General features: G+C 45.5%; 1 protein-coding gene across 27 annotated transcripts; it reads left to right on the top strand.

Annotated features, from left to right (window-relative positions):
• The first annotated feature begins 30,910 nt into the window (after nucleotides 1–30,910).
• LOC125544772 (uncharacterized) lies at nucleotides 30,911–35,549 on the top strand. Of its 27 annotated transcripts, XR_015619269.1 has the most exons (9): nucleotides 30,912–31,545; nucleotides 32,205–32,452; nucleotides 32,601–32,655; nucleotides 32,821–32,987; nucleotides 33,096–33,142; nucleotides 33,844–33,915; nucleotides 33,984–34,112; nucleotides 35,027–35,098; nucleotides 35,272–35,549. XR_015619269.1 is itself a non-coding variant. In XM_087547548.1 (5 exons), the coding sequence occupies exons 2-5, from the start codon at nucleotides 33,074–33,076 to the stop codon at nucleotides 35,302–35,304; spliced, it is 303 nt and encodes a 100-aa protein (XP_087403674.1). In that variant the 5' UTR covers nucleotides 32,293–32,452; nucleotides 32,601–33,073; the 3' UTR covers nucleotides 35,305–35,549. The 27 variants fall into 27 exon arrangements, 3 of the variants coding, with proteins under 3 accessions (XP_087403673.1, XP_087403671.1, XP_087403674.1); XR_015619264.1 differs by having other exon boundaries at nucleotides 33,844–34,112; XR_015619265.1 differs by having other exon boundaries at nucleotides 32,821–33,142.
• The last annotated feature ends 36,540 nt before the right edge of the window (nucleotides 35,550–72,089 follow it).

Here is a 72,089-nt window from a genome sequence, read left to right as displayed (position 1 = left end):
CAAGTCACTTTACTCGTACCGTAATGCATGATCCCGTGACCAGACACTTGGTCACTTTGAGCTCATTATGATGATGCATTACCGAGTGGGCCCAGTGATACCTCTCCGTCATACGGAGTGACAAATCCCAGTCTTGATCCATGTCAACCCAACAGACACTTTCGGAGATACCCGCAGTCTACCTTTATAGTCACCCAGTTACGTTGTGACGTTTGGTATACCCAAAGCACTCCTACGGTATCCGGGAGTCACACGATCTCATGGTCTAAGGAAAGGATACTTGACATTGGAAAAACTCTAGCAAACAAACTATACGATCTTGTGCTATGTTTAGGATTGGGTCTTGTCCATCACATCATTCTCCTAATGATGTGATCTCGTTATCAATGACATCCAATGTCCATAGTCAGGAAACCATGACTATCTGTTGATCAACGAGCTAGTCAACTAGAGGCTTACTAGGGACATGTTGGTGTCTGTTATTCACACATGTATTACGATTTCCGGATAACACAATTATAGCATGAATAAAGACAATTATCATGAATAAGGAAATATAATAATAATGCTTTTATTATTGCCTCTAGGGCATATTTCCAACATCCAAGACTCCCACGCCGGCGCCAACAGCGCGCTCCTCCCAGGCAGCGCGCGACGAACGGCGTAATCACGCCGAAGATCCTGGGCGTCGCCGCGGGAAGAGCCCCGAGCGCCACTCCCGGGATGTAGAAGACCTGCCCACTCGCCGAGGAGCTGGTGAAAACGGCATGCGACCGTGGGGTCGTGATAGAGCTCCTTCTGACATGGTCAGAAGTCGAAGCGCATCGCGATCCGTGCAGGTTTTGCCGCCACCGACGCCAGCAGAGGCCCTGGCACGCGCGCAGTTGCTCCTCGACTTTCCTCCCACTACAGGGAAACTCGATGAATGGAGAGCCACTATCCGAAGCCTTGTTGCAGTGGCCAACAAAGACGAACCAAGTCCGGTGGGCCCCCTGGGTCGACGCTCCGATGGAGTCCCGCGGACTAGTGGCGGAAAAGCCGGCGGTGCCGCGACCACGATGCATTCACCTCTTCCCCATCTGGTACCGTGGACGCCGGCTCGTCGCGACGTCATGGGCGACGACATCTCCATAGCATCGTCTGACCCGCGGACCCACTGTGACCAACGCCAAGTTCTTCGGGAACGAGCCCATGAAGACGCTCGAACCACTATCGAGCGCCGGCACGGAGTGCGCCACCAGTCAGACAGGCGAGCAGGGCCTGCTGTGAACCACCCGGCCCCAAAGAGCCCTGGAGGCCTACCTTACGAGGTAGGCTGTCCGGCTTTTACCCGTGAGCTGCGGCAGTTCCAGTGGCCCACTCACCGCACCTTCAAACCTGACGTTGACGAAAAGTACAATGGCAAGACTCACCCGTCTGAGTTCCTCAGCATCCACACCATCGCGATGCAAGCCGCCGGAGCCCGCGACGATAAGGTGCTTGCGAATTACTTTCCATTGGCTCTTAAACCCAACGCCATGTCGTGGCTGATGCACTTGCCGGTAGACTCTATTTCCACCTAGTCGGATTTGTGCCATGAGTTTGTAGGCGCCTTTACTAGAGGTCACCAAGCCCATGGCCAAGCAAGCAACCTGCATGTCATTCCCCAGAAGGGAGGCGAGAGTCTGCGCAAGTATTTACAGAGGTTCAGCCGGGTACAGTACAATATCCCTGATGTTCACCCTGCCGCCATCATCAGCGCGTTCCATCAGAACGTGCGTAACCGCAAGATGCGCGAAGAACTGGCAATGAACAAGGTGAAAGATGTGGCAGAACTCTATGTTCTTGCTGATAGATGTGCCCGAGCTGAAGAGGGAAGGAAGTACCCCGGCGAAGATGCCGGCGTGGAAACCGACTCCTCAGATGAGGATACTGCCGCCCCGGCGAAGAAAGGCCGGCGCCGCAACAGGAAGCGCAAAGGTAAAGTTGTGCTTGCCATCAAGGGATCTGACGACGCCGGCTCCGCCAAGAAAACCAAGGCGGATGACCCCAGCAAGGAAATTGCCGGATGTGTCGCCTGCCGGGCCTTGGCGGCTGCCGAGAAGCCAGGAAACTCCGACAAGCAATACTGCAAGATCCATCGCACCAAAGGCCATGATCTCCAGAACTGCCGACAGGTTGAGCTCCTTGCTGAGAAGCAGAGGGTTGAATATGAGAGGCGGGACAAGGAGAAAGGCCAGGACAGTGCTGAGGGGTCCGGCAAGAAGCGTGATGGCCAGGCGGGCCGTCGCGGCAAAGATAAACAGCAGGAAAGGCTCGCCCGGGGCCGTGATAAAAAGCCAGAAGACGATGATCACAAAGAGGACGATGAGTCTGGTGACCAAGAATTTCAGAAAGCTACAGAGGCCATGTGCGTCGATGGCGGCGCCTCGCTGCATACCTCTCACCGCCAGCTTAAACAGTGGGCGCGTGAGATTACAGCGACGGAACCGTCGTTTGATGCCCAAAGGCCGTTGAAGTGATCCAGCACACCTATCATTTTTGACACTGAGGATCACCCTGATCGCACTACTGCAGTCGGGTGCTTGCCATTGTTGGTTTCACCAACAATACACAACCTCAAGGTGACAAAGATGCTAGTCGATGGCGGGGCTGGTCTGAACTTAATCTCGCCTGCCGTGATCGAGAAATTGCAGATTCCTGATGAAGACCTCGAAGAGACGGGCACGTTTCAGGGGGTCAACCCGGGAAGAAGTCAACCAAAGGGAAAGGTCACGTTACCCGTGACTTTTGGGAGTGATCTGAACTACAGGACAGAAAGGATTGTGTTCAACATTGCCAAGATCCCCTTGCCTTACAACGGGATCCTTGGCCGCCCAGCGCTGGCCAAGTTCATGGCGGCATCACATTACGCCTACAACACCCTGAAGATGCCGGGGCCTGTGACGATCATCATCATCCCATCAGATAAGAAGGATGCGCTAATTTGCTGACCAACTCTACCAACAAGCAGTTGCAGCAGCCGCCACTGCTAAGGCGCTTGCTCCTGCCGCTGGAGCCCCGGGAAGGCAAAAGAAGAAGACCGGTGAGACCTCAGGCACCCACTCCGGCAAGCGCACCTCTTCGGAGTGTAGCGCTCTCGTCGAGGACGTGCCAGAGAGCTCCGCCGACAGAAACAAGAAGTCCAGGGTCGCACCACCGGGAACCAAGAAGGTTTCTGTCAAGGAGGACGGCACGGGAGGAGCTTTTACCATAAGCTCCACCCTTGACGACAAATAGGAAGACGCGCTCGTCACCTTCCTGCGGGTGAATGTCGATGTGTTTGCATGGCAAGCATTCGACATCCCCGGCGTTCCCAGGGAGGTGATTGAGCACCACCTTGCTGTCTGTCCTCATGCGCGGCCCGTCGAGCAGAAGGTCAGAAAGCAAGATTTGGAACGACAAGAGTTCATCACAGAGGAGATCCAGAAACTGGAAGCAGCGGGTTTGGTAAGAGGAGTGCTCCATCCAACGTGGTTGGCCAATCCGGTGGTAGTGCGCAAGGCAAATGGGAAGTGGAGGCTGTGTATTGATTACACAGATATTAATAAGGCTTGTCCCAAAGACCCCTTCCCGTTGCCACGCATCGACCAGATTGTTGACTCCACAGCTGGGTGTGATCTGTTGTCATTCCTTGATGCCTACTCCGGCTACCACCAGATCTTCATGACAAGGGAAGATGAAGAGAAAACGACATTCATCACCCCATGTGGTACGTATTGCTTTATACGGATGCCTTTCGGGTTGAAGAGTGCTGGTTCAATGTTTGCAAGGGCGGTCCAGATTGGTTTTGAACCCCAGCTCCATAGAAATATGGAAGCTTATATGGATGATATAGTGGTCAAAACCAAGAACAGGGCAACCCTCATATCAGATTTACAAGAAACATTTGCAAACCTACGCAAGATCAATCTCAAGCTGAACCCTGAGAAGTGCGTCTTCGGCGTCCCGTCTGGCAAGCTTCTCGGGTTCTTTGTGTCACAGTGTGGGATAGAGGCCAATCCAGACAAGATCAAAGCTATAGAGCAGATTGAAGCGCCCAAGCAAGTCAAGGATGTGCGTCGGCTTTCTAGTTGCGTTGCCGCCATGAGCAGGTTCATTTCCAAGTCTGCCGAGCGCGCCCTTCCCTTTTTCAAGATTTTGAAAAAGGCGGGCCCGATGGAGTGGACGCCAGAAGCCGAAGCAGCATTGTAAGATTTGAAGAGGTACCTCTCCTCCGCGCCAATACTAGTTGTGCCTAGGCCACAGGAACCGTTGCTGCTGAACCTGGCGGCAACGAACCAGGTGGTCAGCGCCGCACTAGTGGCGCAGAGAGAAATTGATGATGAGGTAATAGCAGCGACGGAGCCCGATGCCACCGATGCCGAGACGATGCAGCCAATTGAAGTGTCGCCGAAGAAGAAAATGATGCAGCACCCGGTCTACTTTGTTAGTTCCCTCCTACAGGGGGCTAGATCGAGGTACTCCGGTGTGCAGAAACTGCTCTTCGGCCTTCTTATGGCCTCGAGGAAGCTGCGTCACTACTTCCAGGCGCACGAAATCATTGTCGTCACTCGCCTCCCTCTGCAACAGATATTGCACAATCTAGACGCAACAGGAAGGGTCGTAGAGTGGGCACTGGAACTGTCCAGCTTTGGCCTCAAGTTTGAGAGTACCTCGACGATTCAAAGCGGAGTCCTGGCAGAGTTCATTGCAGAATGGACCACGACGCCTGACAAAGAAACCCAAGAGACTGCTCTCCCCAGCAAGGAGGCAAGTTGTGACTGGATCATGTACTTTGATGGAGCTTTCTCCTTATAGGGCGCTGGGGCTGGCGTACTGCTTGTCGCGCCCACCAGAGAGCACCTCAAGTACGTGATCCAGATGCACTTCCCCAGGGAGGTGTCAACAAACAATACGGCTGAGTACGAAGGGCTGCTTGCCGGTCTTAGGATCGCGGCGGACCTCGGAATCAAGAAACTCGTCGTCAGAGGCGACTCGCAACTTGTCGTCAAGCAAGTCAACAAGGATTACCAGAGCCCATTGATGAAGGCCTACATCGATGAAGTGAGAAAGCTGGAAGAGCGTTTTGATGGTATACAGGCGGAATACGTTCCCCGAGCGGAGAATGATATCGCCGATTACCTGTCAAAACGCATTGCCCTCAAGCTACCTGTGGAACCAGGTACCTTTGTGCTTCGGCTAACTCAGCCATCCGTTGATCCATCAACAGAGCAGAACAAGAGGAGAAAATCAGGGCCCGGCAAGTACTTTCCCGCCGAGCTCCCCGAAGCCGCCGGCAAGGATGTTGCCGGAGACACTGAGCCCGCCACGGGACGGCTAGCTCCGACAAAGCATCAAGCTCTTGCCATGGAGACAGCCGCTCCGATAGCGGAGGAAATGCCTTTAGTCCTCGCCGTCGAGCCCCAGGCTCCGGCGTGGGCACAGCATACCATCCGATTCCTCCAAACAGGGGAACTTCCTGAGGAGCAGGAAGAAGCGGAAAAAGTAGCCCGTCGCTCTACTATGTACCAGTTCGGCGATGATGTCCTGTACAGAAAGAGGCCGAACGGCGTGAAATTGAAGTGTATCCCTCGAGAGGAAGGACTAGGGCTGTTGGCGGAGATACATGGAGGCATATGTGGATCCCACATCGGGTCAAGGGCCCTTGCCGGCAAAGCATTTCGGCAAGGCTTCTTCTGGCCCACCGCCCTCCAGGATGCGACGACACTAGTCACCAGGTGTGAAGCATGTCAGTTCCATTCAAAGAAGCTTCATCAGCCAGCTCAAGCCCTTCAAACCATTCCTCTCTCCTGGCCTTTCTCGGTCTAGGGGCTCGACATACTGGGCCCTTTCCCCTGCGCTGTCGGGGGCTTTACTTGTACATTGCAATCGACAAGTTCACAAAGTGGCCAGAAGTGGAAGCAGTGAGGAAGGTCACAGCACAGTCAGCCGTCAAGTTCTTCAAAGGATTGGTGTGCCGTTTTGGTGTACCCAATAGGGTTATCACCGACAACGGCACGCAGTTCACAAGCCACACCTTCATGCAATATATTCAAGACCTCGGCAGCAAGGTCTGTTTCGCTTCCGTTGCTCACCCACGAAGCAATGGTCAAGCTGAGAGGGCAAATGCTGAAGTACTGCGAGGCCTGAGGACAAAGACCTTTGACAGACTGCACAAGAGTGGAAGGCGCTGGATTGATGAATTGCCGGTGGTTCTTTGGTCAATCAGAACAACACCAAATCGAGCCACCGGCCAGACACCCTTTGCCCTGGTATATGGGGCAGAAGCAGTTCTCCCCACAGAACTCATACACGGGTCACCTCGAGTACTCGCTTATGACGAGCTTGAGCAAGAGCAATTGCGGCAAGATGACGCAACGCTCCTTGAGGAAGATCGTCTTTGGGCGGCTGTGAGAGCAGCGCGCTACCAGCAAGCCTTGCGCCGCTACCATAGCCGCAAGGTTCATGCCCGAAGCTTTGAGGAAGGCGACCTTGTTCTTCGGCGCGTTCAATCGGCCAAGAATTCCAACAAGTTGACGCCAAAGTGGGAACGCCCTTATCGGGTAATATGAGTCACCAGGCCCGGCGCAGTCCGCTTGGAGACCGAAGATGCCGTCCCGGTGAGTAACTCCTGAAACATTGAGCATCTTCGCAAGTTTTACCCGTGAGGCGCGGCTTGCCGGGCCCCCCGGCAAGCCACCTTTTGTACAAGCCTTGCCGATGACGCATGTAACCCTTTGTACAAAGCCAGGCGCAGACCCTGAGCATAAATAAATGAAGCGCTGGCGTCCTAAGTTATAGCATGCATGCTAGGTCGAGTCTCGTCCTTGGTTAGGGTTGATAGTGCTTAGCGGCAACTAACCCCTAGCTTAGAGGTCGAGTGTGCATCTCTTTGTCTTTCTTTTGTCTTCTTTGATTCACAAGACACACAGATATCCGTGCCGAACCACTTGGGGAGAAAAAAAGAGGAACATACCAGCATCTAGCCCCCGACAAGCCAGTATTACCGGGGACTGCAAGAGCAAAGATTCACCCATGGCGAACCAGGGTTGCCGGGGACTACAGCTTCAGATAAGTTCTTCATCCCTTATCATGCATTCCATTATGGACTGAGGTATGTGAAACCTCGTTTTCCCCTAAGCTACCGTGCTCCCCTAACTCTAGGCCCTAGGGCTCGTTCCTGGGGCCAAGTTTGGTTGTAGTCGCGGCAGCGAAAGGATGAAACAAGGAGCCTGAACCCGCCTCATCCCTGCCTCCGCCAAAGGCGTGAGGAAGGTCGAGCGAAGTGGGGAGACGGCAAGGCCTGTTGCCGGGCAGGGAAATGTTTATCTTGAAGATATCAAGGATTTACTCCTTGTCGTGGGTTCCACCCGCACACAAATGACCCGGCAAGCATCCCTTTTTCATTTAAAAAACATTCCACTCAGGTACAGTCCATAGGGAATGAGAAACATGAATGATGGGATTACAAGTTTTAAATTCAACAAAGGCCCGAAGGCTTACAAACTAAAAAGAGATAAGGTGCCCGTAATCCCTTTCTTGTCCCTCTCCTCAGGAGGCAGGTCAAGGAGGCGAAAGGGACAAAAGGAGCGCCTAGGCGAGCTACGGGTGGCAGAAGACACCAAGAGAACATCTTGGTGGCCGTCCAAAGGCTGGATGGTGATGGTGGCGCCGGAAGCAGAACTCGAAGACGAGGTGGCAGGACGTCAGCACGCGTCGAAGGCATCGGTGCCCGCGTACTCCGACTTGATGGCCTTGCCGCCCGCCCTCTTCCTCTTCCGCAGCCTCCCAACGTCAGCCGCCCAAGGAGACGACCCCAAGAAGTTCAAGGAGCCGGCGACACGGATGATGGGGTCGTCGGTGCCGCACGGAGCGGCACCCGACACCTAGTCGGACTCGTCATCCTGCCGCCTACTACCCTTGTCGTCGCTGCCGTTGTCCTCCTCGTCACTCCCGCCCGAGGAGGAGTCTTCACTATCAGAAGAGCTCTCCACGCAGCACCTTGCACGGGTCCCAAAGAGCCCAAAGACTTTGGTGGAGAGAAGGCCACCCTCCATCAGCTTAAAATGGAGAGTGAGCCCCTCCGTCAAGCGGTGGATATGAGCAAACGTCTTCCATCCCCGATGAAGATACATCACGTGAGGGGCGGGGAAGTCGACGCGGACCTGCGTGCCACTGATCCCGCAGCCCCTCATGTGCAGCCGCAACGACTCCGGAGGATCCAGCTCCATCTCCCGCGCAAATGGAGTCGGGAGACGAAGGCGACGGTGCGGCGGCCAGCGCAGCCTGACGAAGAACTCACAAGGGTCATCCCCAACATGGCCCTCCATTGGAGGAGGATCTGCTGGCGGAGGCGAGGCCGGCGCGCCACCCCGTCCTCCTCTTCCCCGAGCGCCCCGGCCTTGCCCACGGCCTCGCCCCCTCCCCCTTCCCCTCGCGGCTGGCTCTGCCACCGCAGGCGCAGGAGAAGGAGGGACGCGTTGTCGAGCGGTGACCCTCGCCGCCACTGTTGAAGGACCGGGATTCCCTCTCTCCATGACGGATGAAACGGAGGAGCAGAAGCTGAAGGAAGAAGAAGATGAAAGAATGCGGGACGCCATCCCCCCTCCCGCTCTTTATAAAGGATCGGGGTTGGGGCTCGGCCACCCCACTCGGCCAATCAAGATACAGAAGGCGCAGGGAGCCAGGACCGACCCGCCGCCCCAACCAGCGACGGCCCGGTTTCCCGCCTCCACCGTTTGCCACCCCAGGCGCATGGGAGACACGTGGCGGACGTGCAGAACCGAGGGGACGGGTGAGACGACCACTCCCCACCCCGTGATCGTGAGGAGTGGATGCCTTGAAGACCGCGCCTCAGCCCCATTCAGTAAATGGGCCGCGCCTCCACGCCTCCCTCCGTTTATGGGGAAGGCGCGAACTGCCCCTTTACTGTGATGTGACGCATGCCCGCGGGAACCAACCCCACGCATGCCGCCCACGTCACGCACGCCTACCCACGACGCGCCACGCGCGGGAATCGTGGGAAGCGCAACGCGTGAAGAATCTTACTGCGGTAAAAACCGCCCCGCCTGCCCGCGCACCGTTTTTGGGCCTAGCCCAACAATGCGTTGTGCTTATGTGTGGCCCAGGCCCGGGGGGCTCCTGTCGGTGTACAAAAAGCGGGGTACACTTTTTGTACCCCTATAACTGTGCACGGGCAGTCTGAGCCGCGGATACCACCACACCAAGCAAGGCAAGGGAGGTGAGCCAGGGTAAGACCGAAGCTCAAGAGAAATAGAATGACGCCAAGGCCAAGACCACGAAGAGCAAAGGGGACGAAGCGGACTCCCCCGGCAAGATCCTTGCCGGGAGACAGTTCTAGCAGCCCCGGCAAGACCCTTGCCGCGGCGACTCGTCCCGCGCCTATAGAGCAAATCACCCTTGAGTCCACTGCCCCCAAAGGGCAAGGATTCGGGAGACATCCCCGTGGCGGCATGCAGATCTTTGTGAAGACATTCAAGATCAGATACGCACTAAGGAGGCGACAACCCTTGGCGGGATCCCAGCCGAGGAAGACCACAAGGCCCCCGGCAAGCGCCTTGCCGGGGATGACAGCAGGCGCCTCGGCAAGACCCTTGCCAGGGCCCCGGCAAGGCCCTTGCCGAGGACACCCACAGGGCCACCATCAGGCCCACGCCGACTAAACCTCCACCACCGCATGCATGCAGCTGCCGACCCAACCAGCTGGGCACGCACCTGCGTGGCGGCATGCGGATCTTCGTGAAGATTGTAAGTGCATCTAGTGCCACCCCTAGTTGGTTTTGGAGTATTGACGAAAAACCTAGTTGAGGGACTAACGTGTTTGTGAGAATTGCAGGAAAACACAGGTAGAAGTCCCTCATTGATTCGGTTTTATTACCAGAGATGACCCCTAAAAATGTACGAAGACATTGAAGACAATGGTGGTTTATGAAGATATTCATATTGAAGACAGTGACATGAGAAGACTCCCTATGAAGCTTATGGAACTCGAAGACTTAGATCCTTCGTAGTTTCATTTCATTTATGTTGTGTCATAGGAACCACCGTACTGTTAAGTGGGGTCCAAGAGAACCAGACAGAATGACCGAAGTGATGCCTAATTCAAATCCTATGTCTTCGAGCGAAGACTTTGAGAGAAAATCTTGTCCAGAGTCAGACAAGTCAGCTTTACTTGTAGCCCAAGTAAAGTTGCCGTGTGAGTTCAAAATTCGACCGTTGGTACACGTGTCAGTTCCTTAGTGACCCAGGGTCATTTCGGACAAATCAGGTCGGGTTGCCAAGTGGCTATAAATAGTCCACCCCCACAACCATAAACGGTTGGCTGCTCAGATTTCAGTGCACGGCTTTTGTCGTTTGAGAGCAACCCACCTCGAAGCCTTTGAAAGAAAAATTCCTAGTGAGGAGAAAAGCCCTAACCACCCAGAGCCAGAGTAAATTGGGCATCACTTAGGTCTTCTTGTCTGTGTGACCTGAAGACTTATTACACTTGAGGACTGTGCATCCTCCAGACGGTTAGGCGTCGCGTTCTGAGCATCCAAGAGACATTGTGGATTGCCAGTGAACGAAGTCTGTGAAGGTTTGGGAGTCTACCTTGAAGACTTACCAGAGTGATTGGGCGAGGTCTGTGTGACCTTAGCTCAAGGAGAAAACGGTGAGGACTGGGTGTCTTGGACTAAGTGTCCTTGACTGGGTGTCCGGGACTGTGTGTCCTTTGGTTTAAATACCTAGCCGCTCCAACCAGACGTACAGTTGTCACAGCAACTGGAACTGGTCCAACATATCATTGTCTTCAACGAGTCACTGGTTTCATCTTCACTTCCTTTGACTTACTGTTATTCATTGTGAAGTCATTGCGTGCTTGCTTTATCATTTGTCTTCACAACGTGAATGCATGATCTGTTTGGCTTCATAACTTCTTCCTACTTGATCCTTATTACACTGAAGCTGTTTGTCACTGTGCTTTCACTCTATTGAATACATGACCATGGCTGGCCTAGTGTAATCTAACTTCCACTGCATAGTAATAGGCATAATCTTCACTGTTTGTCTTCATAACTCCAAAGTTTTGAAGACTTTCATAAAAATCGCCTATTCACCCCCCTCTAGTCGATATAACGCACTTTCAATTGGTATCAGAGCAAGGTGCTCCCTTGTTCTGTGTGATTTGGTTTAACCACCTGGAGTTTTAGCTATGTCGACTGCAGGGATAATCAAAGTCTCCGCTGCGTGCCCCGTCTTCGATGGAACTGAATATCCCTACTGGAAGAATAAGATGCGCATGCATCTTGAAGCCATTGACGTCGACCTATGGTATGTCGTCGAAAACGGCGTTCCCAAGGCTGGAGAAGGTGTCACTGCTGCTGATGTCAAGAAGTTCACTCAATTGGACTCTACTGCCAAGAATATCATATGTGGTCATCTGACCAAAGGACAGTATGGCCGTGTGAGTGCCTTGAAGACATCCAAGCTAGTCTGGGACTGGCTCTCCAAGGTTAATGAAGGCATCTCAACCCAGAGAGATCAGAGAATCAGTGTTCTTCGCAACCTCTTCAACCGCTTCAAGCGAAATGACAATGAGAATGTTCAGCACACCTTCATCGGCTCACTGACATCACAAATGAGCTTCAAGCCCTCGGCGCCACTGAGATCACCAAACATGAAATCGTCAAGACGCTGCTGAGATCACTTGATAGTTCATTTGACATTCTGGCCCTGATGATTCAAGAATGTCCTGATTTCAAGACACTCGATCCGTCTGACATACTTGAGAGGCTCAACACACATGAGTTTCAGCTTTCTGAGAAAAGAGATATATACGGTCCAAACTATGGGCGAACTCGCGCCTTGAAGGCAAAAGCTGTCTCCTCATCTGAAGAAGAATCTGACTACAGTTCTGATGATCCTGAAGACATTGGAAGAGAACTTGCAATGCTAGTGAAGAAGTTCCAAAAATTCACCAAGAAGAAAGGCTTCAGAAAATCTTCACGATCAAGCTCAAGGAATGATGAAGCTTCTGCTCATGACTACAAGAAGAAAACATGTCACAAGTGCAAGAAAACTGGACACTTCATCTCTGAGTGTCCACAGTGGGACAATGAGAACAGAAGGAAGAAGAAGAGCAAGGAATATGATTCTGACGACAAGAAGAAGAAGAAATACTCAAAGTCTTCTTCCAAGTCTTCATCGAAGTCTTCATCACACAAGAAGAGCTCATCTGGCAAGGCACGTGCGTTTGTTGGAAAGGAGATGGATTCAGAGGAGGAGTCCGCATCTGAAGAGGCAGAGGTGGAGTCTGAGGAGGAGTCTGATTCTGGCATTGCGAGTCTGGCTACAGCATATGTCGCCAAGTCCATCTTCAACACTGAAGACAATGACTGCATCACCAACACCGACGCAAATGACAAGAACGACTCCACTCCTACCTACTGCTTCATGGCACGCGGTGCCAAGGTAAACACACGCACTACTCGCTATGAAACATCTAGTGACGATGACTCTGAATGTGATTCAAAACCTAGCTACAAAACTCTTGCTAAAATTGCAACTGAACAACAGAAAGCTATGGAACATATTCAAAAACTGTTAGACAGAAGCGATGATCTGTTGGGTGCTGAAATGACTCGTTCTGAATCCTTAATTAAATACATAAAAAATCTTCACGTTAAGTATCAGGAACTTGAAGATCGTCTTGAGACTCTCTCAACTACTCATGAAAAGCTTTCCTATGATTATCTTCAAAAGAAGCAAGATCTTGAGAAGTTGAGAGCGGATCATGAAGATCTTCAAAAGGAAAATGAGTCACTTCGAGCCAAACAGATCAGTTCCGCTCAGGAAGGATTTGAACCACCATGCCTTAAATGCATTGAGCGTGATAATGCTACTTCTGTTGCTGAATGTTCCACTGCTACTGCTAGTCCAATATCTTCAACTGTTGATGTGGCAACTAACCCCTCTGCTGAGGATACCACTGCTATTGCTGATGAGAATGCTAGGTTGAAGACATTGCTTGAAACAGGGATGTACAAAAGTCTGAAAGGGCATCAGACACTATGTGATGTCCTCAAAAAGCAGATCCTGAATCGTAACCCTAGGAAAGAGGGTGTTGGATTTGTGAGGAAAATCAATGCAGATGGCTCTTACTGGAAACCTGAGCAGTACCCCAAAACTACATGGGTTACTGCAAAGGAACTTTCAGCAGATCCATCCAATCTATCTGGCTTCACTTGTGCTAACCCCATTATCATTGATGAATCCTTTGATGCAAACTACAAATTGTTTAAGATTCAGAATGGTGAAGTATTTGCCAGGTACATTGGTACTAACTGCAGGAATGGACCGCCTATGAAAAAGATCTGGGTTCCGAAAAAGTGTCTGGAAAATCTTCCTGTGAATGTCTTCATGACACCTCACTTAAAGAAGACAAACCTCAGACCAAAGGCTTCATACGGTCCAATGGCTTCATACAAACAGAGGACTCACCTGAGTTACACTAACGCAAATGTTTTGCAGGGAAACCATACTCAGGCATATGAATATGAGAGCGGTTCATCGAACCATCATGCTCATATGACCAAAAATTATTCTGCTTATTCCTACGAGTATTATTGTCCCCCTGCTAGACTATTTGCTAGGGCTCCAAAGCCAAAATTCTCAGATGCTGCACTTAGACTTATTGCTTCTAAGCCACCCTTGAAGATGTGGGTGGTTAAGAAAGCTTAACTCTCTTTTGCAGGGAAAGGTCTCCAGCAGAAAAACAAAATCTTCTGATGCTATTGCTGGGGACCTTAAAAATCTTGTAGGGCGCAAGATAAAATGCCCGAATGGCATCATTATGTACTTTGCTCCTGAATCGCATGCTACTCTCCCTATTAGTCCTAATCTGGATCTAAGTTTTCATAACCCACTGGTTCGTCAAATGTTTATGCTTCATAACTCTCTTCGTGAAGCCTGTCCCCCTAACTGCACTGTAGGGTACGACACCAGCGACTTCAAAGTCTTCAGAATGGATTATTGACAGTGGGTGTACAAATCACATGACTGGCAGAAGAAGTCTTCTTATGGACTCAACTTTACGTCCATCCGACAAGAGTCACATCACATTTGCTGACACTGGTAAAAGTAAGGTATTGGGTCTAGGTAGAGTTGCAATCTCAAAGGATCAACACATGGACAAAGTCATGCTTGTTGAATCCCTTGGCTTCAACTTAATGTCTGTCTCAATGCTTTGCGATTTGAATATGATTGTAATGTTTGGAAAATATCGTTGCCTGGTGCTAATGGAATCTGACAAATCTCTAGTGTTTGAAGGGTATCGGAAAGGTGATTTGTACATGGTAGATTTCTCCGCAGGACCACAACTTGCAGTATGTCTTCTTGCAAAAGCTTCAGAATGCTGGCTTTGGCATCGAAGGCTTGGGCATGCTGGCATGAGGAACCTCCACACCCTTGCGAAGAAAAAGCACGTCATAGGCATCGAGGGCGTCAAGTTCAAGAAATATCATTTATGCGGTGCCTGTGAAGCAGGGAAAATGACAAGGGCAAAACATCCTTCGAAGACAATCATGACTACTACACAACCCTTCGAACTGCTTCACATGAATCTTTTCGGTCCCACTCACTACTCAACTTTTACTACTTCTGCTTGCCTCTATGGCTTCGTCATTGTTGATGATTACTCTAGATATACTTGGGTACACATAATCTTGTACAAGACTGAAGTGCAGGATGTCTTCAGACGCTTTGCCAATCGAGCCATGAACAATTTTGGCGCCAAGATAAAGCACATCATAAGTGACAATGGCACTGAATTCAAGAACACTGGCCTTGATACATATCTGGATACCTTGGGCATCACACATGAATTCTCAGCTCCATACACGCCACATCAGAATGGCGTCGTCGAACGCAAGAACAGAACACTCATTGAGATGGCCAGAACAATGCTAGATGAATACAAGACTCCAAGGAAATTCTGGACTAAAGCCATTGATACTGCATGTCATACAATCAATCGTGTTTATCTTCACAAGCTTCTGAACAAGACATCTTATGAACTCCTAACTGGCAAGAAGCCAAATGTCAGTTACTTCAGAGTTTTTGGCGCAAAGTGCTGGATCAAGGACCCACACCACACCTCAAAGTTTGCACCAAAAGCACATGAGGGCTTTATGCTTGGATATGGAAAGGATTCACACTCCTACAGAGTCTTCAATCTCTTCCATTACAAAGTGGTCGAAACAGTGGATGTGCGGTTTGATGAAACAAATGGTTCACAAAGAGAGCAACTGCCAAAAGTGCTAGATGAAGTCCCAGCTAGTGAATCAATCAAGCTTATGGGAACTGGAGAGATCATGCCTTCTGAAGCTCATCCTTAAGAAGAACTTATCATCTCAGCACCTGATCAACATGAAGACAACGCTCAGCATGAAGACATTCCTCCAAACGACAACGCAGATCAGCAAGAGCAAAGTCTTCGCCCTATACATCCTCGTGTTGCAAATGAAGTACAGATTGACAGAATACTTGACAGCATCAATGCACCTGGTCCACTCACTCGTTCAAGGGCAACTCAGCTAACAAACTTCTGTGGGCATTTCGCATTTGTCTCAATATCAGAACCCAAGAAAGTTGAAGAAGCCTTCATGGAACCAGAATGGATTCAAGCTATGCAAGAAGAGCTTCAACAGTTTGAGCTGAATAATGTATGGGAACTGGTTAAGCGTCATGATCCACGAAAGCACAACATAATAGGCACCAAATGGATATACCGCAACAAGCAAGATGAGCAAGGTCAAGTTGTCAGAAACAAAGCTCGTCTCGTTGCTCAAGGATATACTCAAGTGGAGGGCATTGACTTCGATGAAACATTTGCTCCTGTGGCTAGGCTTGAAGCCATACGCATACTGCCGGCCTACGCAAATCATCATAACATACTTCTATATCAAATGGATGTGAAAAGTGCTTTTCTCAATGGCAAGATTGAAGAAGAAGTGTATGTTGCACAACCACCTGGCTTTGAAAATCCAAAACATCCTGATATGGTATACAAGCTCAACAAGGCACTGTATGGCCTCAAACAAGCCCCTAGGGCCTGGTATGATACACTGAAGTACTTTCTGAAGAGCAAAGGCTTCATACCTGGTTCACTGGATCCCACTCTTTTCACGAAGACATACGATGGTGAACTATTTGTGTGCCAAATATATGTGGATGACATTATCTTCGGCTGCACCAATCAGAAGTACAGTGAAGAGTTTGGATACATGATGCAAGAGCAATATCAGATGTCCATGATGGGGGAGCTGAAGTTCTTCCTCGGTCTTCAGATACGGCAACAACGCAACGGCATCTTCATATCTCAAGAGAAATATCTTAAAGAGTGCCTGAAGAAGTTCGGTATGCAAGATTGCAAAGGCTTCACAACACCAATGCCAGCCAAGCATCATCTGGGTCCTGACGACAATGGTAAAGAGTTCGATCAAAAGGTATACCGCTCCATGATTGGTTCTTTCCTTTATCTATGTGCATCTAGGCCAGATATTATGCTTAGTGTTTGCATGTGTGCTCGATTTCAAGCGGCACCAAAGGAGTCGCATCACTTAGCTGTGAAGCGAATTCTTTGATATTTGGCTCACACCCCAACTCTAGGATTATGGTATCCAAAGGGCTCAGAGTTTGATCTGGTTGGATTCTCGGATGCTGATTATGCTGGTGACAAAGTTGATCGCAAGTCTACATCAGGCACATGTCACTTTCTGGGACGATCACTTGTATGTTGGTCTTCAAAGAAGCAGAACTGTGTATCTCTCTCCACTGCTGAATCTGAATACATTGCTGCTGGATCTTGCTGCGCTCAGCTTCTGTGGATGAAGCAAACGCTCAAAGACTATGGCATTCATCTAAAGCAAGTGCCACTCTACTGCGACAACGAAAGCGCCATCAAGATTGCCAACAACCCAGTTCAGCACTCGAAGACAAAGCACATTCAAATTCGTCATCACTTTCTCAGAGATCATGTTGTGAAGGAAGATATTGATATCATACACGTCAACACTGAAGAGCAATTGGCAGATATCTTCACCAAGCCCTTGGATGAGAAGAGATTTTGCAAGTTACGGTGTGAGCTAAATATCCTGGAATCCTCAAATGTCCTGTGATCCGGCACACATCCTAACCCTTATGAATATTGATGACTTAGATGTGCAACACACGAAGTAGCGTATATCTTCAAACAATGAAGACATACATTCTAAGTGTGAATACATTAATGTGGAATTTGACTTCGGAGCGCCACGATAATTGTGCGCCGTGTCTGGGTCTAATACTTCCTATACGGTGGGTAACGCCACCACCAAACGTTCCATTTTGAAGTGTTTCTCTCATGGCGTTACCTCTCAATGTCTTCACATTTGGTTTGGCTTCATTCTCAATATGTCTTCATGATTATCTTCACTGCGTTGATTATATGGATATGTATGTACTGATGTTCTGTCCTCTACAGCATTCACTTATAGTTATGTCTTCTTGGTTGAATCTTTTGAACTAAGTGAATGTGATCGGACCCTAACCTCTATATGCTTTCTATCTCAAACTCTATCTCTCCAAGTCATATGCATTCTGTTGAAACTGTCAAATGTCTTCACTGTGTCCTTGTCAGCTGAAGACATAGTCACAACCATAAAAGTCCGTTTTTAATGCTCATTCCTCCACATAAGATCCGGAGAAGTAGGAACGACCGCCCGACAATTTAGGCGTGCGTGGGACGTGGAACAAATCCCAATCTTCCTCTAACTGGCCACGCGTGCCTCAAATGCGAACCGCCAGGGGTACCTGCGTAATAGCGCAGTGCCGCCTCTATCCCTATAAATACACGATTCACTGCGGTCATTATCTCCTTCTTCCACCCTCGCACGAACCCTAGCACCACCGCCAGCACTCAACGACGCCGGCGACGAAGCGCTTCACTGCCGCAACCTCTCCGACGCCGTTTTCACGCCGACAGCGGACATCGCTCTCTCCGCCGTCGCCGTAGGTGTCTTCCGTCGCCAAGTTAGGGCACGGAGGATCGAACTGCTCGACCTCAACTCTCACTTCGTCTAGCAGTTCCAAGTGTGGTAAATAAAACCTCTTTTTACAGCCTCTTTTGATCCCATAGTTCAGTCACTTTCTGCCATAAGGAGTTTCTCTTCACACCAGTTAGATCTCTCGCTACAACTCATAACATGCCTAGTATATTCACTTGTGCTTCATAAAGTAGTTAGATTCCTCACTTGTACTGATCTATGGGTTCGTACAAATCTGGAACCAACTTCTTATCTATAAGTGAATGTCTTCGCACGATGAGGTCAATGTCTTCTAAACCGATTTATCTTCAAAATCTTCTGAGAATGCATATGACCTCTTCCCCTTCCCTCATACCTTAATGCTGTCACGGGTACATGTCCATGGGAGAATCCTTTGGTTCTCATAGTCTGCATTCATTTGCAGAGTACTTGCAGCATCACATCAACTCTCCTGAAGCCAGTTCTTGTTGGTTAAGCAAAAGGAAGCCTTTGAAGACTTTGAACGTCTTGAAGCCTTCCAAGTTAAGATTCATGGCTTCAGAAACAGCTGCAAGGAAGGGAGGCAGACAGAGACGTGGTGAAACGTCCAAAGATCTGCCTGATGAGTTGGCAGAGATGTACAAAACTGATCCTGAAGAAAGCTATGGTCAGCGCAAGACACGAATCCAATGGATTCGAAGATATTGGGCAGAGCAATGGTTCCACTACCGCTTCGTCACTCAGGAATATGCGGAGAAGTGCGCCATCAAGAGACTGTGGGGAGACGTACTATACAAAAATCTCGTACCCAGGTCCAGAGTCGAAGCCATTGCTCAAGGCTTCTATCCATGCATGGTGAGAGGACCAAAGCCAGCTGAAGCACATCCGTCATCACTTCTCTGGTGCCGCGATGATAATCTCTTCAAGCACAACTTTCAGTTTGCACAACAGTCAGCGAAGATAAACAAGAAGAAATTTGGGCTTGACTTCAACCCTGGTCCCTCCTCACCAAGGGCAGATGGCACACGCGACGCCGATCCCAATATCATCGGGCCGTATGCAAATCTTGCAGGCCTCATCACTCGCATCCTAGTCCAAGGGACTGCTGTGAATGACCCTCCAGCAGATACTGAGTCAGATGACGCCCCTGCTGCTCCGAAGCCAAAGCAGAAGAAGCCAAAAGCTCCAAAAGCTTCAAAGCCAGCCGCTTCTCCCAAAATCTCACAAGCGAAGCCATTGGCAACTGCACCTCCTGAAGCCAGTGTGCAGTCTGAAGACATATCACGAGTCTCCAAGCCCCAAGAAGCCAAGAAACCTCAGCCACACACAGGCAAAGAGCTCACAGCTGCTGTCGTTCTGCGCTGCGAAAACATTGATCTATCAAGCGATGAAGATCTTGGAGATGACGCACTTGAGCAGCTCATCAAGAGCAAGGAGGAGGCTGAAATCTTCAACAATCTTCCTCTGTTTGATGTCGCCGTCATCCACAGCTTCATTGATGAATGGTTTGACACACCAGACATAAGCTTCGATGATCTGCAGCTACCCATAGGCCTCAGCGTTGCCTTTCAAGGTGCAATTGCTTCAGAACTTGCAATAGCCCAGCGAATTGTAGAACTGAAGCAGAAAATTGATTATGAAAAGGCTCAGTTCAAGAAGCACGTGGCCAAGCTCAGCGTGCAAGAAGTGAAAAACTTCAAGATCATGTTGCACGAGCTGAAAGAGAACTTTCTGAAGACGCGTGCTGAAGCTCTAGGCTCGCGAGAGCGCATGAAGACTTTGGCTGATCGCTGCGTGCAGGCTTACAATGAGGGAGAGAAGCGCAAGGCACTTGGGCGTCCCGGCATTGACCCCAGGATGGCCGCGAAGAAGAAAAAGAAGGTTGCTGTGCCTGAACCTGAAGCGCCAAGGTCAGAAACTGCTCCGATTGTCTTCCCCGCAGCAACGACTGGCTCAAAGCCAAAGAGTCGATCAACCGCCTCACAGCTCAAGAAGACACGGATTGCAGAGGCTGAAGCTAAGAAGAGAAAACACTCTGAAGCCTCTCCTTCTGAACCCATCATCAAGAAGCGCAAGACCAAGAAATCTCGGGCTGCTCCCACAGAGCCCTTGACAGTTGAACCCCTCTCCGTCCGCTATCCTGACGCAGATCGTCAGTTGACTGTGCATGAACCCAACGCTGAAGACATTCCAGCAGACGAACCCAACGCTGCTGAAAACATTGGTCTCCAAGACAATGTGCAAGGTGATGCAGCCCTTCCTCAGCTTGAGACAAGCGAACTGATCAGTATTGGTCGTCCATTGACGCCAATCACACAAGATGCATCATGGGCAGATCGCCCACAGGAGGAAGATGAGCCCCAACCCACTACAACTCCACCGGCGCCTACATTCCGTAGGCTTCGCAAAGGGCCAAGGGCTCAGGCTGCTGACGACATTTCGGCTGCATCAGCCGAAGAGCATGCAGAGATACCACAAGCTCCAACTCCCCCACACCAACAAGAAGCAGTTCTCCAGGAGAACGTGCCTGAGTCTGCAAATGTTGAGGCTGCCACAAACAACGTCGAAGCAAATGTGGAGCCCAACCCAACAATAGCTTCAGAAGACAATGAAACTACTGCTCCTGAACATTCTGTGCCTGAGTCTGCTGCCGGACCACAATTCAACTATCATATTGCGTACAGACCCCAGGTCCAGAAGCCGATCCCACGACTGCCAAGGTTCCCAGGTCCTGCATCAGCTCCTGGTTCCTTCAACATCAATGGCTTCAGGGCAGATAACACGTTTTTCGACCGCTCCAAGAACCCTTATTCAAGGGAACGGATTGTATCAGATAGGTTCTGGAGCCATCAACAGCGCAGCTATTATTCTTGCATCCTATACAACCAAGGCCGCATCTTTCCTCACAAGCGCCTTGAGGTTGAAGCTGTTGCTGGTCTGCCTGGTCTGGAAGAAGCACTGGATTGCTTCAAGCAAGTGGGTTTGCTGCCATTTATCACTGATGAAGAGCACTGGAACGAAGAGCTTCTGCTCCAGTTCTATGCCACTTTGCATATCAAAGGCTATAATAGAGATCCGAAGACATGGATTCTGGAGTGGATGACAGGCAATATCCATCATGAAGCCAATGCTTTCGACCTAATTGAGCTTACCGGCCTTCCCACTCCTGGCGAATTCTTTGAAGAAGGGTGCCAACTCCATGCTGAAGCAATTGAGAGCACATTTCAGCGTCCTGAGCCAGATATGAGTCAGATGCTCTCAATAATGAAGCCACTGCCTCCTAATGCACCCTATCCAACTAGGTTCTTCGTTGAAGACTTAGAGTACCTGCCCAGAATAATATATCACATCATAAGGCGGACTCTATGGCCTGTAAAGGGACACTCTCGATATGCAACAATTGATGGTGCAATGAAGACTCTCATCTTCTGCATTCTTCATGGCAAATGCTTCAATGCACAGGATCTCTTCATCCATCACTTTGCAGCGTCTGCCTCAGAACTGTTTGGATTAAAGTTCTATGCTCCTTGGGTTATGAGGCTGATCAAGCTTCACTCTGCAATCTCCTATCAACCCTCAGCCCGCAACCATAGGATATTTTTGCCAGATGTGGACACATCTGCTGAAGCAATATATCCAGAGCCTGGCAAGCAACCATTAAGTCTTCAAAATGCAGAACACCAGAGCTTCACTCAAAATATTAAAGGTGTTGAAGCTCTCTCCCGAGTGTATCCAATGGCTGGCACCACACGTGCACCTGCATCAACTGAAGCCACTGACAGCACAGCTGCCAAGAGACCCAAGAAGCGCGCTCGAGCACTCAAGACCGAGAGCTTCTTGTGGCTCTTCACCAAAAGCAAGATAGGCATCACGACTGACTCAAACGGCAGATGAGAAGCATCATGCAAGACGTCAATCGCATCAGAAATCTGGCAACCAAGAATGCGTTTGTCGCACACGAGACCTGTCGCCGCACTTGGAAAGGCCTCACCATGATGAGCAATGAAGCTGAACTGCAAGAGGATGGCTTCAGAGAGAGATTCCAATTTGACTCCACGCCTCCAAGAAGAGCTGTGATGCGAAGCACACCATCACTTGAAGAGTCAGAATTCTCTTCTTCTGCTGCCACCGTGTCTGCCCGGATTATTGAAGAAGACGACGACGCGACATCATCTCCACCTGCTTCAACACACGTCGAATCTGCACCAAGCTCATCTGCACCGCCACCAAACAACTCCACCGATCCTGCTGCGCCTGGGAACGCGTAGAAAACTCTATGTCTTCAAACCTTTTTGGTCATCACTGACAAAAGGGGGAGAAGCATGATGTTTATAGTCTTCAAGCGGGTCACTTTGGGCGGGTGCCTTTATATTTTGCTACATTTTGCTTCGTGCTTACAACTCCCGTTTTTGCTACATTTGCTTCTTTGAATTGTAACACTTAGCCTTGATGGCCGTCTGCTACCTGTTTGTCACTCCTTTATGCGAAGATAAATTCCGCATGTGCGACGATAAATTCCGCACTCATCTCTTACTGCAGACGTCCATTTTCCATTATGCATGTCATTATCTTCATATACTTTCACATGCATAGTGGATTGTCATCATAAGTTGAAGTGGATCTCCACAAGTACAACCTGCCATGTGCATTTGCATTCAAAAGGCAAATTACTTATATGCACATCTTCAGGGGGAGCCCTTGCAACTTATGAAGACAAATTCCTTTACTATTTCACAAATTATGTTCCCCGTTGAAAACTTCAACTAGTTTGTCATCAATCACCAAAAAGGGGGAGATTGTAAGTGCATCTAGTGCCACCCCTAGTTGGTTTTGGAGTATTGACGACAAACCTAGTTGAGGGACTAACGTGTTTGTGAGAATTGCAGGAAAACACAGGTAGAAGTCCCTCATTGATTCGGTTTTATTACCAGAGATGACCCCTAAAAATGTACGAAGACATTGAAGACAATGGTGGTTTATGAAGATATTCATATTGAAGACAGTGACATGAGAAGACTCCCTATGAAGCTTATGGAACTCGAAGACTTAGATCCTTCGTAGTTTCATTTCATTTATGTTGTGTCGTAGGAACCACCATACTGTTAAGTGGGGTCCAAGAGAACCAGACAGAATGACCGAAGTGATGCCTAATTCAAATCCTATGTCTTCGAGCGAAGACTTTGAGAGAAAATCTTGTCCAGAGTCAGACAAGTCAGCTTTACTTGTAGCCCAAGTAAAGTTGCCGTGTGAGTTCAAAATTCGACCGTTGGTACACGTGTCATTTCCTTAGTGACCCAGGGTCATTTCGGACAAATCAGGTCGGGTTGCCAAGTGGCTATAAATAGTCCACCCCCACAACCATAAACGGTTGGCTGCTCAGATTTCAGTGCACGGCTTTTGTCGTTTGAGAGCAACCCACCTCGAAGCCTTTGAAAGAAAAATTCCTAGTGAGGAGAAAAGCCCTAACCACTCAGAGCCAGAGTAAATTGGGCATCACTTAGGTCTTCTTGTCTGTGTGACCTGAAGACTTATTACACTTGAGGACTGTGCATCCTCCAGACGGTTAGGCGTCGCGTTCTGAGCATCCAAGAGACATTGTGGATTGCCAGTGAACGAAGTCTGTGAAGGTTTGGGAGTCTACCTTGAAGACTTACCAGAGTGATTGGGCGAGGTCTGTGTGACCTTAGCTCAAGGAGAAAACGGTGAGGACTGGGTGTCTTGGACTAAGTGTCCTTGACTGGGTGTCCGGGACTGTGTGTCCTTTGGTTTAAATACCTAGCCGCTCCAACCAGACGTACAGTTGTCACAGCAACTGGAACTGGTCCAACATATCATTGTCTTCAACGAGTCACTGGTTTCATCTTCACTTCCTTTGACTTACTGTTATTCATTGTGAAGTCATTGCGTGCTTGCTTTATCATTTGTCTTCACAACGTGAATGCATGATCTGTTTGGCTTCATAACTTCTTCCTACTTGATCCTTATTACACTGAAGCTGTTTGTCACTGTGCTTTCACTCTATTGAATACATGACCATGGCTGGCCTACTGTAATCTAACTTCCGCTGCATAGTAATAGGCATAATCTTCATTGTTTGTCTTCATAACTCCAAAGTTTTGAAGACTTTCATAAAAATCGCCTATTCACCCCCCCTCTAGTCGATATAACGCACTTTCAAAGATCCACCACTGCGCCACCTCAGCTGCCTGCCTACCTACATGGCATCGCAGGCGTCGCTGGCCAAGGCGCGTATCGACACAAGAAGGAGCGGCGACGGACGAGACAGATTTCTCCCCCGTCCCCGATAAAGCAAGGACACCTAAGCAAGACGCATTAAATGCGTCTTGTCATGTGATGCGAGGGATAACCTCACAGCACTGTACCCTTTCCACCTCATGTGTGCCACTGTGGCAACCCCTTTTTTCTATAAAAAGAGGCCTGAGGCGACCAGAGGAAGGATTGGGCTTTTTGGAGCTCCTCACGCCCCATAGCTAGCTCAAGAACACAGATATACAATCCACCAAAGCAGGAGTAGGGTTTTACGCATCCTCGCGGCCCGAACCTGGATAAACGAACTGTGTGCTATCTGTTTGATCCGCTCTTCTCACGACCCCACGCCCCGCTAACCATAGTAGGGATTCTTGTGATCCCATAGGTGTCGTTCCCACCGACATAAGGGAAACGTTTCTACGCGGTGCGCCGGCTGAAACTTTCGGCCGGTCCCGCGCGAGCCACTCGATCGAGGCTATCGTACGCCTCTCGCGAGCCCCTGCCCCTGCCTTATCTTCTTTCTCCAATCCCCTTCTCTCTTAGCCGCATCCACGCACGGGGGTCGCCGCGCTCCTGGTCTTGTTCCTTCGGGGGTAGCCGCGCTCCTGGTCTTCCTCCTTCAGATCCCGTCGTCGCCATGGATGCGTCTGTCATCATGCCCGCTCCCTTCGCCATGGCCGCGCGTGACGAGGCCAAGCACCGGGATGCCTCTGACAAGCAAGCGGTGCTACAACCGGCGTCCAAATATGCTACGATCGGTGAGCCAAAGTGCTACAGCGGGCATAATTTTTTGCTACTATGGACGGTGACCGCGGTGACCACACCTGCAGATGCTGCAACCGCTCTGGCTAGATGCTGGAACCGGCATGATTTTTTGCTACTACAAGGTGGTGACCGCGGGGACCACGCGCCCACAGATGCTGCAACCCGCTCTCGCTAGATGCTGGAACCGGCAACGAAAAATGTTGGAACCACGGTGTTCATTTGCTGGAACCGGCGAGGTGATTTGCTACAACCGAAGATGCTAATGTTCATGACTTGCACGGCGACTACAACTAGCGGCGACGACCATGATGTTCTTTTTGCTACAACCGTGACCATGTTTTGCTTCATCCAATGACGGCCATAATGTTTTTTGCTACAACTATGTCTTTGTTTTGCTTCATCCAATGATGAAAATGTTGCCACGACGGCCGCCATGATTTTTACATCAAAGAGGTGTGTTCGTTGATGGCGACAGTAGATGACAAGCACGACGAACAAGGGCCGATCGGTGGCGACGCAAAGGTGGCCGTTAGCCGCGGATGAGCGCGAGGTGGCGGCGCGGGTGCAAAGGCGGAGGCAGCACGGGCTGGATCCTGTGCGGGAGGAAGGAGAAATGCAGATTGAACGGATCTGGTCGCTCCAATCGGGCGGCTGCTAGGCGACCGGCTCAAATTTGGGCTGATGCGCCGGGGAGAATCAGCGCCCTTAAAGTAACGAATGCAAGTTCAAAAATTCGTTCACTGTAGAGCGGTATGAAAATGAGGCTTTTCTTTGCGTGTCTTCAAACATGTGGACTTTCATAGGTCGGGCCTGCCAGCGCTACGTATCCGAAAAAGATTCGGCCCGTTCCCAAATTGTGAGATCAAAGAAAAACTTATTCGGTGATGCTATCTGCATTTTTTATTCGGTGCTTACAGCACCGATTACTTCGTTCTTTCTATGTCGCGCTCACGCGCTTTCCCGATTGGGCTGGCCATATACTCTTACTGGCGGACGACCTGACGCCTCAAGCATCCGGAAGGAGGAAGAACCCAAAATCATTAATTAAGATATCTCTTGTAAAGGTCACTTCCACCTTCTCAAGTTACGTCAACTGGCGCACTTTATGTGATTTATTTATTGCAGTCTGTGAATTTTTCTTTTTTTCATAGATTCGTTTATTCAAAATATTTTACTCCGTATCTTTTAAATTGTGCGTTCAAATCACGAATCATCTTCACCATTGGATTTTTCACGTCAAGATTTTCAAAACAAGATCTCACGTTAATAGGTTCCCACAACTTTTTTTCATAAAAAAATTGGAAGGAAATAAACATGAGCCGGAAGCACAGTTTTGCACCACTTTTTCCCCTTTCCGAGACGCGATGTTGTGTCTCCCACAAAAGCAAAAAAACACTTTTTCTTTTTCTTTTAGAGAGGCAAACCTCTCATAGAAGCAAACTTTTGCCTTCACGGGAAGTAAATCTGTGCCTTCCACAAAAGAAAAAAACACATGCTTTTTTCCTTTTCGAGAGGCACAACTGTTACTCTCATGGAAGCAAACACGTACTTCCCAGGAAAGAAAAGTAATGCTTTTTCCTTTTTGAGAGGCACTGTTGTGCCTCTTGAGGAAACAATCATGTACCTCCACGATAAGCACATTTGTGACTCTCCCGTAAGCAAGAAAATAAATGTGATTTTTTTTCTTTTTTTGAGAAGTTGTGCCTCTCACAAAAGCAAATCCGTGCCTCCACGAGAAGTAAATCCATACCTCTCGCGAAAGACAAAAAAACCCTTTTATGCTTTTTTTATTTTTTGTCCTTAACCCAGGGAAAACCGGGCAAAAACAAAAAAACATATAAACCCCGAAAACACGTAAAGAAAAAATCCTCGAGGAAGCACCCAACAACGTACGCTCTCAGCTAACCAAAAGTGACCCTCACGGGCCGCAAGGTACCCCTTACTGGCGATCAAGCTGTGAGCTGGGCCGGCCCATTAAGGTGGTCCACTTTTTTCCAATTTTGGGAAACTTCCAGAGCTGTCCAACCAGTTATTTCTAGAAGGTGAATCTACAAGTGTATGGGATGACAATTGGCTCCCAAGGGACAAGATGATGAGACCCTACGGCTGTATCTCTCCCAATGTACCCTCTTTGGTTTCTGAACTTATAAACGCCACAACGGCCTCATGGGACAGACAGAGGATATCGGAGGTGTTTATGCCAATGGACGCGCATGTGATCATGGGCATCCCTATATGCACTCGGAATACACCGGACTTCTGGTGCTGGCACTTCGAAAAGAGTGGCAACTTCACAGTTCGGGCAGCTTATAACATGCTGGTGGCGACCCAACAGAGAAGGGAGGCATGGCTGGAAGGCTCGCCACGGCCATCGTCCTACACAAAGGAATCCAACACGTGGAAAAGAATGTGGAAGACACAGGTCCCAGGCAAGATCAGCATGTTCTTATGGCGATTATCGAAACAATCTCTTCCTACTAATGACGTTCGGGCGCAACGGCACACTTCAGACTCGAGTGCGTGTGGTTTCTGCGGAGCTGAGAACTCTTGGAAACATTCATTGATTGACTGCACCATGTCGAGGTGCACCTGGGCTATGGCAGATGAGGAGCTGGCACAAGCGATCGCGATGATTATGGAACCGAATGCAAAACAATGGTTGTTCACACACATAGAAGCTCTACCACATGAGTGGTTTGTCAAGCTTTCGGTACGATATGGGCTGCGAGACGGAAGGCTATTCATGAAGGGATCTTTCAGAGCCCGCATGCGATATGCAGTTTTATCAATCGCTATCTTCAGGAACTGAACATGATTAAGGAAGTGGTGCAGCCTCACTCAAGAGCTACATCCGTCCCCAGAGGCGACCTGGTGGCCAGACCTAAAGCCCCACCTCCAGGGTATTGCAAGGTTCATGTTGATGCAGGAGTCCACTTTGCAAGTCAGGGAGCAGCCGTGGCTGTGTGTAGAGATGATGCAGGAAATTATCTGGGCAACTTAGCCCTAGTCATTGAGGGAATGCATGACCCAGCTATGTTGGAGGTGATAGCATGTAGGGAAGCGCTAGCTTTAGCGGCTGACCTAAACATACAGAACCTGGTGATAGCCTCTGACTCCAAACAAGCGGTGAATGACATCAATGATGAGGCGATGGGGAGCCGTGGAGCAATAATCAAAGAGATTAAGTCTCGGTCTTTACTTTTTAATTGTAATTTTACTTATGAAAGTCGTGTTGCTAATTATGAAGCACATGCTTTGGCCAAACATTCTCGTAGGCTTCAGCATGGTCGTCATGTATGGTTTGACCAACCTCATGACTAAACTTGTATCCCACTCTCTGTGGTTTTCGTTGAATAAAATTTGGCTGTTTGCTAAAAAAAGTTATTTCTATAAGGTTCTTGAACCATTTTTAACTTTTCCCTTTTTTGTTACTTCTTCATTCTTTTCTTTCTTTCTTTCTTTTTTTTCCATTCTTATTTCTTTAATTTACATTTTTATTTTTCAAGTTTATTTATCTTTTGTTAGTACACATTCAAAAAGTAAAAAAGTTCGCTTTTTTGAAATTGATTCATAATTTCAGAAAATGTTCCTTTTTTCAAATTTTGCTCCGAAATTCCAAAAAAGAATAGAATTTCAAGTTTTATTTGCTTCTTTTTTAAAAGTGTGCAAAAATTCCAAAATGTTTCAAGAAATGTTCAAAAATACAAAAAAATTAGAATTTTAAATTTGTTCATTTATTTTCAAAAACACAAATGTTGATCAGAATTTTAGATTAAGAAATCTAAAATCAGAAATTTCAAAAATAAAAGTAAAAGTAAATTAATTATGTTTGCAAATTATGAAAAACAACTTGAATTTCAAAAATTATTTGTGTTTTCAAAATTTGTACACATATTCAAAAAGTCTTCGTGTTTTCAAAATATGTTCGCAAATTTAGAAAATGTCCGGGGAATTTCATAAAATGTTTATGTTTTAAAAAATTGTTCATAATTTTGAAAATGTGTGTGTGTTTTTTTTGAATTTCCTGTTTTCAAAATTTGTGAATGAATGGAAAACTATTCATGTTTGAAATTTGTTTGCAAATTCAAAAAATGTTTCGGGAATTTCATAAAATGTTGGTGCTTTGAAGAAATTGTTCATAATTTCAAAAAATGTCCGAGTTTTTAGAAAAAAATCCTGTTTTCCAGAAGCTGTTCTCATTTTTAAAAAATTGTTCATAGTTTCAAAATTATTATAGTTTTCTATTTTGTTCCTAGTTTTTTAAAAAAATGTTTGAGGTTCCATTTCTTCGTGTTTTAACAAAATTTCTGAGTTTTTACAAAGTTGTTTGATTTTTTTTAATTCACGTGTCAATCAAAAACAAAATTTCATTCAACTTTCAAAAAAAGTTAAAATCTTTCGCGGCTTTATAGTTCATATAAATTGCGCTGCCATGATAGGCAACAAATCTTACGTAATACAGTTGTTAGTAATGTTGTTCACTCCTGTGAGGTCTTGTGTTCGATCCCACTCATGCACTTTTAACTTTTTTATGAATTGGTGTCTAAGTTTTGCTACTGCTATTAGTTTCTTTGTGCATCGCGCTACGAATGTAGCACTGGAGTCAGCCTGTCGAAGTGGCTATCAACGCGGGTGACTTTCCTGCTGGTCGCGCTTTCCATTCCCATATAGGGCTCTAGTTTTTGTTCATTTCCCACCGTGCGCTACCATAAATGGGCCAGCTCAGGTTGGTTGTACCTGTGCGAACGACCGGCTCTTTGCCGAATAAGCGGTATGTAGGAGGTCCCTGGGAGGAGCTATACATCATCGCTTATTGCGACGTGGAGCATGGCGTGACCCCTAGCACACCTAAAATAGACGTAGAAGGTCCCTGGGAGGAGGTATACATCATCGCTTATTGCGATGTGGAGCATGGCGTGACCCCCAGCACACCTAAAATAGACGAGACCCAGCGCATCTGCCGCCGCCAATCAGTGCATCATTTATCAATGCTGAATTCGCGGATCCCTCGGTAGGGTATCCTATCTAAGCTACTTGGCGAGATGGTAACAGAGACAAGAGTTTTTACCCAGGTTCGGACTCTACAGGGGAGATGATACTCTATGTCATGCTCGTGTTTTATTATGTTGGAATGTATCGAGAGTATAAACTACTGAAATAGTAAATTTTCCATCTACAATTCAAGCCCCTCGGTTTATATAACATACTGAAGGGTCCCATGATACATGGATCCTAGTCGACTACGTACGAAGAGCTAGAGTGCTGTATGATCCCAACTCTTATTATGCACGTCCAGTCTTATGAAACCTTCATGTTATACGTCATGGGCCCAAATAGAACCGATAAGGGGTCCTCGGCCTTACTAGGACCCGGGCCGTCATGATGAGAGGCCTGTTAGCCAGGATACAACCATCAATACATTTTTTTTAATTTCCACGTACACGCTCGGGTTGCAGTTGCAGTATTAGTTTACTCCAATCATATGCTATCTGATTTCTTTGAGCATGATATTAGCTGACAGTAACTTTGAAAATACGATGAAAAAAATGTACAATGTACATTTTTTGTATATACATGAACATTTTCGTAAAACAAAATCAACATTTGTAAAATATAAAGTGTACATTTTTTCTACATGATTTTTTACAAAAATGGAGGTTTTGAAAACATACTATGAACAATCTTTTACAAATATGCTGAATTTAATACAACTCTTTAACGGTGGCGCAAATGGCGATCGCTGGAGACGGACACCTCATCACTCGCACTATTTGGGGGCCAATCGGGATCGAGCCTGGAGAGGAAAATATCTCTCGTTTCCTTCCCCACGAAGGTTTCCAACACACGTGATCCCTCTGTCTCTCTTTTCTTTCCTCTCCTCCAACCCCCGCCTCTTCCCTGCTGCTCCGCCGCCGCCTCTTTCTCCGCAAATACACTGCGTGCCGCCGCCTGTGCCCGTGCCCTCTTCATCTCCCGTCCCGAGCTCCACCTCCTCCAGCCTCATATCCCCTGATTTTCTCGATTTGGATCTCGGGAGCACACGGGAGGGAGTCCCCGAGCGGTGGCAGCGTCAGATCCCTCCGTCTCGCGGGGCAGGGCCTCCCGTCCGTGCCACGATGACGCCGGCATGGAGGCTCGGGCACGGGCAGCCACCGCGGTGTCGGGTGCGCCGGCGAGGTCTCTGGGGACCGCGCAGTAAGGGACTGGCGCGGCTTCTGATCGTTGGTTCCGGCGATGCCAAGCCGAAGATCTGAGTCGCCGAGCCGCAAGTAGCAGCTGGACTTCCATCCGCCGGCCCCGACAGCGAGCTCCGGCCGTCCACCGCCCCGAGCTCCATCCGTCCGCTGCCCCCTACCCCATCCGCCTGCCCCGTAGTCGCAGCCGTGGATAGCCCCATCAGCCGCAACCTTCAGCAGCCACGCACAAACCTTCTGAAGACAAATTCTAGGTAAGTGCATGGGATCCCCTATTTGATTCATATCTCTGTCTACCTATGTATCTATCTATGTAGAACACCTCTCTTGTGTTGGTTGCAGCTATGTTATGCCTGACGAGTTATCCATGCTATGATAGCTCCATAGGCCTGACGAGTTATCCATCATCCATTTATCTACTAAGTTATCTATGACGCTTAACCATCATCCATTTATCTATCTTTCTTATTAGTACTCCAGAACTAAGTCTTGTTTGGTCATCAATTTGTTCTCTGTTGGCATGTAAATTCTGCAAGGGTTTTTTGGTCTCCTAATTTAGTCCTAGGAGTGATACGGGTTGTCAAGTTTTATGTTGTTGATCTGCTTCAGGCCATGTTTCTCTGTTTCTTGAGTTATAATTGTTTGCAGAATATTTTGAGAGAGTTCCTGATTCTTTTCTTTTATTAAAGAAGCAAACACATATTGTTTTCTTGAAAAGATTGACAGCTTGGACTTTGAATTTGCCGTATGTTAGTCATACTAATAATTTCTGGACCAGCTTAATAATTTATGGCAAAGAATTATAGCACCAGCCACTTTATTTAACGATAGATTTTTTAGCATCTACTTGTTGTACTAAAGTATCATGGTTTTCTGAATTTAATATGTAAACGTGTCACCATCGGGCATGCAGCTCTCATCTCTACTCTCTCTCATCCGCTAGGGATGGAGGGGCTGCCGAAATCCACCTCGAGGCAGAGGGGTAGGCAGAAGGATGGCGAGCGTTCCACTCGACGGCGAGCCATGGGTGATGGTGATCGCAACGCAAAGTTTTCCGATCTGCCCGTCTTCAAGGGCATGGAGCGACGGAGGTTGTCTCCCTCCTTCCACACGGTCGCAACATCGGGAGAGGATTCAGCCCCCGTGTGGTTCTGCACCAAGGTCAGTGACGAGGGTGATTGGTAGTTCACGCTTACTATGGATGATTAGTGGAAGTATGTAGCACACAAGTGCTTACAGTAGGAACTTAAAAAGCTGGCTTGATGCAGTTATGTACTGTATTGGTTCTGAATTACCCCTACTTGTGCAGTTTCTGTCAAGAATGGAATCTACGAGTTCTGGAACTGGTTTGATGATAGGACATGGTAAGAGCCTCATAGACAGCTGAATAATTTAATAATGTGCGGGTTATTTGTAAAGCGGAAACACAGTTAATACATGGCTGAATTATCTTCTGCTGCTTCTATTTTAAGTATCCCATTGGTCGTGTGATCGGTGTGACACTATGTATACTGGGTTGACTTTGACAGCTGGAAGCATTTGGTGGTATGTTACTGAAAAATGTGCCCGAAATATTTGATCGGTCTACTAAGTTGGTAAACGCTCTGAACATCCAAGTGTTGGTGGAGACCGTTTGCGTGTTACTGCTCCAATTATCTCAGCAAATGCTTCCCGGGCTACTTACCTCTTGACAAAGGTTGTATTTCACAGAAGCATGTATTCTCAGTTTCTCACAGTAGCCAGAGTGTATCGCTTTTTTATCTGGTAATTCTGTTCTCATTAATGTTAATGTTTCTGTACGAAGCAAAGGGCACTGGTGCTGGATGGATGCCAGCAGCTATTCTGGCAATGGTAAATTGCACTTGATTTATAGATGTTTTCATTTTCATATGCCACGGTCTAAGTGGAAATATATATACTTTTCGATGAAGCTAGGGATGCCATTAAGTAGCTTTAGCTTTACCTATCTTTGGGTGGGAACATTACACTCTTCAACAACGAAAGAGAGGGCGAGAGGTGATCCTTCTGCTCTTTACTTGTGAATCTCTATTTCTTACTAGCTCGGGGAACTTGCACCCAACAAATTAATGGATGATCTTTCAAACCTCATCAAGTATATTAGTAGTTAAACTGTGAATTTGAAAACAAAAAAATTGTACATTTGTTCGTGTTAAATTTAGATGTGTTCTTGGGCAATAATTGATGGTAGATAATACATGATGGGGGATGGCCTTCATTGCTACAATTACTTTTCCTATCCCTCCTTAGTTTCTTGGATGTATATTAGTTTTTGTTTGCCCCTTTATTTTTAGGGGAAGTTTTCTTACTGCCACAGCTTGGTTGTTCTAACATGACAAAATGTTGGATTTAATATCTTGCTAAATACTGGATACTAGCTCATTTTACTTCAGCTCATAAGGAAAGGGATCTGTATGCAAAGCGTGTCATGGGACGGTATGCTGGAATAAACGCATATAGCCAGTTCATGTTTACCCTTTTCTTTACACATATGATTGGGACTAGCAAATTCACATATACAAATATGTTTCTAGAGCAAGGATGAGAAGCACTCCATAAACAACCACAATTGATGGGATGACGGAACTTTAGGTCAAACCACACAGGTTTCGCTTGTTGATATTTCTGGCATATACTTGATGAAATATACATAAATATGTGTTCTTTCGTATAGGTTTTCACCAGAATCAAGCATCAGTTCAATGGGAACTGGAATGATGAAAACACTTGTCGTGCCTCAGAGTGTGGCGCCGAAGAGAAGGACGAGCAGTCAGTGGTGTCTTCGTCTTTGCCGATTGTGCTGGTGTGTTATTCCTTTCCCTGCTCCGCCGCCTAGGATACTCCACCACCAGACCTGGCCAAACAGGCCGGCCCGGCCTGTGCTAATCGTGCCTGGCCTGGCACGGCCCGCCGTGGCACGTTTAATAGCCGGGCCATGCCGTGCCGGCCCACGGGCGCTGCTCCTTGGCCCAGGCACGGCCTGATTAGTAAATGGGCCGGCCCGATGGCCCGTTTAGCACGCTGGGTTGTATATTTTCAGCCTGTTGGGCTGGTTTTTAGGCCTATTGGGCTATATTTTAGGTATACATATGTAAAAAAATTCTGAAAATTATATAAAAGAATTAAACGGGTCGTGCCGTGCCGGCACGCAGCCCGTTTAGCCCGTGTCGTGCCTGGCCCATGGCGGGCCGTGCCGGCGTGCTCGCTTGCTGGCCTGTTTGTCCTGGCCCGTTTGGCCAGCTATATCCACCACCATGGGATTCGACTATGGCCTTGCCTTGGATGGGTTGAGGATGATCAGTACATCTGGATTTTGCCATCCTTCTTGGTTGTGATTTTCATTCGTTTTTCCTCCTCGTTTAGCTTCTCTTCTATGCATGCATGGTGTATATGCCCTTCGGAGGATTGTGTTAATGCATCAAATAGGATGTGTGCACGTATTTTATCATGGATCTTTGATCCACAGTAACAATTTTTTGTTCTGATGGCTGCAATTATGTGACACAGAAGGTGCTTCTTGCTTGTTTGTTCAAATGACTAAAAGAAAATACCCCCTTCTTTTTATAGTACACATTCCCTTGACATACATTCCAAAAAATTTAAGCACCCACATTTTAATTTATTTTGGCAAGGCCAGGGCTGGGGGAATCCCCACATTATATATCTGCTTACATTTCAGTTTAACACTTTTGAGCAAGTTGTTCTTTATTTTGCCAGTGCGTAGATGCGGAAGACCGGCAACCGACGGCAATATGTTCATGTGGCTTCAAGCATAGGTTATTCATGGAGGTACATAGTTTGAAGTCCCTTTTGTATTATTCTTAGGAGAATGGAGTAAATAATATGTGATGCCTTGTTCTGTCAATACCACTGTAAAGTTTCGGTGTTTAATTTTCTTGGTGATCTCTCATAGGTTTATATATATGTTCTCGGTTTCTAGAATTGTTCTGTATTATCTGCAGATATGCCACAATTGCCACTTGAGGCCATTATGAATTGTGGTGGGATGGCACAAACAAGAAGAGATGGTATCAGGTGACTTAGTGATAGTTTTGCTTTGGGAGTATTAAGAAGAGTGACACGTATTGTGGTTAAAGTCCGCAAAGATATGTTAGCTTTTATTTTGAATTGATGGTTGTGCTCTGGCATCCACCTTGTAACACTGTATAGACCTTCTGGTTTGCTCTGTTTGCTATGCTATGCTATATGCCTGAACATTTTAATGATGTATTTCTGTTAAGTGGAGTACCTTTTTTTTTTACATATGCTGCTCATTTGGGCTGCATATGCATGTTCAAAAGTACATCAGCAAGATTTGTGCGCCCATCGCACAAGGGGAGCTCCCTCATTGTGTCCACATGGATTTTTTTACTGTGACGATAGGAAGAGAAAAAATGGGTGAAAACGCGCCGATCCTCTGCTCGTTAACGTGCCTCGTTGAAGAACCCACGCCGCCTATTCCTCCGCCAAATCCATCGCACTAGGGCTAGCCTGCCCGCGCCGGCGACGCGCCTCTGCCTCGCGTCACGCCGCCATGGTCACCGCCCCTGCCTGAGGTGCCCAAGAATCTCTGGATAGATGCGGGCGCCGTCGCCGACTCCGGCCTCGGCCGCGTCTGTGGCAGCGGCAAGGACCTTCACCGTGGGTCTCGGTCTTACTGCTCATCCTTCGGGAGGCTGCGTGCGGAGGGGAGGCGGACCCCATGGAAGCGGCAGCACCCGCGCCCCCCAAGAAGCCCCGCATCTCCGCCTCCGGCGCTGCTGACGGCAGGCCTCCCGTGATCTCCTACTAATACTACCACTGTCACCGCAAGAAGTTGTGGCTCGACGAGCCATGGCCATCCTTGACGACGTCGCGGCAGCTGGAGAAGAAGGAGGAGGAGGAGGCGCTGGGCAGGGGCTCGTGGCGGAAGCGCCCGCTCAAGCACGAGCTGCTCAGCCTAGGGTCTGCCCTGCTTGCATTGGGCGTGGATAGAGACGGGGATGAGCTGCTGGGGCGACGGCAGCCGAGGCGTAGCGGGGGAGTGCAGAAGGAGAGCACTTCGGCGCCCCGGAGGTGATGGCGCCGCAGTAGCCAGCTGGAGGTGGCCTCTCCATCTGAGAAAAGATGGGTAGAGTAAGTTGGATTTGTGCTTGCTTCGCAATGAAACTTTCCTCACGGCTTCAGCAACAAGGAACGGCCAACTAGAATACTTGTTCTCTGTGTAATTTTGACGCTGGCTTTGTCGCAAGTTGGAAATTCAGGGTGCCGATCCGTAGGCATTTGTCGGTTTAGTGTGCAAGGTAAGTTCTTGACGATGTCTGTTCTGAGCATGTGTTTGTTTCATCACTACAAGGAATGCAGCAAAACTGGGGCCTGAATTTTGATGGTGAATGCAGGTTTTCTGGTCCAAGATGGTGATTGCTATAAGGGTTTCATCACGGCCTACATGGAATTAACCAAGAATTATGTATGCTTTCTATATCCCTGGTTCTTATTTTTCTTATTCATGAAATATTGCTGTGGCTGAGTGGATTATCCTCAGTTGAATCTGATAATCTTTTCTGCAATTTCCTTACTAAAAGGCTTGTGATGTACTCCCTCCGTTCTAAAATAGATGACTCAACTTTGTACTAACTTTAGAGTACCACTCTGTTTTCCATGTAATGTCTGCACTATAAAGAGAGCCATGTGAAATATCGTGTAGTTGATATCTAAAGCTAAACGAACTGCATGTGAAGTATGAAGACCTTACCCTAGCTAATGAAAGGATGAAATTTTCCATTTCATCTGAGGAAATGAAGTGCCTTAACCTGAAATTTGGAACATCTAACCTGGATAAAAAAGGATACGATGAGCTACTTGCACTTCCTGTCAGCTTTCATGACTACCAAGGTCTTGATCCATATGATCTAGTGTGGGCTAAAATAACAGGTACTCCTATGTCTTTTCCTTATGAGTGCCGATGCTTCTAGCTGTTAACTGCGATTAGACGCCAATGGTCCTTTCTGTTTATTCTTTCTGTCATCACAGGTTTTATTTTATTGTTTGTAGTCATTGTCTAGATTACTTTGAACTTTTACCGTGTGGTAAGAGTTAGTATTGTAACTATTAGGTAGCTCAATAATCTGTTGACAAGAAAATAAGTTGGTATATACGATGGAGAAGTACTGAATCTCTTAAAGCATAAAGCCATAAAAATCAGCATGCACTGAGGCCTAGGCACAAAGTAAACACGTTGTAATTTCAAGAGGTTAATTTAGTTTTGGTAGGGGTGCATAGGTATAAACAACAAACCATCTTTTCCAAAAAAAAACATGGACCATTCTGCATGCAGTATATTGACATATTAGTTGCTCTCTTGTTTCTGAACATTTTTGAACCAGCTAAGAAGTACTCAAAATCTTAAAGCATAAAGTCATGAACATCCTAGGCACAGAATAATCATGCAGTGAAGATACTTTATTACAAACCATGTATGATATGACACCAACACCAAATCCTTGAAGCAGCCGTCCCATGTAGAGAAGTGATGAGTCCTATGGATTAAACATCCATTAGCAAGCATGAAGCTCGTATCGCCGTGAGAAGAAAAAGGGCAGAAAATAAGCTTGGAAAACATGTGGGTGCATTATGCCATACATTCGTGAAGGAGATGGCGAGCCAATTTGTTGATGTTCTGAATCGCCACCATCGTTAACGACTGAAAATTCAGTAGGCATTTCCATTACTCTGTTATTAGAGTATAAAGGAATAAAACTTTAGTGTAGTCAAGAATTAATTTGTTGCAACTTGCAAGCATATGACATGAACAAAATACTGAACTTTTTTCAGAAAAATTCTTCACCTACACATCTTCTGCAACACCAATTTCTCTTCTCTGATTATCATATCAAATGTCACACGCAACTACTTAAATAACTCATGAGATTCAAGACTAATATAAGGTCAACTCCAAATTTTCATTCGGAGGGAGGGAAGGGTCAAGATTTTCTCACCCCTTTCCGGCCAATGTGCTCGGCCATCTGGCCGCTGGCGATGGCCCCGACCATGGCGCCGATGTGGACAGTGAGTCGAACGCCAAGAACTGCATCACGTGCAGGCACGAAGTTACTCAACATCTTTAGTCCAAGAAGAAGTGGAAACAGAGCAAGCTTAGATGCTCCAGGCACAACCTTCTCATAGTTTTCAATATTTTACTTATGTTTTCAATTTTTTTATAAATTATTTGCAGTTCCATCTGCTTCTCATAGTTTGTGCAATCTTCAAATTCAACTTGTGTTAGAGGCTTCAGTTCTTACAACATATGATACTCGCTTGATCATCATGTATATTCTATAAACATAAAGTGATGCACTGAATGCACTATGCTCTTGCCCATTGTTATTGTGTTTATTCCTATCAGCTAAGATAAATATGTAACTCTCAAAGTTTTAACTATGGGTGTTGGAGGAGATAGATCGGGCAGAACTACAACCTGAGGTTGTGCAGGTTTACGGATACCTCTTGCAAAGGTTATATTATTTTAGGTTTTGGCGAATATATATATATATATATATATATATATATATATATATATATATATATATATATAATAGGTAAATAAAGATCAGTTCATCACTCAAATAATTATGAATACCAATGTAGTAAAGGTATGATGTACACTTTCAAATAACATTTTATAATTCTTTGGTAACGTCACTGAAAACTATTGAATTGTGTTCTCTAATTTATTATAGTTAGCTTTGTTTTGGATTGGGTGCTAATAGAAAACATATCTGTGTATTGATGCATTCACATTTGAAGGGAAACGGCTGAAAATGAAAGGCGACATATTCAATAGTTTTTTCTTTCATTATTCACAATCTCAACTTAGGGAGTGTCTAAAAGAAAATTATGGCATGATTTGTTTCCTTCATTCTTGATTTGTTCAATCTCATACCATATGCTCTGCCCTAGGTTCGAAATACAAAATCTGGAGCCTTGCTCTGAAGGTTCAAGGAGGTGGAAGCGCCAACAATGCCCTCAACAGAGCTGCTCAATTAGATTTGAATCCAAGGATGACATCCAAGAAAAGGTACCAAACTTCCTTTATTACATTAACCATACTAGAGTGGATGTATATGGTGTACTTGGGCAGGGATTCTTAAGGAATTCCAAGATGGTGGCTGCATTTTGCATTGAAATTATGAGGTGAGGCTCAAAAAGATACAGTGGTTACCTGCGGGCTGCGGCGGCGACGACGACGGAGACTAGCCCGGGATCTGGGACAGTGGATGCATTGAGCTCGAGGTGAAGATCAGTCACTGCATCCACGGTCACTATTTTGTTCCTTCTTTTTTTGGAGATGAGCCAAGATGCACGCGTCACTTGTTTCATCAATTTTGTAATTAACTTTAAATTTTGTTTCTGATGATCCCAAATCTGATTTCTCCTGACTCCCTGCTGCTTAATATGTCTATTATGTAATAACATTGCATAGTATAGAAAATAAAGTGGAAGGGGCGCCTTCCACCTGGCACCGCCCAGCTTCCTCTAAGGCGGCGCCACCAGGTGGCGCCCCAACTACTAGTTCAAATAAACAATGCCCATTTTTTATACACGATGAACATTTTGAAAACATACACTAAACATTTTTAAAATACCAATTGAGCACATTTAAATTACATGGGAACATTAAAAAGATAAACAAAGATTATTTTTTAAATAAATGGTGAACATTTTTAAAATTCCATGATGAATGTTTTTAGGACACAATAGAATTGTTGAAGTATATAATAAAAAATATATGATGTACAATTTAAATAGTCGATGAACTATTTAAAGAAGTTTTATCCTTTAAAAACAGAAAAATGAAAATGAAAAAACGGGAAGAACAACATAAGGATAAAATAGAATAGGAACAGGAAAAAAAGGAAAAGGAAAGCCAGAAATATGCTACACACAACCCAAGAAACCAACACTGAAACCAAATAGGGAACCCGAGCAAAAAGAAAATGAAACACTAGACGTAAATGGCCTGACCCACTCCACCCGCGGCAGGTAGGCGAGTGCCACTTCTTGTTTTGTCCTTAGAAAATGAAACCACAAGCAGTATCCTTTGCAATGTTCACTCGCACCTTCTCAAGCACAAACAAGTGGCGCATTGTATGTGCCCCACTTGTCGCAACCTGATAGTTTTGTCTTTTCCATAAATTCATTTATTCAAAGTGTTTTATTTCTTAAACGGTGCGTTCAACCGTTTTCATGGTTGGATTTCTCGCGTCGAGATCTTTGAACTAGATTCCATAAATAATAGGTTTAATTTTTTTCTCAAAAGACTTGGAAGTAAAATACCGGAGCCGAAAACACGGGTTTTTCTTTACTTTTCCCCTTTCTGGAAGGTATAACTACAATTCTTGCGGAAGCAAATCTGTGTCTCCACGAGAAGCAAATTTGCTCCTCTCACAGAATAAAAACAACATGTTTTCCCTTTTGAGAGGCACAACTGTGCTTCACACGGAAGCAAATATGTGCCTCCAAGAGAAGCAAATTTGTTCATTTTGTGGAAGAAAAGAAAACACATAATTTTTTCTTTCCGAGAGCCACAACTATGCTTCTCGCAGAAGCAAATCTGTGCCTCCATGATAAGCAAATTTGTGATTCTCATGGAAATAAAAAATGTGTTTTATTCCTTTTTTGAGAAGCACTATTATGCTTCTTACGAAAGCAAATTTGTGCCTCCACACGAAAAAGGAATGCATTACCCCCTTTTTGATAGGCACTGTTGTGCTTCGATAGGCACCATGTGCTTCTCGTGGAAGCAAAATCAGTGCTTCTGTGAGAAGCAAATTTGTGCTTCTCGTGGAATAAAAAAACAGGTTTTTTCCTTTTTGAGAGGCATAGCTGTGCTTATCGTGGAAACACAAAAAAATTGTGATTTATTTTTATTTTTTATTTCTCCAAAACATAGGAAACACCGACCAAAAACCAGAGAAGGCAAAAAAATTGAAAAATAATAATCTAAAACCTGATAACTCATACAGAAAAACACAAAAATCCGAGAATCCGAGGAAGCGCCCAATATGTGACACGTGGCGATAGTTGGACGACCTGCTTGACGTGCTCTCAGCCCCCCCCCCCCCCCCCTCCCAAAAAAATGACCCTTGTGGGGCTCCAAGTAAGCGGACCTTCCTATATGCCGCTCGTTGCGACGAACTGCAAGCAAACACACATGGGGTCTGGCTAGGCCGGCCCAGTAGAGTGACTTTTTTTAATAGAAGATGGGTCCGGAAGGACCTGGACTTATATTATATAACCATGCAACATTTTACATAGGGACCCAACAAAGAGAAAATTACAACCTAGTCCAAACACTTTGCAGATAGGACCCCATAAGACAAAACTGAAAAGCAATCGAGTCCTTGTTGTCGGCTTCATTCCTGGCCCGATCCCACTGGCACCGGGGACGAGACCACTCGGGGCGGAGGAATGGCTACAACACCGCCAATGAAGGACAGGAGGTAGACAGTGGAAATACTAGGTCGAAGCACCAACTAAGCTGCCTCCATTTTGGCTCGACGGCTGGGGGGAAATAAAGGAGCCGGTCTCCATTGTCAGAACTCCGAGAGGCCGCCCTTCGACCATCAGATGCAGCAGCACAATATGAGAATCGCAGAGGGGTCAGATCTGCACCGAAACCCCCTCCGAGTTGCTGCAGAAATTAGGCTCCAAGGACGAACATGGATAGTTCGGTAGCTTGATCCCCTCCCTCCCTCTTCTTTATATCCACCTCCATGGTAGCTCAAAGAGAAGCAGGAAGGAATGAAATCAAGCACCGGATTTGAGACTCCTGCGAGCTTATTTAGGGGAGGAACGCCGACAAGAACTCCTTCCGCCTCCGGCTTCGGCCACCGGAGCACCGCAAACATGAGCATCACCGTCGCAGGCCACTGGACACAGCTCGCGTGCACCAGCTGCATGTCTCCCATCGGCATAACGCCCGTCCTAAAGACAACCATACATCTGTTCTATACGGGAGTAACCCGAGCTCTTCTCCCTTTCCATCTCTGGCCGGTGGCGTTGCCGGATAGGAGAGGGGCCCGAGCTGCGAGTCTCAAGAGGAGGAGAAGGAGAAGGAGAGGGGGATGAGGGGAAAGGTGTGAGACCTTAGGGCAACAGTAAAAAAAACTAAAAGAGTTGTCCTATGGGCATTGAACTCAAAACTTCATGTTGCTAAACAGATAATCATAGTAAGCCGAGCTGATAACAGTTGGTGATCAATGTGCAACATGAAACTTTAAGAATAATTGCAGCGACAAACCCCTTTTTTTCGAAATTCGAAACAATTTATTTGTAAATGTGAACTAGTTTTTAATGGCATAATTGGTTTGATGCCAAAAGTTGGCAACTGCGAAATTTTGGCTAGAGATTGGTTGCTTGCCAATCTCATAAAAGGTTGCTTGCCAATCTCATAAAAGGTTGCCAAATGTTGGCAACTTTTAATTTTGCCAAATGTTGGTCACAAACCAATCATCCTCTAAAATTCCAAAACATTTTTTGAGAAGTGTGAACAATTCCTGGAAAAACACGACCAATTTTGAAAATGTGACCATTTTGTAAAATCATCAATATTTTTAGAAAACGAATAATTTTTTAAAGGGGAAAACATTTTTTGAAAATATATTTATTTTGGAGTATTTGAACGTTCCCTGAATTTCTTGAAAGAAGTTATAAACATGGACAATTCTTAAATTTCTAATTATTTTAGAAAAACATACAAGCTTTTTTGCAATTTTTTTCTTCACAAAAATATTAAATAAAAATAGTGAAGAAAAAGACAATAAAATAGGAAAATAGGAAAATAAAAAAATGGGTCTGCCAAGTCAGCAGGATCCCTGTGCGAAATCCTGACTATTTATCGTAGCAAGCGGCACATAGGATTTTTCTAAATAAGTACGCCCTCGGTCATGGGCTTGTTCGGGGTCATGTAAGGTGTTGACAACTGTACCGTCCGATATTATTCTAGAGTTTTTATTTTCTTTCAGTTTACAAATCACTGAAAACATATTTTAAAAATATTTTTTCCAAATGTGTATTTTTTAATTTTTGAACAGGTTGATTTTTCCATCTTTAAAAAGGAATAAGAAATAATTTCAATTTTTTAAAATAAAAATGTTATTCAATTTGGAAAGATTTTGTGAAATCTCTAACATTATTGTTTGGGAAAATGGGATTTCCAAAAACTGCAAATATGGTTTACAAATTTGTGCACAATTTTTGAAAATAAGAACATCATGCAAAATTATTTATCATTTTCAAATCACAATTGGTTTTGGAACTGTTGAACATTTTTAGGAAACACAATTTTTTTTTGCAAATTTGAACTTTTTTGCAATTAATCTCAAACATTTTTTCAAATTTGCAAATCTCTTTCATAATTTTGATCTTCTTTAGAAAAATAGTGAACAAAATTTAAATCTTTTGAGATAGATAACAAAATAAAGATATACCAAAAATAAATTGTAAAGAAAAAACAAAAAAGGAATGAGAAAACATGCGAGGAAAAGGTTTCTAAAATGGCTAGAAACCTTCTAGAAGGTTCGTAACTTGGTCGTGTAGTACATTGGCTCTGTACAAGTGGGCTAGCCCATTTACATCGCTCGCTCTCCTTATTTGTCTTAAAAGACCCTCTATTTTTGAGGCAAAATGCGTGAAATATGGTTCGCCTTATGGCACTGGCGAAACATGTAATTAGTATTGGATTACCACAGCCTTCTTGGGTCATGCGAGTTATAGCTCTAGAGATGCTTTTTTTTCACGATTGGATTATCATAACCTTCTTGGGTCGATCGAACTAGGCGGCCATAATATGCACACACTTGTCAGATAGTTCCCTTGCCTGAGTTGACGACCAAAACAAATGGATCTACGATCTTGCTTTACCTTTTACCAACAAACCAATAGATTACATATCGGCAAGTCCTACTTGCCGCTCATTGCGTCAAATAATAGGCCAGACGCATAGGCGTGCCCACAGATGCGCCAAGGCCAATTCGCCGTACACATTTGAGTCTTTCTAGATTTCAGGAACCTTCTGGAAGGTTTTGGTCTGTTTTTTCACGTTGTTTCTTTCACCTTCTTTGGTTTTCTTCATTATTCGTTTTTATTAAAAACAATTAATATTTCCATTGAAGTTTGTAAATTTCAAAACAATGTCAGTATTTGCAAAATGATATTTTTAATTTGAAAAATATTTACAAGTTCAACTTTTTCTAATTATTAGTAAAAATTTGGAATTAAAAAATGTTCAGAATTTTTAGAAGGTTTTCTAAAGTTCAAATGTTTTTCCTAATTTTAAATATGTCTTTTTTAAAGAAAGTTCATGTTTTTAAACAATATTCAGATTTTAAAAATCACATTTTTGAGAATTGTTCGTGTTTCCAAAAAATATTTGAGTTTTTTTAAATAAATGTTCACATTTTGAACAGATGTTCCCAATATTTTTAAAAAATAATCACTTCTTGGAATTATTATTTTGTATTTTTCAGAAAAAATGAAAGGAAAAAAATGAATGGAGCGAAAATTAAAAAAATGATCACTCCTACACGGAACCAAGCTGCTGCAGTACCCCGAACCAAACAGCCAATTCTCGTCAAGATCATATGTTGATGTTAGCTGGTTCATTTAGTTAATTCTCATCAAGATGAGAGTTAGACGCACCCTAGAATATATTCTTGTGGATTTTTTTGAATTTCTGGTAAAATACTACCTATATAATTTTTGCTGTTTTAAGAGGAAAAAGAGGGAATGACCCTTGGCCTCTTTCCCATCGAGTGATGCACATTCATACTTAATTTTGCTCTTATGCTGTTGTCCAACTAAATCTACTCTATTGATCACTGAATCGGTGAAAAAACATTCAGAAGCAGTCGCTCGCGTCGCTCCTGGGGGCCGCTCGGGTGATCTAGACCTCAGCCGCCGCCGTCGGAGGAAGTCACCGGGCTAAGCCTGCGTGACCGACGGCGGTGACGGGCTTTCATTTCCTCGCGCGGCGGATGGCGGCGCGGGCCTTTCATCCCCACGCGGTGGGATCTTCGGCTGTTGCAGATCGGCGGACCTTGTGTGGCGACCTTGGCGACCCTATGGCCGCGAGGCCAGCATGAAGCTTGGTTCGAGGGACTCGGCGCGGCCAAGCCCCTCATCTCCGCGTGGTGCGGGTGGTGACGGTGGTGCCTCCATGATAAGAAAATTTGTGATTCTCATGGAAATAAAAAGTGTGTTTTATTCCTTTTCTGAGAAGCACCGTCATGCTTCTTACGAAAACAAATTCGTGCCTCCACACGAAAAATGAATGCACCCCCCTTTTCGATAGGCACCGCTGTGCTTTAATAGGCACCATGTGCTTCTCGCGGAAGCAAAATCTGTGCTTCCATGTGAAGCAAATTTGTGCTTCTTGTGGAATAAAAAAACAAGTTTTTTTCCTTTTTGAGAGGCATAGTTGTGCTTCTCGTGGAAACACAAAAAAATTGTGATTTGTTTTTGATATTTTATTTCTCCAAAACATAGAAAAAACCGGACAAAAACCGAGAGGACAAAAAACTTGAAAAATAATAATCTAAAACCTGATAACGCATACAGAAAAAACACAAAAACCCGAGGAAGCGCCCAATATGTGACAGATGGCGGTAGCTGGACGACCTGCTTGACGTGCTCTCAGCCCCCTCAAAATGACCCTTGCGGGGCTCCAAATAAGCGGGCCTTCCTATGTGTCGCTGGTTCCGACGAACTGCCAAGCAAACACACATGGGGTCTGGCTAGACCGGCCCAGCAGAGATGTGAGACTTTTTTTTAACAGAAGAAGTGTCCCGAAGGACCCGGACTTATATTAGATAACCATGCAACATTTTACATAAGGACCCAGCAAACAGAAAATTACAACCAGTCCAAACACTTTGCAGATAGGACCCCAGAAGACAAAACTGAAAAGCAATCGAGTCCGTGTTGTCGGCTTCGTTCCTAGCCCGATCCCACCGCCACCGGGGACGAGACCACTTGGGGCGGAGGAATGGCTACAATACCGCTAATGAAGGACCGGAGGTAGACAGTGGAAATACTAGGTCGAAGCACCAACTAAGCTGCCTCCCTTTTGGCTCGACGGCTGGGAGGAAATAAAGGAGCCGGTCTCCATCGTTGGAACTCCGAGAGGTCGCCCTTCGACCATGAGATGCAGCATCACAATATGAGAACCGCAGAGGGCTCAGATCTGCACCGAAACCCCCACCGAGTTGCTGCAGAAATTAGGCTCCAAGGACGAACATGAATAGTGTTGGGGAACGCAGTATTTCAATTTTTTTTCCTACGATCACGCAAGATCTATCTAGGAGATGCATAACAACGAGCGGGGAGAGTGTGTCTACGTACCCTTGTAGACCAAAAGTGGAAGCGTTGAGTAACGTGGTTGATGTAGTCGAATGTCTTCGCGATCCAACCGATTAAGTACCGAACGCACGGCACCTCCGCGATCTGCACACGTTCAGCTCGGTGACGTCCCTCGAACTCTAGATCCAGCTGAGGCTGAGGGAGAGTTTCGTCAGCACGACGGCGTGTTGACGGTGATGATGAAGTTACCGACGCAGGGCTTCGCCTAAGCACTACGACAATATGACCGAGGTGGAAATCTGTGGAGGGGGGCACCGCACACGGCTAAGAAATCAACTTGTGTGTCTATGGGGTGCCCCCTCCCCCGTATATAAAGGAGTGGAGGAGGGGGGTGGCCGGCCTCATGAGGTGTGCCCCGAGGGGGTAATCCTACTCCTACTAGGAGTAGGTTCCCCCCTTTCCTAGTCCAACTAGGAGGGGAAGGAAAGGGAAGAGGGAGAGAAGGAAAGGGGGGGCCGGCCCCCTCCCAATTCGGATTGGACTTGGGGGGTGCGCCCCTCCACTTGGCCGCCTCCTCCCCTCTTCCACTAAAGCCCATGAAGGCCCATTAACCCCCCGGGGCGTTCCGGTAAACCCCCGGTACTCCGGAAAATGCCTGAACCTATCTGAAACCTTTCCGGTGTCCAAACATAACCTTCCAATATATCAATCTTTATGTCTCGACCATTTAGAGACTCCTCTTCATGTCCGTGATCACATCCGGGACTCCGAACAACCTTCGGTACATCAAATCATATAACTCACAATACATATCATCATCAAACGTTAAGCGTGCGGACACTACGGGTTGGAGAACTATGTAAACATGACCGAGAATCATCTCCGGTCAATAACCAATAGCGGAACCTGGATGCTCATATTGGTTCCTACATATTCTACAAAGATCTTTATCGGTCAAACCGCATAACAACATATGTTGTTCCCTTTGTCATCGGTATGTTACCTGCCCGAGATTCGGTCGTCGGTATCATCATACCTAGTTCAATCTCATCACCGGCAAGTCTCTTTACTCGTTCCATAATGCATCATGCCGTAACTAACTCATTAGTCACATTGCTTTCAAGGCTCATAGTGATGTGCATTACCGAGAGGGCCCAGAGATACCTCACCGACAATCGGAGTGAAAAATCCTAATCTCAATCTATGCCAACTCAACAAACACCATTGGAGACACCTATAGAGCATCTTTATAATCACCCAGTTACGTTGTGACGTTTGATAGCACACTAAGTGTTCCTCCGATATTCGGGAGTTGCATAATCTCATAGTCATAGGAACATGTATAAGTTATGGAGAAATCAATAGCAATAAACTAAACGATCATAGTGCTAAGATAACGGATGGGTCTAGTCCATCACATCATTCTCTAATGATGTGACCCCGTTCATAAAATGACAACACATGTCTATGGCTAGGAAACTTAACTATCTTTGATCAACGAGCTAGTCTAGTAGAGGCATACTAGGGACACTCTGTTTGTCTATGTATTCACACATGTACTAAGTTTCCGGTTAATACAATTCTAGCATGAATAATAAACATTTATCATGATATAAGGAAATATAAATAACAACTTTATTATTGCCTCTAGGGCATATTTCCTTCAGTCTCCCACTTGCAGTAGAGTCAATAATCTAGATTACACAGTAATGATTCTAACACCCATGGAGTCTTGGTGCTGATCATGTTTTTCTCGTGAGAGGCTTAGTCAAGGGTCTGCAACATTCAGATCCGTATGTATCTTGCAAATCTCTATGTCTCCTTCCTTGACTTGATCGTGGATGGAATTGAAGCGTCTCTTGATGTGCTTGGTTCTCTTATGAAATCTGGATTCCTTTGCCAAGGCAATTGCACCAGTATTGTCACAAAAGATTTTCATTGGACCCGATGCACTAGGTATTATACCTAGATCGGATATGAACTCCTTCATCCTGACTCCTTCATCTGCTACTTCCGAAGCATCTATGTATTCTGCTTCACACGTAGATCCCACCACGACGCTCTGGTTAGAACTACACCAACTGACAGCTCCACCATTCAATAAAAATATGTATCCGGTTGCTACCTCTTGAGCATTGCGTTGGTTTTCCCTTGAAGAGGAAAGGGTGATGCAGCAAAGTAGCGTAAGTATTTCCCTCAGTTTTTGAGAACCAAGGTATCAATCCAGTAGGAGACTACATGCAAGTCCCTCGTACCTACACAAACAAATAAGAACCTCGCAACCAACGCGATAAAGGGGTTGTCAATCCCTTCACGGTCACTTACGAGAGTGAGATCTGATAGAGATAATAATAATAAGATAAATATTTTTGGTATTTTTATGATATAGATTGAAAGTAAAGATTGCAAAATAATGGTAATAGAAATAGCTTGTTGACGGGAGATTAATATAAAGGAGGATAGACCCGGTGGGCCATAGGTTTCACTAGTGGCTTCTCTCAAGATAGCATAAGTATTACGGTGGGTGAACAAATTACTGTCGAGCAATTGATAGAAAAAGTGCATAATTATGAGAATATCTAGGCATGATCATGTATATAGGCATCACTTAAGGTATCAAATAGATCTCCAAGAAGATCGAGGAGAACATTGTATTGAGATCCAAAGAGAGAGAAGAAGCCATCTAGCTAATAACTATGGACCTGAAGGTCTGAAGTAAACTACTCACACATCATCGGAGGGGCCATGGAGTTGATGTAGAGGACCTCCGTGATTGATTCCCCCTCCGGTGGAGCTCCAGAAAAGGCCCCAAGATGGGATCTCTTTGGTACAGAAGGTTGCAGCGGTGGAAATAGGGTTTCATGGTGCTCCTGGATGTTTTCGGGGTATATGAATATATATAGGAGGAAGAAGTAGGTCGGTGGAGCCACGAGGGGCCCATGAGGGGGAGGGCAAGCCCAAGGGCGTAGGCGCGCCCCCTGCCTCGTGGCCTCCTTGTTGGTTTCTTGACGTCCACTCCAAGTCCCCTGGATCACGTTTGTTCCAAAAATAACTCTCCCGAAGGTTTTATTCTGTTTGATATTCCTTTTCTGCGAAACACTGAAATAGGCAAAAAACAACAATTTGCACTGGGCCTTGGGTTAGTAGGTTAGTCCCAAAAATAATATAAAAGTGTATAAATAAGCCCATTAACATCCAAAATAGATAATATAATAGCATGGAACAATCAAAAATTATAGATACGTTGGAGACGTATCAAGCATCCCCAAGCTTAATTCCTGCTTGTCCTCGAGTAGGTAAATGATAAAAACAGAATTTTTTTATGTGGAATGCTACCTAGCATAATTCTCAATGTAATTTTCTTTATTATGGCATGAATGTTCAGATCCGAGAGATTCAAGACAAAAGTTTAATATTGACATAAAAATAATAATACTTCAAGCATACTAACTAAGCAATCATGTCTTCTCAAAATAACATGGCAAACGAAAGTTCATCCCTACAAAATCATATAGTTTGGTCATGCTCCATTTTCATCACACAAGAATGCTCTCATCTTGCACAACCCCGATGACAAGCCAAGCAATTGTTTCATACTTTAGTAATCTCAAACTTTTTTCAACTTTCACGCAATACATGAGCATGAGCCATGGATATAACACTATGGGTGGAATAGAATAATGATAGGGGGTTATGTGGAGAAGACAAAAAAGGAGAAAGTCTCACATCGACGAGGCTGATCAACGGGCTAGGGAGATGCCCATCAATTGATGTCAATGCAAGGAGTAGGGATTGCCATGCAACAGATGCACTAGAGCTATAAATATATGAAAGCTCAACATAAGGAACTAAGTGGGTGAGCATCCAACTTGCTTGCTCACGAATACCTAGGGCATTTGAGGAATCCCATTGTTGGAATATACAAGCCAAGTTCTATAATGAAAAATTCCAACTAGTATATGAAAGTGACAAAACAAGAGACTCTCTATCATAAAGATCATCGTGCTACTTTGAAGCACAAGTGTGAAAAAAGGATAGTAGCATTGTCCCTTTTATTTCTTTTCTTTTTCTTTTTTTGGGCCTTCACATTTTTTATTTGGCCTTTCTTCTTTTTTTATTTGGGACAATGCTCTATTAATGATGATCATCACACTTCTATTTATTTACAACTCAATGAATACAACTCAATACTAGAACAAAGTATGACTCTATATGAATGCCTCCGACGGTGTATCGGGAAGTGCAACGAATCAAGAGTGACATGTATGATAAATTATGCATGGTGGCTTTGCCACAAATACGATGTCAACTACATGATCATGCAAAGCAATATGACAATGATGAAGCATGTCATAAATGAAACGATGGAAAGTTGCATGGCAATATATCTCGGAAGGGCTATGGAAATGCCATAATAGGTAGGTGTGACACCCTCGATTCAATCATACACTAATCATACACGCAAATGTGTACGATCAAGATCAAGGACTCACGGGAAGATATCACAACACAACTCTAGACACAACTTAAAATAATACAAGCTTTACATTACAAGCCAGGGGCCTCGAGGGCTCGAATACACAAGAGTCAGCGGAAGCAACATTATCTGAGTACAGACATGAGTTAAACTAGTTTGCCTTAAGAAGGCTAGCACAAAAACAACAACGATCAAAAAGGCAAGGCCTCCTGCCTGGGAGCCTCCTAACTACTCCAAGTCGTCAGCGGACGTCACGTTGTAGTAGGCACTCTCGGGGTAGTGGAAATCATCAGTTGTGTCATCTGGCTCCTTGGATCCGTCATCTGGTCGCAACAATCGGGTATGGTGAAAAAAGAAGTAGCAAAGCAACTGTGAGTACTCATCCAAAGTACTCACAAGACTTACATCAGATCTAAACTAAGTATGCATCTGTATTAAGGAAAATGGGCTGTATCTGTGGACTAAACTGCAGAATGCCAGAAGAGAAGGGGAAAGCCTAGCCTATCGAAGACTAGCATCTTCAAGCATCTTCAAGCATATAGAAGAGTACACATCGACATAATGTAAAGTAGTAATAGAGTTATCAACCTCGGCCAGAGATCCTTTCTCGACTCCCTGCGAGAAAGCAATCCCAGAGCCATACTATCCATTTATCATCACAATCCAATTCTCATCACCATCCAGTTCTCATCACAAGTATCCAGTTCTAGTTGTATCGATCAGGATACAACTCCAAGTGCCCGTTACCGTAGGACAGGCTCCCGATAGATGTTTTCTTCCCTGCAGGGGTGCACTAACTTACCCACCACGCTCGATTAACTCCGGCCGGACACACTTTCTTGGGTCATGCCCGGCCTCGGCCAAACAATACGCCGCAACCCGACCTAGGCTTAATAGAGAGGCCAGCACGCCGGACTAAACCTATGCCCCCAGGGGTCATGGGCCATCGCCCCGCGAACTCCTGCACGTTGCGTGGGCGGCCGGTGAGCAGACCTAGCTACCACCTTCAAAAAGGCAGGTGCTTACCAGTCCAACCCGGTGCGCGCCGCTCAGTCGCTAACGTCAATTAAGCTTTGGCTGATGCATACGACGCATAACGCCCATACAATGCCCATGTGATGGTTAGTGCTATCAGGCCAAAGGCCTCTCGGATCAAATATCTAAATCATAGTGGATTAGGAGAACACGGTAATGAGTAGAGACTCACGATCGATGTGACCCCATCGCCCCGTCTCGAGTACTTGCGGCAAGGGCTAAGAATGCTCGGCCACGCCTCGTAAGTATCTCGCGGGCACCTTCCAGGTCAACCCGACTCCACATCACTCGCTATTAAGCTCGTGCGGGTACCCCCCAGGGCCGACCCGTCTTTAGTAACATGGCTCAGTGCAAAGTCATAGTAACCATAGTAACTGTCTGTCTAACACCAAGGGGAAAACCAACGGAATCACCCCCGGTGAATTCCACTCGATGTTGTCATCAAGGTGAACGTAAGAGGATCCACCCTCGAGGTTCACACTTGAGGGGTTGCACGACAGAGCCGTATCAGAAGTAGTTAAGGAGGAGGAAATCACCCTCGACGACCACGACCGAATAGCTACACTATAGAGGTCTCATCAGGAGTGATGTAAGAGGTTCCACCCTCGGCACTCGATGGTAAATCTGCAGAGTCGTACAAGTAGGGGGGTGATGTGCGGTGTCGGGGCCTGGACGTCGATAATGTTGACCGAGTCTTCGAACATAAAGCGAGGCAACTGGGACAAGGTGGGGTCACTGATGGATCTCTAACCAACCTATACTAAGCAGTTTAGGATAAGCAGGTAAGGTATGAAAGCAGGTAACAACAACAGGCTATGCATCAGAGTAGGATCATACAGAAAGCAGTAGCAGTTCTGATGCAAGCATGAGAGGGAAAGAAATGGGCGATATCGAAATGCTCAAGGGGGGTTTGCTTGCCTGGAAGCTCTATTGAAAAGGAAGAAGTGTCGTCGACGTAGTCGATCACAGGGGCATCAGCAGCGGTCTCGGGGTCTACCAGAGAGAAGAGGGGGAAGAAACATTAAATACAGAGCAAACAGATGCATCACTAAGCATAACATGGTAATACGCGGTGCTAGGGGTGAACTAACGCAGGGCTACACGATACCGGCGAAGGGGGAAAACATCCGGGAATGTTTTCCCGGTGTTAGGCATTTTCAGACAGACGCACCGGAGGGGGAAAGTTGCAGGTTCGCTATGCTAGGGATGCATGATAGATGAACTGAGAGCGTATTCGAATTAGTCTCATCGTTCTGAGCAACTTTCATGTACAAAGTATTTCCATCCGAGTTACGGTTTATTTTCTACGAATTTTCAAAGTTTTAAACATTTTCTGGAATTAAATTAAATTAACAGAAAAGGAAAATTGCATCAGCATGACGTCATAGTGACGTCAACTGTCAACAGGACGGCTGACCAGGTCAAACTGACTAGTGGGGCCACTAGGACCCACATGTCAGCCTCTATTGGCTTAACAGTCGATTAACTAATCGAGCAGGGTCAATTAGGGGTGTGGGCCCTGGGTGTCAGTGAGTGTTTTAGGTTAAACTAATTACTTTTATTTATAAAATGTTATTAGACTAAAATAACAGAGTGGGGCCCACACGTCAGTGGCTGGGGGCTGCCCAGTCAACACGATTGACTGGTCAAACCAGTCAACAGGGGTCAGCGGGTCCACTGGGGGACACAGTCAGTGACTGGGGGCGGCCCTAGGCGGTGCCACGTAGGAGGGGCACCGGAGAGAGCTCCGGCGAGCCTCTCCCGCGGCGGCTCATCGCCGGAGACGACCGGAAAAACGCTACGGGGCACGGGGGCAGGTGCGGCTAGGCGCGTTCGAATGGGCGTTCGACGCCGCATCCACCTACGATGGCGGTGTGGCCCGTAATAGGCTGGAACGACGACGGCGAGAGGCGGGCCGGTCGCCAGAGTTCGGCCGCTTTCGGGTTTGGCACTGCGGGGCACCAAAACGTGTGCGGTTTGCGGCTACAGCTAGCTGGCGATGCGGCGCGTCGGATGGAGCAAGCAGCAGGGGCGAGGATGGCCGGAGTGGCGCCGACGACAAGCCGTGGAAGCGGTGAGCTATGGCCTCGTCAGGGACGGCGCTAAGGTGCGCGCGCGGGCGAAATAAATGGCTAGGTGCGGTCTACGCAGTGCGACGAGGCCAATGAGCAGTAGCGCGCGTCCAAATGGTCGCCAGAACGACGCCGGCGACGTGCTATGCGGCGGCGAGCTCGGGCAAGTCGAGGACGGCGGCTAGAGGGAGTAAACAACGACGAAAGAGAGATAGGAGGGAGAAGAGGCTCACATTGAGCCTACAGGTGTGCGAGAGTGAGCTTGGGGGAGGCTCGAGGCGGCGAAACGGGGCGGCGATCGATGACGGCCGTGCGGGGAAGACGAGCTCGGGGAGGTCGTTGTAGTGGCTCCAAGCTTCAACAGAGAGGCGGAGGTGATGTAGTCGAGGGCGGCGACGGTGTATGACACGGCGGAGTGGCGATTAGGGCACGGTGGCCACGGGATCGAGCGGAGGGCGGTGACGGGGGCGCTCGGGCAGTGGGGAGAAAGGGGAGCACGAGCGAGGGAGAGAGGGGAGGAGGGGGATCTGATGTGGGTTAGGGTTTGGGCGAGAGAGAGAGAGAGAGAGAGAGAGAGAGAGAGAGCATCGGGGGCTGATCTCATCCACCCGCGATGCAGCAGTGCGCGGGGGCGAGTGCCCCATGGCCATGGAGGCTCGGCCTTCTCCTGTTGTAGGAGGAGGACGAAAGGCTGAGGTAGGTGGGCTGGGCTGGCACTGTTGCGCGGCTGGGCCAAGTGCACAGTGCAACCTAGCCTATTCTTTTTTTAATTCTGTTTTTCTTTTACAGAAAGGGGGTTTTGTAATATTTGGGGTTCCAAAAATATTTTTGTTAAATATGGGAATTGTCCACATAAATACATTGCAATTTTTGGCACAACCACAAAAAGTTTGGAAGAAGTTTGAATTAGATTGAATTTGCAAAAACATGGAAAAGAAATTAATTTGCTGAGTTGGCACTGTTTTAATTTTCTATACTCCATCTTAGCTTGGAGGTGATGTTGTTTTCCTTAACAATCATTTGTTATGGATTTTTTACTAAATGATGGACTATTTTGTAGCAACTTTTGTGCAACTTCAAAATTCACTTGCAAAAATGAATTTGATTCCAAAGTGGAAATTCAAATGAGATTTGAATCAAGGGTGATCAAGCAATGCTTAGAAAATGATTAGCTTAATCACAGAGGTTTACTGTAGCATGACACCAGGGGTGTTATAAATCTCCTCCACTACAAGAAATCTCGTCCCGAGATTTAAGTGGGGAAGTAAAGAGTAACTTCGGGAGAACTGACCCTTATAGGGTTAATTATCTGGTGAACAATTCAGGGAATGAGGCAGAAGTATCTCTCGAGTTGAAACATAATAAAACATCGAGAGCAAAGTATGAAGGTACAATAAGAAGTTTCAAGCGAATGGACAAACGATCGATACCTGAACAGAGTGTGAGAAGGGGGTTTAGAGCATCGGGAATAGATCATCTCTGGGACGGTGGCTCGTGACAGCACTCAAAGCCAAGAGCAAATGATACTTCGGAATAAAGGATATACATGAGAGTCAGGTTCCGATCCTATGGAACTGTGGGTTATGGGCCCACCATGTGGGTTAAAAATAGAAGGAGCGATGATATCTTGCACGGTCATGGTAGCAAGGCATGGGAGAGGATAGTCTGTTAGTTATGTTGGCAACAACGTTGGTACCAAGGGCGAGGGACGAAGCGAACCATTTTCTTTCTCGTTGAACGAGGCAGGCCAATAGGCAAAGTTCTCGTCCATCGATGGTTACCGGAATGTCAACAACAATAATAACAGGGTCTTTACTGACAGAGTTGTACATTGAGGTGCTTACCTAAGCAAGAAATTATCTCTATTGAGATAAGTTAGTTTACCGGAAAGGTTAAACAAAAGAATGGAAAGGAAAATATGTTTAGTATATTAATCAGAACAATGGAAAGGAAAAATGTGTTTAAACACAATTATCAGGAGTATATCCTTCCCAAGGACAAGCAGAGGATGATATCCATGAGAGGATAGTAAGTAGATAACCAATTTAGGTAAGGGGAAAGAAAATTCCTGACATTACCCATACAACGGTGTTTGGATAATTGATAAAGAAAATTTAGTATCGTGCTTCAAATGTTCTCATTGGAGATCGGATCACCACAGACATGCTTCGAGATAGCATTGACATGGTTTCAAGCAAAGGCCAGACTTTGGATACACCAAGGATCCATCAGAAACAACTTAGAAAATAAGTCATACAATTTTAGTAGGGAAAATATAAGAGTGTGGTCGACAGGCTCAACCACAATCCATCGACATGCCAAAAAGGATGTATTTCCAAAATTATATGAACAAGTTTGTGTTGGGGAAGGCAAGAATGTTGTCGATGACAACATAAATCATCAAGGGGAAGGATTGTATATCTTACCATGAATTCGATTGATATCCTGGAAAAAGCTCATAATGTTGATGATGATCACGACACATTTGTCGAGAGATTGCATGAAGATGTCACCGAGCAGAAAAGGGAGGATGAAGTGAAAGGCTATGAGAACCACGGATTCGACACAAGCTCAAAGTCAAGCTTGTTGTTCGAGGTGAAATGCTAAGATGAGGAAGATCGACGTAAGCTTAGCTCACCGTCGGAAGTTTCTCCGGGCATAAGGGCCAGGTAGCACAGTTAAAAAGTTGACATGATAAAAATATAGCCGATTAGGCTAGGAATGATGTGATGGGGTATAAATCTTCCCAGTATCAAGTACTAGGTATAATGCTAGAAGGTAAATCGGAGTAGAGGTTGGACAGGGGAATGATTTGCAGAGGATAAGTAATTGTAACTTACCCAGTAAATGGGATCAAGGAGGAAATATGGTCGGGACCATAACTGCAAGGGATCCAATTTACGATACCGGAGGAATATTCAAATGATTAAATATCCTTGCAAGAAGCTTCCATAATAAGTTCCACACCGTGTCCGTGGGCATGAACACAAAGGTTCAGGGTCGACTCCCACTTCTATAACGCATAACCTTTCATTTTACTTCTCACTCTTGATGAAGCTGTTGTATTGAATTTTATCTGACGAAAAGCCAGTAGAGTATAACCCGCATAACTTTTGATTTCACACAGATTAGGGAAGGCATAGGTTCAACCCATCGGGGAATCTTAGGAACATATATCATAAATTCCAAGAATAAATAACACAAGCTCGGTAGTAGAGCATGCTTGAGAAAGTGGAGGATACAATTTATCAAAAGCATTATGTATCCGAGGAAAGGCTTACAAGCTTATTGAATATGAAGGATGTTGTCGGATAAAATCCAAAAAAGGGGGATCTGGTGGTCCACAAGGGATCTGATGTGAGCATCAATATCCAACCAGAGGAAGAAAGAATGCAAGGAGATCAGATTAAAGAAACAACTGACTAACTCAAAGTTCAATTGCAAAGGAATTATGAATTCCAAGACAAGGGATTAGAAGCAATGCTCTGATTAGGGATGGATAGGTAGAATAGCCATAGGGGTACAATCGATGGCGATTTGATTGGTCGAGATCCAGCACATGTTAAAATGACGTCTGAGCCGGAAGGATGAATTCTAGGATCTGATTGAGGATTGTGAGCATTCGCAACATATTATATCAACGGACTCAAAATGATAATGACAAAGGATGACAATAAGATTACTAGACTTATGGTATTAACCATAATGCAAGCAAGCAAGAAATTCAAGAACAATAGGCTGTTCAGGATTTTCACAAGAACGAATGGTATTGCGAAGTTTTTTTGTGAAGTACATGAATCAACTGAGGATGAGAGGATACTCGGTTGGTGCACAAAGTTATCCGTAGGGGTATTCAATGACAAGGAACTGCAAGGCAGTAAGCTCAAAGGATTCTCAGAAAAAGGAGAGCAGTTCAGGGCATCTTGTAATAATAAGATCAATGGGATAGAATGTAAGATTGGCAAGTGTGTGTAGTTATCCATAAGGATATTTCGGTGGTAGGGAATTGCAAAGGCAATAGGCACAAATTCTCGAGAGAATATCTTAGAGTATCTTCAGAATCTTCTGATGTAGCAGGCGATCATCTGAAATAAGGGGCTCTCCGGGCAGATGTGATCACGAGATCCTAATGTTCGAGTTAGTAAATCCATTTAACCTGAATAGGAGAGAGATCAGAGTCCCAGAGTATAGACGAGGAGTAAAAGATCCTAATACTACCCAATGGCGACGTGGGCCCGTAAGACACACAGCCATGTTAGTAAAAGTTTTTCAGTGACTAGACTCAACTTCGGCCAAAGAGTTGGAAAGGGGGCTACCTACAGGCAGTCGGCTCTGATACCAACTTGTGACGCCCTCGATTCAATCGTACACTAATCATACACGCAAATGTGTACGATCAAGATCAAGGACTCACGGGAAGATATCACAACACAACTCCAGACACAACTTAAAATAATACAAGCTTTATATTACAAGCCAGGGGCCTCGAGGGCTCGAATACACAAGAGTCAGCGGAAGCAACATTATCTTAGTACAGACATGAGTTAAACAAGTTTGCCTTAAGAAAGCTAGCACAAAAACAACAACAATCGAAAAGGCAAGGCCTCCTGCCTGGGAGCCTCCTAACTACTCCAAGTCGTCAGCGGCCGTCATGTTGTAGTAGGCACTATCGGGGTAGTGGTAATCATCAGTGGTGTCGTCTGGCTCCTGGGATCCGTCATCTGGTCACAACAATCGGGTATGGGGGAAAAAGAGGTAGCAAAGCAACCGTGAGTACTCATCCAAAGTACTCGCAAGACTTACATCAGATCTAAACTAAGTATGCATCTGTATCAAGGAAAATGGGCTGTATCTGTGTACTAAACTGCAGAATGCCAGAAGAGAAGGGGAAAGCCTAGCCTATCGAAGACTAGCATATTCAAGCATCTTGCAGCACATAGAAGAGTACAGATCGACATAATGTAAAGTAGTAATAGAGTTATCAACCTCGGCCAGAGATCCTTTCTCAACTCCCTGCAAGAAAGCAATCCCAGAGCCATACTATCCAGTTATCATCACAATCCAATTCTCATCACCATCCAGTTCTCATCACAAGTATCCAGTTCTAGTTGTATCGATCGGGATACAACTCCAAGTGTCCGTTACCGTAGGACAGGCTACCGATAGATGTTTTCTTCCCTGTAGGGGTGCACCAACTTACCCACCATGCTCGATTAACTCCGGCTGGACACACTTTCCTGGGTCATGCCCAACCTCGGCCAAACAATACGCCGCAACCCGACCTAGGCTTAATAGAGAGGCCAGCACGCCGGATAAAACCTATGCCCCCAGGGGTCATGGGCCATCGCCCCGCTCAGTCGCTGACGTCTATTAAGCTTCGGCTGATGCATACGACGCAGAACGCCCATACAATGCCCACGTGATGGTTAGTGCTATCAGGCCAGAGGCCCCTCAGATCAAATATCCAAATCGTAGTGGATTAGGAGCACGCGGTAACGAGCAGAGACTCATGATCGATGTGACCCCGTCGCCCCGTCTCGAGTACTTGGGCAAGGGCTAAGAATGCCCGGCCATGCCTCATAAGTATCTCACGGGCAACTTCCAGGTCAACCCGACTCCACATCACTCGCTATTAAGCTCGTGCGGGTACCCCCCAGGGCCGACCCGTCTTTAGTAACATGGCTCAGTGCAAAGTTATAGTAACCATAGTAACTGTCTGTCTAACATCAAGGGGAAAACCGAAGGAATCACCCCCGGTGAATTCCACTCAATGTTGTCAAGGTGAACGTAAGAGGATCCACCCTCGAGGTTCACACTTGAGGGGTTGCACGACAGAGCCGTATCGGAAGTGGTTAAGGATGAAATCACCCTCTATGACCACGACCGAATAGCTACACTATAGAGGTCTCATCAGGAGTGATGTAAGAGGTTCCACCCTCGGCACTCGATGGTAACTCTGTAGAGTCGTACAAGTAGGGGGGGTGATGTGCGGTGTCGGGGCTTGGACGTCGATAACGTTGTTCGAGTAATCGAACATAAAGCGAGGCAACTGGGACAAGGTGGGGTCACTGATGGATCTCTAACCGACCTATACTAAGCAGTTTAGGATAAGCAGGTAAGGTATGAAAGTAGGTAACAACAACAGGCTATGCATCAGAGTAGGATCATACAGAAAGCAGTAGCAGTTCTAATGCAAGCATGAGAGGGAAAGAAATGGGTGATATCGAAATGCTCAAGGGGGGTTTGCTTGCCTGGAAGCTCTGTTGAAAAGGAAGAAGTGTCGTCGACGTAGTCGATCATAGGGGCATCAATAGCGGTCTCGGGGTCTACCGGAGAGAAGAGGGGGAAGAAACAGTAAATACAGAGCAAACAGATGCATCACTAAGCATAACATGGTAATACGCGGTGCTAGGGGTGAACTAACGCAGGGCTACACTATACCGGTGAAGGGGGAAAACATCCGGGAATGTTTTCCCGGTGTTAGGCATTTTCAGACAAACGCACCGGAGGGGGAAAGTTGCAGGTTTGCTATGCTAGGGACGCGTGATAGATGAACTGAGAGCGTATTCGGATTAGTCTCGTCGTTCTGAGCAACCTTCATGTACAAAGTATTTCCATCCGAGTTACGGTTTATTTTCTATGAATTTTCAAAGTTTTCAACATTTTCTGGAATTAAATTAAATTAACAGAAAAGGAAAATTGCATCAGCATGACATCAACAGTCAACAGGACGGCTGACCAGGTCAAACTGACCAATGGGGCCACTGGGACCCGCATGTCAGCCTCTGTTGGCTTAACAGTCGATTAACTAATCTAGCAGGGTCAATTAGGGGTGTGGGCCCTGGGTGTCAGTGAGTGTTTTAGGTTAAACTAATTACTTCTATTTATAAAACGTTATTAGACTAAAATAACAGAGGGGGGCCCACACGTCAGTGGTTGGGGGCTGCCCAGTCAGCACGGTTGACTGGTCAAACCAGTCAACAAGGGTCAACGGGTCCATTGGGGGCCACAGTCAGCGACTGGGGCGGCCCTAGGCGGTGCCACGTAGGCAGGGCGCCGGAGAGAGCTACGGCGAGCCTCTCCCGCGGCGGCTCATCGCCGGAGACGGCCGGAAAAATGCTACAGGGCACGGGGGCAGGTGCGGCTAGGCGCGTTTGAACGGGCGTTCGACGCCGCATCCACCTACGGTGGCAGCACGACCCATAATAGGCTGGAACGACGACGACGAGAGGCGGGGTGGTCGTCGGAGTTCAGCCACTTTCGGGTTTGGCGCTGCGGGGCACCAAAACGTGTGCGGTTTGCGGCTACAACTAGCTGGCGATGCGGCGCGTCCGATGGAGCAAGAAGCAGTGGCGAGGATGGTCGGAGGGGCGCCGACGACAAGCCGTGGAAGCGGTGAGCTACGGCCTCGTCGGGGACGGCGCTACGGTGCGCGCGCGGGTGAAATAAACGGCTAGGCGCGGTCTACGCAGTGCGACGAGGCCAATGAGCAGCAGCGCGCGTCCAAATGGTTGCCGGAACTACGCCGGCGACGTGCTATGCGGCGGCGAGCTCGGGCAAGTCGAGGACGGCGGCTAGAGGGAGTAAACGGCGACGGAAGAGAGATTGAGGGAGAAGAGGCTCGCATTGAGCCTGCAGGTCTGCGAGAGTGAGCTCGGGGGAGGCTCGAGGCGGCGAAACGGGGCGGTGATCGACGGCGCCCGTGCGGGGAAGACGAGCTCGGGGAGGTCGTTGTAGTGGCTCCAAGCTTCAACGGAGAGGCGGAGGTGATGTAATCGAGGGCGGCGACGGTGTACGACACGAAGGAGTGGCAATTAGGGCATGGTGGCCGCAGGATCGAGCGGAGGGAGGTGACAGGGGCGCTCGGGCAGTGGGGAGAAAGGGGGAGCACGAGCGAGGGAGAGAGGGGAGGAGGGGGATCTGATGTGGGTTAGGGTTTGGGCGAGAGAGAGAGAGAGCGTCGGGGGCTGATCTCATCCACCCGCGGTGCAGCAGTGCGTGGGGGGTGAGTGCCCCGCAGCCGTGGAGGCTCGGCCTTCTCCTGTTGTAGGAGGAGGATGAAAGGGTGAGGTAGGTGGGCTGGGCTGGCACTATTGCGCGGCTGGGCCAAGTGCACAGTGCAGCCTGGCCCATTCTTTTTTTAATTCTGTTTTTCTTTTACAGAAAGGGGGTTTTGTAATATTTGGGGTGCCAAAAACATTTTTGTTAAATATGGGAATTTTTCACATAAATACATTGCAATTTTTGGCAAAACCACAAAAAGTTTGGAAGAAGTTTGAATTACATTGAATTTGCAAAAACATGGAAAAGAAATTAATTTGCTGAGTTGGCACTGTTTTAATTTGCTATAGTCCATCTTAGCTTGGAGGTGATGTTGTTTTACTTAACAATCATTTGTTATGGATTTTTTACTAAATGATGGACTATTTTGCAGCAACTTTTGTGCAACTTCAAAATTCACTTGCAAAAATGAATTTGATTCCAAAGTGGAAATTCAAATGAGATTTTAATCAAGGGTGATCAAGCAATGCTTAGCAAATGATTAGCTTAATCACAGAGGTTTACTGTAGCATGACACCAGGGGTGTTACAGTAGGTATGGTGGCTGTTTTGAGGAAGATATAAGGAGGTTTATGTGTGATAGAGCGTATCATATCACGGGGTTTGGATGCACCGGCGAAGTTTGCACCAACTCTCAAGGTGAGAAAGGGCAATGCACGGTACCGAAGAGGCTAGCAATGATGGAAGGATGAGAGTGCGTATAATCCATGGACTCAACATTAGTCATAAAGAACTCACATACTTATTGCAAAAATCTACAAGTCATCAAAAACCAAGGACTACGCGCATGCTCCTAGGAGGATAGATAGGTAGGAAAAGACCATCGCTCGTCCCCGACCGCCACTCATAAGGAAGACAATCTAAGAATACCTCATGTTTCAAATTTGTTACACAACAGTTACCATACATGCATGCTATGGGACTTGCAATCTTCAACACAAGTATTTCTCAAATTCACAATTACTCAACTAGCACACTCTAATAGCACCACCTTTATATCTGAAAACAATTATTAAGTATCAAACTTCTCATAGTATTCAATGCACTTTCTATGATAGTTTTTATTATACCCATCTTGGATGCCTATCATATTAGGACTAGTTTCATAACCAAAGCAAATTACCATGTTGTTCTAAGGGACTCTCAAAATGATATAAGTGAAGCATGAGAGATCAATAATTTCTATAAAATAAAACCACCACCGTGCTCTAAAAGATATAAGTGAAGCACTAGAGCAAAATTATCTAGCTCAAAAGATATAAGTGAAGCACATAGAGTATTCTAATAAATTTCAATTCATGTGTGTCTCTCCCAAAAGGTGTGTACAGCAAGGATGATTGTGGTAAACTAAAAATCAAAGACTCAAATCATACAAGACACTCCAAGCAAAACACATATCATGTGGTGAATAAAAATATAGCCTCAAGTAAAGTTACCGATAGAAGAAGACGAAAGAGGGGATGCCTTCCGGGGCATCCCCAAGCTTAGGATTTTGGTTGTCCTCAAATTTTACCTTGGGGTGCCATGGGAATCCCCAAGCTTAGGCTCTTGCCACTCCTTGTTCCATAATCCATCAAATCTTTACCCAAAACTTGAAAACTTCACAATACAAAACTTAAACAGAAAATCTCATGAGCTCCGTTAGTACAAGAAAACAAACCACCACTTAAGGTACTGTAATGAACTCATTCTTTATTTATATTGGTGTTAAACCTACTGTATTCCAACTTATCTATGGTTCATAACCTCCGATACTAGCCATAGATTCATCAAAATAAGCAAACAACACATGAAAAACAGAATCTGTCAAAAACAGAATAGTCTGTAGTAATCTGTAGGTTTCGAATACTTCTATAACCCCAAAAATTCTGAAATAAATGGTTGGACGTGAGGAATTTATCTATTAATCATCTTAAAAAAGAATCAACTTAATCGCACTCTCCAGTAAAAATGGCAGCAAATCTCGTGAGTGCTAAAGTTTCTTTTTTATACAGCAAGATCGCAAAGATTTTCCCCAAGACTTCCCAAAGGTTCTACTTGGAACAAACACTAATTAAAAGCAAAAAACACATCTAAACATAGGTAGATAAATTATTTATTACTAAAAAGAACCAAAAATCAAGAAACAAAAATAAAATTGGGTTTCCTCCCAACAAGCGCTATCGTTTAACGCCCCTAGCTAGGCATTGACAATTTCGAAGATGCTCACATGAAAGACAAGAATTGAAGCACAAAGAGAGCATCATATAGCATGTGAAAAACACATCTAAATCTAACATATTTCCTATGCATAGGCATCTTATAGGCAAACAAATTATCATATCAAGAAAAAACTAGCATATGCAAGGAAGCGAAAAGAAACAATAGCAATCTCAACATAACTAGAGGTAATTTAGTAACATGAAAATTTCTACAATCATATTTTCCTCTCTCATAATAATTACATGTGGGATCATAAGCAAATTCAACAAAATAGCTATCACATAAAATATTTTCAACATGATCCACATGCACGCAAAGTTGACACTCTTCCAAAATAGTGGGATTAACATTAACTAAAGTCATGACCTCTCCAAACCCACTTTTATCGAAAATTGCATAAGATTGAACATTCTCCAAATATGTGGGATCTAAAGTTGACACTCTTCCAAACCCACTTTCAATAATATTTCAAACACTATTATCAATCTCATATTCATCATGGGGCTTAAATAAATTTTCAAGATCAAAAGAAGAATCACCCCAATCATGATCATTGCAACAAGTAGTAGACATAGAAAAACTAGCATCCCCAAGCTTAGGGTTTTGCATATTATTAGCACAATTAACATCAATAGAATTTATAGTAAAATCATTGCAATCTTGCTTTTGATTCAAGGAACTATATCAAATTCATCTTCATAAATATTGGCATCATGGCCACAAGAATAGCAAGCATCATGTTCATCAAGGGATATTTCAATCAAATCATTGGAATCATAATTATCTATAGATTCATGCATATCATTATTTTCTTCCAAAATAGCGATCATTCTTTCAATAAATTCTTTGACATAGACATTATGAGCATAATTTTCATAGCAATATTTAAGTATGTCAAGATTTTAAGATTCGTAGAGAGTAATATCATACTTTTCAATCAAAGAAGCAACTTCATAAGCACCCTTAAAAGCAACAAATTCTTCAATTTGTTCAATATCATAGTAACTATAAACACCCTTTGCATAAGAAGATAAGATTTCATTTTCATTAAACTCACATAGGTAGGGAAGGTGTTTTTTAGGGTTCTTAGAGCAACAAGTAAAATCACAAATTTCACAAATATTCCAAGCATAACACAACAATCTGTTTATTTGATCCCATAAGAGTTTCCCTTTTTTCAGACAAACGGTGATGCACAAAACGAGCATGCTCATCTAAAGATTTCCCATCAACTAGGCTAGTTGGGGTTTCAGCACGAGCGCATAAGGACCGAAGATCATCCAAATAGAACACTTTAAGTGGATCCATATCAATAGATTTTTAGCGAGCAAAGGTGCAAGCAAATAGAAGGCACGTGGAAACACAAACAAAAAGACATACGGGAAGAAGGCGAAGAAAAGGAAAAGGCAAAGGTGAAGTGGGGGAGAGGAAAACGAGAGGCAAATGGCAAATAATGTAATGCGAGGGATAAGAGTTTGTGATGGGTACTTGGTATGTCTTGACTTGTGGTAGATCTTCCCAGCAACGGCCCTAGAAATCCTTCTTGCTACCTCTTGAGCACTGTGTTGGTTTTCCCTTGAAGAGGAAAGGGTGATGCAGCAAAGTAGCGTAAGTATTTCCCTCAGTTTTTGAGAACCAAGGTATCAATCCAGTAGGAGACTACACGCAAGTCCCTCGTACCTACACAAACAAATAAGAACCTCGCAACCAACGCGATAAAGGGGTTGTCAATCCCTTCACGGTCACTTACGAGAGTGAGATCTGATAGAGATAATAATAATAAGATAAATATTTTTGGTATTTTTATGATATAGATTGAAAGTAAATATTGCAAAATAAATGGTAATAGAAATAGCTTGTTGACGGGAGATTAATATAAAGGAGAATAGACCCGGGGGCCATAGGTTTCACTAGTGTCTTCTCTCAATATAGCATAAGTATTGTGGTGGGTGAACAAATTACTGTCGAGCAATTGATAGGAAAGTGCATAATTAGGAGAATATCTAGGCATGATCATGTATATAGGAATCACGTCCGCGACAAGTAGACCAAAACGATTATGCATCTACTACTATTACTCCACACATCGACCGCTATCCAGCATGCATCTAGAGTATTAAGTTCATAAGAACAGAGTAATTCATTAGGCAAGATGACATGATGTAGAGGGATAAACTCAAACAATATGATGTAAACCCCATCTTTTTATCCTCGATGGCAACAATACAATACATGCCTTGTTGCCCCTGCTGTCACTGGGAAAGGACACCGCAAGGTTGAACCCAAAGCTAAGAACTTCTCCCATTGCAAGAAAGATCAATCTAGTAGGCCAAACCAAACTGATAATTCGAAGAGACTTCCAAAGATAACCAATCATACATAAAATATTTCAGAGAAGAATCAAATATTGTTCATAGATAAACTTGATCATAAACCCACAATTCATCGGATCTCGACAAACACACCGCAAAAAGAGTTACATCAAATAGATCTACAAGAAGATCGAGGAGAACATTGTATTGAGATCCAAAGAGAGAGAGGAAGCCATCTAGCTAATAACTATGGACCCGAAGGTCTGATGTAAACTACTCACACATGGAGTTGATTTAGTGGCCCTCCGTGATTGATTCCCCCTCCGGCGGAGCTCCGAAAAAGGCCCCAAGATGGGATCTCTTGGGTACAGAAGGTTGCGGCGGTGGAAATAGGGTTTCGTGGTGCTCCTGGATGTTTTCGGGGTATATGAATACATATAGGAGGAAGAAATAGGTCGGTGGAGCCACGAGGGGCCCACGAGGGGGAGGGCGCGCCCTCCTGCCTTGTGGCCTCCTCGTTGGTTGCTTGACATCCACTCCAAGTCCCCTGGATCACGTTTGTTCCAAAAATAACTCTCCCGAAGGTTTTATTCTGTTTGGATTCCGTTTGATATTCCTTTTCTGTGAAACACTGAAATAGGAAAAAAAACAACAATTTGCACTGGGCCTTGGGTTAGTAGGTTAGTCCCCAAAATAATATAAAAGTGTATAATAAGCCCATTAATATCCAAAACAGAGAATATAGTAGCATGGAACAATCAAAAATTATAGATACGTTGGCGACGTATCACCGGTTTGTGACTTAGAGTCATCCGGATCAGTGTCAAAGCTTGCATCGACGTAACCGTTTACGATGAGCTCTTTGTCACCTCCATAAACGAGAAACATATCCTTAGTCCTTTTCGGGTATTTCAGGATGTTCTTGACCGTTTTCCAGTGATTCACTCCTGGATTACTTTGGTACCTCCCTGCTAAACTAATGCAAGGCACACATCAGGTCTGTTACACAACATTGCATACATGATAGAACCTATGGCCGAAGCATAGGGAATGAATTTCATTTTCTCTCTATCTTCTGTGGTGGTCGGGCATTGAGTCTGACTCAACTTCCCACCTTGTAACATAGGCAAGAACCATTTCTTTGCTTGATCCATTTTGAACTTCTTCAAAACTTTATCAAGGTATGTGCTTTGTGAAAGTCCAATTAAGCGTCTTGATCTATCTCTATAGATTTTGATGCCCAATATATAAGCAGCCTCATCGAGGTCTTTCATTGAAAAATTCTTATTCAAGTATCCTTTTATGCTATTCATAAATTCAGTATCATTTCCAATCGAAAATATGTCATCCACATATAATATCAGAAATGTTACAGAGCTCCCACTCACTTTCTTGTAAGTACAGGCTTCTCCAAAAGTCTGTATAAAACCATATGCTTTGATCACACTATCAAAGCGTATATTCCAACTCCGAGATGCTTGCACCAGTCCATAAATGGGTCACTAGAGCTTACACACTTTGTTAGATCCTTTTGGATCGACAAACCTTCTAGTTGCATCATATACAACTCTTCTTTAAGATATCCATTAAGGAATGCAGTTTTGACACCCATTTGCCAAATTTTATAATCATAAAATGCGGCAGTTGCTAACATGATTCAGATGGACTTAAGCATCGCTACGGGTGAGAAGGTCGCATCATAGTCAACTCCTTGAACTTGTCGAAAACCTTTCGCAACAAGTCGAGCTTTGTAGACAGTAACATTACCGTCAGCGTCAGTCTTCTTCTTGAAGATCCATTTATTCTCTATGGCTTGCCGATCATCGGGCAAGTCAACCGAAGTCCACACTTTGTTCTCATACATGGATCCCATCTCATATTTCATGGCCTCAAGCCATTTTGCAGAATCTGGGCTCATCATCGCTTCCTCATAGTTCATAGGTTTGTCATGGTCAAGTAACATGGCTTCCAGAATAGGATTACCGTACCACTCTGGTGTGGATCTTACTCTGGTTGACCTATGAGGTTCGGTAAAAACTTGATCAGAAGTTTCATGATCATGATCATTAGCTTCCTCACTAATTGGTGTAGGAATCACTGGAACTGATTTCTGTGATGAACTACTTTCCAATAAGGGAGTAGGTACAGTCACCTCATCAAGTTCTACTTTCCTCCCACTCACTTCTTTCGAGAGAAACTCCTTCTCTAGAAAGGATCAATTCTTAGCAACGAATATCTTGCCTTCAGATCTGTGATAGAAGGTGTACCCAACAGTCTCCTTTGGGTATCCTATGAAGACACATTTCTATGATTTGGGTTCGATCTAATCAGGTTGAAGCTTTTTCACATAAGCATCGCAGCCTCAAACTTTAAGAAACGACAACTTGGGTTTCTTGCCAAACCACACTTCATATGGTGTCGTCTCAACGGATATCGATGGTGCCCTATTTAACGTGAATGCAGTCGTCTCTAAAGCATAACCCCAAAACGATAGTGGTAAATCAGTAAGAGACATCATAGATCGCACCATATCTAATAAATGCGGTTACGATGTTCAGACACACCATTACGCTGTGGTGTTCCAGGTGGCATGAGTTGCAAAACTATTCCGCATTGTTTCAAATGAAGACCAAACTAATAACTCAAATATTCACCTCCACAATCAGATCATAGAAACTTAATTTTCTTGTTACGATGATTTTCCACTTCACTCTGAAATTCTTTGAACTTTTCAAATGTTTCAGACTTATGTTTCATCAAGTAGACATACCCATATCTGCTCAAATCATCTGTGAAGGTCAGAAAATAATGATACCCGCCACGAACATCAACACTCATCGGACTGCATACATGAGTATGTATTATTTCCAATAAGTTTGTTGCTCATTCCATTGTTCCGGAGAACAGAGTCTTAGTCATCTTGCCCATGAGGCATGGTTCGCAAGCATCAAGTGATTCATAATCAAGGGATTCCAAAAGCCCATCAGCATGGAGTTTCTTCATGCGCTTTACAGCAATATGACCTAAACGGCAGCGCCAAAAATAAGTTGCACTATCATTATTAAACTTATATCTTTTGGCTTCAATACTATGAATATGTGTATCACTACTATCAAGATTTAGTAAAAGTATACCACTCATCAAGGGTGCATGACCATAAAAGATATTACTCATATAAATAGAACAACCATTATTCTCTGATTTAAATGAATAACTGTCTTGCATCAAACAAGATCCAGATATAATATTCATGCTTAACGCTAGCACCGAATAACAATTATTCAGGTATAAAACTAATCCTGAAGGTCGATGTAGAGGTAGCGTACCGACGATGGTCACATCGACTTTGGAACCATTTCCCACGCACGTCGTCACCTCGTCCTTAGCTAATCTTCACTTAATCCGTAGCCCCTGTTTCAAGTTGCAAATATTAGCAACAGAACCAATATCAAATACCCAGGCGCTACTGCGAGCATTAGTAAGGTACACATCAATAACATGTATATCAAATATACCTTTCACTTTGCCATCCTTCTTATCCGCGAAATACTTGGGGCAGTTCCGCTTCGAGTGACCAGTCCCTTTGCAGTAGAAGCACTCAGTCTCAGGCTTAGGTCCAGACTTGGGCTTCTTCACTTGAGCAGCAACTTGATTGCCATTCTTTTTGAAGTTCCCCTTCTTCCCTTTGCCCTTCTTCTTGAAACTAGTGGTCTTGTTGACCATCAACACTTGATGCTCCTTCTTGATTTCTACCTCCGCAGCTTTTAGTATTGCGAAGAGCTCGGGAATTGTCTTATCCATCCCTTGGATATTATAGTTCATCACGAAGCTTTTGTAGCTTGGTGGCAGTGATTGAAGAACTATGTCAATGACACTATCATCATGAAGATTAACTCCCAGTTGAGTCAATGGTTGTGGTACCCAGACATTCTGAGTATATGTTCATTGACAGAACTATTCTCCTCCATCTTGCAGCTGTAGAACTTATTGGAGACTTCATATCTCTCAATCTGGGCATCTGCTTGAAATATTAACTTTAACTCCTGGAACATCTCATATGCTCCATGATGTTCAAAACATCGTTGAAGTCTCGATTCTAAGCCGTAAAACATGGCACACTGAACTATCGAGTAGTCATCAGCTTTGCTCTGCGAGAAGTTCATAACATTTGGTGTTGCTCCTGCAGTGGGATTTGCACCTAGCGGTGCTTCCAGGACGTAATTCTTCTGTGCAGCAATGAGGATAATCCTCAAGTTACGGACACAGTCCGTGTAGTTGCTACCATCATCTTTCAACATAGCTTTCTCTAGGAATGCATTAAAATTCAACGGAATAACAGCACGGGCCATTAATCTACAACAACATAGACATGCAAAATACTATCAGGTACTAAGTTCATGATAATTTAAAGTTCAATTAATCATATTACTTAAGAACTCTCACTTAGATCTAAATGATCACGTGATCCATATCAACTAAACCATGTCCGATCATCACGTGAGATGGAGTAGTTTTCAATGGTGAACATCACTATGTTGATCATATCTACTATATGATTCATGCTCGACCTTTCGGTCTCAGTGTTCCGAGGCCATATCTGCATATGCTAGGCTCGTCAAGTTTAACCCGAGTATTCTGCTTGTGCAAAACTGGCTTGCACCCGTTGTATGTGAACGTAGAGCTTATCACACCCGATCATCACGTGGTGTCTCGGCACGACGAACTGTAGCAATGGCGCATACTCAGGGAGAACACTTATACCTTGAAATTTAGTGAGAGATCATCTTATAATGCTACCGCCGTACTAAGCAAAATAAGATGCATAAAGGATAAACATCACATGCAATCAATATAAGTGATATGATATGGCCATCATCATCTTGTGCCTTTGATCTCCATCTCCAAAGCACCGTCATGATCACCATTGCTGCCGGCTTGACACCTTGATCTCCATCGTAGCATCGTTGTTGTCTCACCAACTATTGCTTCCACGACTATCGCTACCGCTTAGTGATAAAGTAAAGCAATTACATGGCGATTGCAATTCATACAATAAAGCAACAACCATATGGCTCCTGCCAGTTGCCGATAACTGTGTTACAAAACAGGATCATCTCATACAACAATTTATATAATCATGTATTGACCATATCACATCACAACGGTTCTTACCTATGCATCAAAACCACAACGGTTCTTACCTGCAAAAACAAGTTAGACGTCCTATACTTTGTTGTTGCAAGTTTTACGTGGCTGCTACGGGCTTTAGCAAGAACCGTTCTT

The sequence above is a fragment of the Triticum urartu genome, chromosome 3A (assembly GCF_056163025.1).
Source record: "Triticum urartu cultivar PI428250 chromosome 3A, HENAU_Tu73, whole genome shotgun sequence".
NCBI lineage: Eukaryota > Viridiplantae > Streptophyta > Magnoliopsida > Poales > Poaceae > Triticum > Triticum urartu.
The sequence above is the reverse complement of the archived record's forward strand: the minus strand, read 5'-3'. Positions and strand labels throughout refer to the sequence as shown.

What these genes read in the sequence shown, in the direction of transcription:
- LOC125544772 (XM_087547545.1), top strand. Translation starts at nt 32,237, where the DNA reads ATGGAGGGGCTGCCGAAATCCACCTCGAGGCAGAGGGGTAGGCAGAAG. An exon ending in CCGTGTGGTTCTGCACCAAG is followed by an intron (nt 32,453 to 32,600) that starts GTCAGTGACGAG and finishes CTACTTGTGCAG; the next exon opens with TTTCTGTCAAGAATGGAATC. An exon ending in TGGTTTGATGATAGGACATG is followed by an intron (nt 32,656 to 32,820) that starts GTAAGAGCCTCA and finishes TGACTTTGACAG; the next exon opens with CTGGAAGCATTTGGTGGTAT.